We start from the raw sequence: 60948 nt of genomic DNA, 5'->3' as shown, positions 1-60948 counted from the left end.
TTAATATATTTAAAATTAAAATTAATTTTAGTATTTTTCAAAATTTATATAACATAAATAAATTAGTTATATAATTTAAATAAATAAATTATTTATACTTTAAAGAAAGAAATGTAGTTTTTAAATAAAAATAAAATAAGAGAAGCACATGTATCAATTCAAGAACTAATGCATGTGTCAGCAGGGCTGACCCATGCGTCAGCCATGTACTGACGCGCGTCAGTCATTTATTAAAAAAAAGTCAACATTGTTTCACGTGTTACCTATAAATTTTTGATAAAAAAAAGTACAAATGTAAAGAGTGAAGAAAAAAAAATTGCGTGTAAAGAGTATCCGTTTTTTGAATACTTTTGAAAGATACATTAGTTTGGCTGGAATGACCCATTGGTGAGATCCTTGACGAGATGGAAGGAGTGGATTTTGTTGTCTGTTGGATTAAGTTCCTGAAGTGTATTTCGGAGAGACCGAACGCCTCAACGCGTACTGTGCAGGCAGTGTGGATCTTATGAGGTATTTGGTTGGCAAGGAGCGCATTGTATTCAGACAAGAGGACTCTAATCCTCCTACTATTGTTGCAACAGCCATGGCCTTGCATCAAGAATTTCTAACCTCGACTGTAGATGAACGAATCTGCTCTTCCTAACTCAAGACACAATATGGCAATAGCGCCCCCCAACGGTATGCTCCTCCAGCGAATGCTTCTGAAGTCAACTTTGAAGGGGCCTTCATGGCTAGCAGCAGAATGGCAGCGGGAGCTTGTGTTGCAAGAAATCACAGTGGTAGAGTAATTGGTTCCTTCGCATGCAGGGTGGATCATGCTGCATCCCCGACAATGATTGAAGCAGTAGCCTTGAGGGAAGCCGTTTGTCTTGTTCATCATTTAAAGCTACCAAATTCTAGTTTTGAAGAAGACGCAAAGGGACTCATTGAAGCAATGCAGAACAGATAAATGGTAGAAATTAATTGCGATGTTATCCTCCAAGATTGCCGTTCTCTTTGTTCAAGGTTACTGTCCTTTTCTTTTACATTTGTTAATCAATCTTGTAATAGGATAGCATATCGAGTTGCCAAGCAAGCCCTTAAAAATAGTGAATTCTCATAATTTGCTAGTACAAATGGTGTGGCTAAACTCGAGACTTTTATAAATTGTTTCATATCAATGAAGGTTCTATATCTTCCGGCAAAAAAAAACTATAAACCAGTTATATGAAGAATCTCCAAATAATAAAAAAACGACTACCGCCAAAATTTTAGGCATTACAGATACACTTTGGGGCAACTGTTCTTGCACGAAAAGTGAGCAAGACGAGGCAGTTTAACTCCCATTTGTAGTACTATAAGCTTAATGCAGCCGTTAATTTCACATTCCAAACTGTGGTATACATCATCCAGCTATAAATCTCATACTCCAGGTATCGGGAACTGGGTTGTAAGGGCCTCGACTCTCGTTTGGAGATCTAACACTTTACCAGTTAAAGGGAAATCCGGGGATGAAACGAACTTCAAGAAATCTTGAAGCTTTGATCCTGACACTAATTTTTTGGCTTCCATAGTTATCTGAACACCCTCGTGAATAAAATCAGCAGTTGCTTTGAAATCATTCTCCTTAAAACCTCTAGTAGTCATCGCAGGTGATCCAATTCGAATACCGCCCGGAACAAGGGCACTCTTATCCCCTATTGAATTCAGTAGTATAGAAATAAGCGCAGGAACGAGGCAAAGAGAGAAATGAAACAGTATGAGACAAATGTGTGAAGCTCACCGGGAACTGAATTTTTATTGAGGGTAATAGATGCTATGTCAAGAATTTTCTCTACCCGAGCCCCGTCAATGCCCTGTTGATGGGAAGAAATTTTAATTTCCACCAAAGTATAGCACACCAAATATGAATTACAGAACAGTTTGAACCATGATATCATGAACAAGCAATCAAAACTACATTAAAGCTTAGCAATGAAAACCTTACACAGCACTATATTGGGAAAAATTAGATAATGTTATACATATATTCAATGTATCATTGCAAACAGATTATCTATGTAGCACGCAAACAGATACGGGAAAACAATACTTATCAAAATTCTAAGAAACGGAAATATGAGGAAAATCATGTAAAAAAAACAAGAGTATATTTCAAACTATAATACATATCAAATGTATTTAAAGATTTTAATTTTTATAAAAATAAAGAAAAATTATGTATTCAAGTACATGACAAATAATTGTTATGTTTTATAATAAGTACCTATTTTAAAAATAGTAAGATCATTTGCTATATAATTTACGCTACCCAATTTCATTACTTGAATGAAATAAAGAGAAAAGGAGATAAAAAAGTAAAGGATTTGTATGATTCTGATGGAAAACGGAGGGGAATGATTTCTGTGGATCTGCATTATTAGGCTTAATTTTTAATTGAATGAAACGGTATTCTTTTAAAGACGTATGTTTCCTAAATTTTATTAATTAGCAAACAGCCACGAAACATTCAGTTTCAGTTTTTTCAAAACATTTTGCAAACTTAAAAGCTCTATTTGAAACTAATTTCCATTCTTCTTAGTAGAATACAATTTAAAAAAAAAAATGTCCAACCATGTGCTGCATCGTGAATGCAGTGATAATTCTACCAGAAATTTAATAGCTTCATTTGAATTTAACTCAAGCTAAAATTAGAAACTTAAAACTAAACTAACCACACAGTAACATGGGCATGAGCAAAAAACTTACAAGTGGCCTCAAGTCTACAAGAACAAGGTGATTATCAGTGCCTCCGGAAACCAATTTATAGCCCAATTCAACCAATCGATCTGCAAGAGCCTTACAATTGGAGATGACCTACAAGACATAAACAAAAACAAATTAAATGGATGACAACACATGTGAGACCAAGCTTGATCAGAATTGTACAAAAAGTCAGCACCTGCTTCTGATAAGCTTTAAATTCAGGGGATTGTGCGTGCTTCAAGCAAACAGCTAGTCCTCCAATTGTGTGGTTATGAGGACCACCCTGCAACATTTTTTCATATAGTTTCAGAACATTAAAGGGAAACTCCTCAAGAGGAAAAATAACAACTTAATTTTTGACACGAGCAAGCTACTAACCTGGAGACCTGGAAAAACAGCATTGTTGATGGCAGATTCCAGATCAACTCCAAGGATAGGATCCTTTCTGAAGAAAATCATACCACCTCTAGGACCTCGTAAAGACTAGAGAGAAAAAAGTGCATTTCTCAGTTTGAATGTGCAGTAATTGTCACAAACAAATTAATTCAATTTGAGAAAGTTGATAGACTACTTGGTGATAACAAATTCCCAACACTTGACCCTCAAAGTGAAATTTAAACATGCATATTACCGTCCTCTAAACTGGGATTATCAAGTGAGTGAATTCAAACTGTTATATCACATAAGACAACTCATCCCAATTTGTCAGATGAACTTACCTTATGTGTTGTTGTTGTCACAACATCACAATACTCAAAGGGATTACCGACGACAGAGGCAGCAACAAGTCCACTTATATGAGCCATGTCCATCATGAGAAAAGCACCAACGGAATCTGCAATCTTTTAATTGATATTCGTCACAAATAGTTAGTGCGTAAACAACAGGAATATTGGAATCTGCTAAAAAGAAAAACGACAAGCTAAAATGTGCATAGTCCCTACCCTGCGCATGCGAGGGTAATCAAAATCTCGAGGATAAGCACTAGCACCAGCAATAATGAGCTTTGGTCGGAAGAGAGTAGCGGTTTTCTCAAGCATATCATAATCAACCAGGCCTGCAGGATGCAAATGAAAAGCATTAAAGACCTGGAAAAACAAACATTTTATCCTAAGCAAGCTGAAGCTAAAAATGCATCACCTGTTGATTCATCAAGTCGATATGGCATAGACTCGAAATAAATGGATGTGCCAGATACGCGTCTTTTAGGAGTCATGAATCCATGAGACAGATGTCCCCCATGAGGTAAGTCCAAACCCTAGGTGAGTATGATAAAAGCACAGATTTCAGCCTGTTTTCTCTTGTGTAAGCTTTGAGTAATAGAGCAAAGAAGAAAACGATACCATTATCCTGTCATGCGGACTAAGAAGTGCTGTATAAACTTCGAAATTAGCAGGAGAGCCAGACAATGGTTGGACATTAACACCCCATTTCTGTCCATCCAAGCCAAATGCAGCCAAAGCTCTTTCTTGACATAGGATTTCAAGCTCATCAATGTGTTCGTTTCCACCGTAGTATCTGACACATACAATAAAATTGTGGGGAAGAAGAAAGATAAAACATTTTCTACCAAAAGAGAAGAACACAAACCTTACTTTTTACCTTTTACCAGGCAGTCCTTCAGAATATTTATTTGTAAGGCATGAACCAACTGCTTCCATCACTGCTCGAGATGTAAAATTCTCAGAGGCAATAAGCTCAAGGCTCTTGAACTGCCTATTTTTTTCGTTTTCGATAATTTCACGCACCTCTGGATCTGCTTTACTAAGGTCATAATCTTTAAAGCTGCTTCTGTCACCTAAACATTGTATCATAAAAAAAGATTCAATTTTTGTGCAAGTCTTGTTATGTTAAAAACACAATTCAGCGCAAAATAAAGATAAAGCTGATAATTTCTAGACAGAGTAAACCAAAAAAGCATCTATATATTAATATAATAAAGGAAAATTAAGATATTTTCATTTTATTCTCTCGCAAAAGCTACGGCGAAGCTAACTATATAAAGACGAAAATAAATAAGCAAATGATATTGTTCAGTTTTGAAGGGAAAAAAAAGGAGATAAATAAATTGAGTAATTACCTCTAACTTCAGTGACTGACATAGAAGAGGATGGTCTCCCAGTGACCAAGCTCCCTTTAATTTTATAAGAATGATATCTGCAAGAATTGAGGCTAATCTGATGAGGAAGGCCAACTGTAAAATTTGAGCTTTTTGGAGGGAAAGCTGATGATGGCTTTATCCAAACTGGCTGTTGTGAAGAACCCATTACTTGGACTCTGCCACAACTTTGCATTTTTCTTGAGGAAGAAGAAGAAGTTTAGGAAGAAGAAGAAGTTTAGGGTTAGGAAAACTGGAATATGTTAGGGAAAGAGAATAGAGAATGTCTTAATGGGCCTCCTTTAGCCAGCCCAACATCAATCTTATACATTTATAATGAATAAAGGATCAATTCACCCCCTCAACTTGGCATGAAATATCAAATAAGTCATTTCTACGTTTTTGGATCAAATAAACCCGCAACTTTGCAAAATCGTACAAATCGCACTCTCCCTAAGAGAGTGTAACACACTCTCTGGTTTTGAAGGGAAAATAGTTCAAAATAGTACTCAATCTTCTTTTTATTTTCTGGTTTAATACTTAATGTATTTTATATTTCAATTTTACCCTTTATATTTTAAAACTTTAAAAATCAATTTATTTTTTAAATTAAAATTTAGGGGCTCCCCCCCCCCTTTTTCCACCCATTTCTCGCTAGAAACTGAGGAGCAGCAGCTCCTCGTTTTTCCGGCGAGGGGCTGAAGCTCCTCGTTTTTGGAGGAGCTTCTACTCCTCGTTTTTCCGGTGAGGAGCAGCAGCTCCTCACCAGAAAAACTAAGGGAAAACGAGGAGCAGAGCTCCTCGTTTGTGGAGGAGCAGATCTGACGGTGGTCAAAGGGCAGACGGTGCGGCAACGGTGGCGAGGGTGGCAGGTGGAAGTGAAGAAGAAGAAAAGAGTTAAATGGTTAATTTTTTCGATTAGTATTTAATTTAACATTTTAATTAGGATTAATTATGATTACTTATTTTTAATTAGATATTCCACTCTCTATTTTTTTGTCAGAATGGTGAATTTGAGCCGGTTTTACTAAGTTGCGGGTTAAATTGTACCAAAATCGTCCAAAATGACTCATTTAATATTTTATGCCAAGTTGAGGGGGTGAATTGATCCTTTGTTCCATTTATAATGGTTTAATCTATTAATAACGAGAAAATTACACCAAATCACCCAAAAATTTAAATCTTTGGGTTTATAACCCAGTTTTTCATTTTTTGCAAAAATCTCTCATTTTTCAAAATATATTTCCACGCATACCTTTTAATTTTTGAAGTTTTCATTTTATCCTTATACTATACATTTTTACTTTGTGTCTATTACACCCTATTATTTCCTTTACTTCCTTCTTTTTCTTCGTTTTTCATTTTTCATAACTGCTTCTCCATTACTTCTATTACTCATTCATTTTTTCTCCACAATCTCTCTAATTGCTCATCACTTTCACCATATTTATAGCAGTTATACTCCATTATCTCCCTGAACATCTGTTTTTACTCATTTATAATCTCTGTAACTTCTTCCTTTTTACCCATTCTGATGGTTACGACGCGCAAAGCTTCTGATAAACAATCTAAAATTAAAACTACTGCTATAAGGAAGAAAACCGTTGCAACAAAAGCTCGAAAAAAATATACAAGGAAAATCAACAAGAGAGTCTACAGCTCGTTGTTCTCCTATTTCTCTGAATAAAAGACATGCAGATGATCTAGCTCGGTTATCGAAGAAGCAAAAGGGCATTTCCATCAATGAACCGAAAGAACCTTCACTTAAGGTATGATTCTTAATTTTTTTATAGTTTTTTAGGGTTTATAATTAGTTTATTTTAGGTTATTGTAACTTAAATTAATATTCATTAGATTATTTTTTTGTTTTTCCAATTTTTATAATTATAATTGTGTTTATATGTTGCTGACATTGTATTTCCGTGTCAACTCGGTCATCTAAGAAGCAAAAGGGCATTTCTATCAATGAACCGAAAGAACATGCACCTAAGGTTTTTTAATTTTTAGGGTTTATAATTTGTTTATTTTAGGTTATTGTAACTTAAATTAATATTCATTCAATTTTTTATTTGTTTGTTTTTACAATTTTTATGTTTACAATTCCAGTTTACAATTGTTTTTATATGTTTTTGACATTGTGTTTCTGTGTAAACTTAGAGTTTTTCATTTTATTTTTGTATAGCAATGGCAGTTTAAAGTGAAGCCAGGAGCTCGTTTTCACTCTAAAATTGATACGTGGATGTTATATGATGTTATTGAGGAGATTAACTCAATTCTCAATCCGGATGAATTGAAAATGTTTAAGGAGTGTTTTTTTGGTTATCTGTTGGACATTCCTACAATAAAATTTCAAAATAAGATTATTCACTGCTTACTTTTGAGGGAAGTACATCAACCAAACAAGTCTAAAATGTGGTTCGAGGTCGGTGGACATAGATTGAAATTCGGAATTCAAGAATTCGCTCTAATTTCAGGTTTAAAATGCCAAGGTGACAGTAACAAGTACGGTTATTTTAATACCCCAAAATATATAAGTGTTTAATTGGACCATGTGTCCAGTCCTGATTCGCTAGGGTGGCGATATTGGAAATAATTTTCAAGAAATTAAAGTGAATAAGTCTTTAGTAGGTCGGTCTTGGGAAAGTAATTATGCGGAATTTAATATCATATTCCAATTCTAAAGTTGGAATTTTAATTAAAAGGAAAAATGTCAAGAAAAGTCTCAAACTAGAGTTCAGGGACTAAAGTGGTACTTTAACCAGTTAAGTCCCAAAAAGGGAAATTATTTCGCCAAGGTCCGCGAAATATTTTATAGTATATGTGGTAAAAGTCTCGGGTCAATCGGAGACCTTTTAAAATTTGGACGCGGATGCGTTTTGGGCTAAATTACAATTTTTGAAAAGTTCAAGGACCAAATTGTAAATTAGCCAATTAAGCCTCGAGAATAGCCATTGGAAGATTATTAACGGAAATAAATAATCTTGTGTTAGTATTATTTATTTGAATATAAATAATACGTAAGTAATTGAATTAAAGCGAATAATTAACCATTTGGTTAAATTATAACGTTTAAAAAAGAAATGGTTTAAGTTAAAGAATTGAAAGATTAAAGTGGATAATTAGCCATGATATATTAAGGAAACCACATGAATGAAGAAAGAAAGAAGAAGAATTAGAAGAAGGAAGGATCAAAAGAGAAGGAAAACGGCGATCACTTCGATCCGCCGCGGTTTCGCCATTTCTCGTCCGAATCGAGTGATTCTCGCGCCGTTGGAACAAGGATTCAATTACCTATCAACTCCATGCTTTAAATCAAGGTAATATTGCTGTCTTGCTTCCTGAAATTGAAGGTTTAAGGGCTGTTACGTTTTGATTGAATCGAATCAATCGTAACTACGTCGTTTTTGACGTTTATTGAATTGAATATTGTGTTATATTGATGTAGAAACATATTGGAATAAGTTAGGGATGTTGGGAGCGTGTCGAGATGAGGTTTGGGGCTGTTGGAAGGTGTCGCATGACGTGCGACATAACCTCGCGACGAGAGCGGACTTGCGATTGGCATAATTTCTTCGTTCGGACTCGGAATTGAGCGATTCTCGTTGCGTTCGAAAGAGGAAAGGATTGTCTATCATCCTAGAGCATCAAATAAATGTAAGAATTAGTTCTTGGTTTCTGTAAATAGGGTATAGTTTCTGACTAGGGTTAGGTTTTAGCGAAACGTATTGAAGTTACATTTTTGATTCATTACTATCGTTTTATAGCGTTTTCCATGTGATGGCTTGATGTTTTGATGAATCTTATGGTTTGGGTACCTAATATGTTAAGTTACAGAGTCGGAATGGTGGTTTTAAATGATTGAAATCGTGCCCAAACGAGGGCACGACGTGCCCCAAGTAAGAACACGACGTGCCAAGCTAAAAGGCTTGGGCACGACGTGCTCAAGGAGGGTGCACGACGTGCACCTCTCCATTTGTGGAGTGCACGTCGTGCCAAGGGGGTGCACAACGTGCACCCCCCCCCCTTTCGAAGGAAATGACACGCCAAATCTATATCTGATGATCCCCCGGCCCGACATCGACTTCCGGACTCCGAAAACGCGAAATTCGGATGTAAACCTTGTGATATATGATTAAATGTTTGGAAATAGATCGAAGGTGTTTAAGTTTTGGTTTACTTAAACAAACCTAAAATCTAAGGACCTGATCAAGATATGAATAGAAATCTATAGAGAAAGATATGTTTAGAGCACGACAGTTATGTTTCGTGCTTTTGCCGTGTTAGGTATCTAGTGCAGTTTTTAAGAATAGGATTCTCTAAGTATATGTTTTAACAATAGAATCCTATGATAGATGTGACGGACTATCGAGCTACAAGTATGACGAACCAAGAAGCTCGACGAGGATTGACGGACCAGTCTCCTGGAGCTTACGTTCGGATATAAGGAATAGCGGTTTCAGTGAGTTGCATTTACTTTTGCGTATTATTTATAAAAGCTAATTTCTTATATTATGAATATTATTATTAAATACATCGTATATATATAACTTACTCGTATAAGATATTACTATGTTTGATTGATCCACTTGTATGAATGATGTTTTATTCATTGCTTTGAATACATGAATTTAGTATGCAATACGAAGAAACAATTACCTATTGAGTGTCAATATGTTGTGTGATCACCAGTATAGAGTCAGCCTAAAGTGTTTGACTTTGTGATTAAGATTTAATATATGTATGCATGATATGATACGAATACGATACGAGAGTGAACTCGGTTACGGTGTAACCTGAGCCTCGTATCTAGTGGGTTGGACCCACCAGTGGGTTGGACTCACACTTTGAGATGCGATACGAGTGAGCACTCGGTTACGGTGTAACCTGGAGTCCCCGTATCTAGTGAGTTAGACTCACACTTGAAATTAAGAATGTTTGCTGTTTGCTTATATCGTGAATTTACATACGTATTAAGCGTATGACACTATATTTTGATAATACCATTAGTATATTGCAAACTCACTCAGTATTTTCCCAAATATTGACCCCTCACTTTGATGTTTTCAGGTAGTCGGAGTCGGATCAGACAAACCATCTCCATTGTGCCAGAAGTCGTTGGACTTGCACATGTATGAAATCCTAGAGCTGCAGTAGTCAGTAGGCGTCAATATAGGAATTGTGAATTAATTTCAAATAATTAATTTGAATGTATACTATAATATGATACTTTAATATTTATAATTCTATTATCTAAAAGAGTTTTTCTGAAAATGTTTTATATAAAATATTATACTTTTATTTGCGAATTTTTTTTAGTTGTTTTAGGCTTGCTACGGGTTTCGGAGCTACTACTCCCATTCCCTAGCGCTAGTCTCGGCTCAATAATTTGGGTCGTGACAGTTATCCACAAGTTTCCAATGGTCTTATTGATATGTATTTCAGTGGGTGTAAATAAGTTTTGAAACAAACCCTTCATGATCATTTGTTTAAGTCTAGGCAAGTCGGATGAGGATGGTTTTAAGATTGCATTTATGCACTTGCTACATAACTTTTTGTTAGCTTCACCAACGACTACCCGTGTTCAATTAAAGGACTTTGATGTTGTTGATTCTGCAGTATTTAATGATTATCCTTGGGAAATCGACGTATTCAAGTACATGTTTGATTGTTTGACTACTAAAGCAGTTATTAGTCCTGGTAGTCTTAAGAAGTCAAAAGCTGAGGAGGACATTTATAAGTATCACCTCATCGGTTTCCCACAAGTACTGCTTTGTTGGTTCTATGAATTTTGCCCGATGGTCAAAAATACCTTTATTCAGCTTGTTAACGAAACTGCTATCCCGCACATTTTAAGGTGGCAAGCATTCTTTTCCCATATTATATTCCAGTTGATAGAGAATTATTTGTTGATGTTGCATCTGATAAGGTTTGTATCTTTTTAAAATTTAACTTTATTATTTATATTTACTATTTTCTCTCTGTTGATATATAGTTTATATTGGGTTCATATTTTGGTTTATATGTAACAGGTAACATTCCGTTACATCGGCAGAAAGGAATGCCCTTCATTTAGGTGATTTTTTCAAAAGAAATAAGGGTAAGGGCAAGGTTAGTGATGATGTGAGCGTTAGCAAAGAAGATGGATGTGAAGAAGGTTATCATCCGGCACTTGACATATCAAAGGATCGTGATCCAACGTCTAAATTGATTTATTTAAGTTAGAAGAGAAGTTAGAGTTTTTGATGGCTGGTCAAAAGACTATGCAGTCTGATATTTCCAAGTTCAAACAATTTTTCACCTTTAAAGTTTCTGAAGTCCTGAAGGTTGTGAATTCATTGAATGTTAAGCTTAATCCTACCGTTGATTCTAAACAGGTAACATATTCTGATTTACATGTTTAGCTTTTTATTGTTTTGTTTTTTATATGCTTTTCTGTTTTTTAATAGTTAATCTCTTATTATTTCTTTTTAAAACTTTTTTCTAATTAAAGGCCTGATGGAGTTGTTGATTCGGAGAAAGATGTCTCATCTTCTCGTGATGAAAATGAAAATGATGATGCTAGTCCATATCCTGGTGATAAAACTGTTCAATCTGAAGAACCTATGGACTCAGAAGATACTGTTTCTGATGAATCTGAACCAATTTTAAAGGTTTTGTAAAATATTATTTTTGCTATTAAATTTTATTTCTTTGTAACTTGATATGAACTTGATATGAACTCTGATTTTGTGTCAGATTTCTAGCAAAAAACAGGAAGCATCGGCTAGAATGCAAACATCAAGTGTTGTCAAAGAAGAAAATTCTGAACTTCTTATAGAGGAAAGTTCAAAGAATGATAGTTTTAATGCTAGTGTTTTTCGAATCAATAGAGGAGGTGAAGATTTTGTTGATTGTCAAAATGTATTGTCCGGTAAAGAAATAGATAATAAGTTTATTTCTAGCAATGAAAACAATGAGAAGGAGTTTTGTGTTGAAGAAGAAAAAAAGGAAAAAAAAACTAAAGATGTATATTTGGTTGATGACAAGGCTGTTAATGATGACAAAATTGACGATATTGATCATGTTCTTCATGTTTCTACCGAACAAGTTCAAAATTTGATTGATAAGAAAAAGAATGTGATGCAAACTGGTAATGATAATGAAGTTCCAATTGATGTTAATATTAAAGGCGGTTCATCAGATGTGTTTGTTGCGGTTGTTGCGGATTATCAAGCTGCTGGATGCTCTAAGAATGTTGGTTCTGCTGTCGGGATCAATGTTCTTTCTGATTTTGCGACTCAAAAAATGCGGATGCTGGTGTTATTGTCTCTTCCGTTACTGAGGTATATTTGTTAATTTGAAATTTAGTTTTTTTAATTTTTATTTGCTTATCTCTTATATTTTTAATTCAATAGGTTTCTAGTCAAAGAAATGTTATTTTGACTTCTCCAACCTTCAATTTATCAGTTGAGTGCATCGATGAGACTATAGAAAAAGCAACGCAAGCTCAAGCTAAACTGAAGTTGAGTCAGGTAAATTTTTTATTTCATTCTTTGTGGTTTACATTAGGTAAATATATAGCTCATATCAGGTCACTTACTGTATCTTGTTTTATATTTTTGATAGGTTGATTACATTGAAGCAAACTTTGGTACTGATTCTATAAATCATGATTTTTATACCCCAGTTCCTAATAAGAGGGTTATTAAACCTAGTTTTTTTTATAAAAATCGCCTTTTCTGAATGAGTTTGGTTCTTCTTGAGGTTGTATTTGTTCCGAAGCAATCTATTAGTTAAAATGGCAGTTTATTTTGTGATTTGAAGAAACGGGAACCTTTTTCGGAAATGGTTGGAAGAAGGACGTCCTAAAAAGTCCAGGTTAGAATCTCAACGTATTTTATTTCTATCGTTATTTTCTTTAAGTTTAGTTACCTAATTTGTTTATATTTTATTTTTAGGAAGAAAATTTACGATGATACGCATGCCATCTTGTGTCCCCGTCGTCGATCCGGCGTCGTTGATATTGAATTGAAATCATGGTTTTACCAACTTTATCTTTGTGGACAACCTATTTCTTGTTCTGTTAGTATATTATTATTTTTATTTGGTTTTTTAAATTTTTATTTTGTTTATTATTTAAAATAATAAAGATAGTTGTATTAACCATATGTGAACTCTATATTAACTTAAGTTTATATTTTGTTCATTTTGGCAGCATGTTGATATTTTGCTTTACTATTTGTGGAAAAAGGTGAAACTTGGACAAGGCGCAACCACCAGATGTACAACCACTGATAATTTATTCGATCGATGTATTCAAGCCATCTACAATTTGTATTAGAAAAGCAAAGAGTTGTTACTTGTTTCTTCAAAAAGTACTATGACTGATTACATTAATGGTGGTTACATGCGTTGCAACATCAAGTGGCTGATGTCGATGATGTTTTTTTTCCAGATTAACTGTGAGAAAGATTGGCATTGGATATTAGCTCGTCTGAATTTTAAGGAACGGTGCATCTATGGATACAATTCATTGGCATTGGATATTAGCGTGACGTGACAAATCACCGAATGAGTATGTTGAATGCTATAGTGTCTTGCTTCCACTATTCTTCCATGTAGTCAATTTGTTTGATTTTCGAGATGACATTGATACTACTTTTGGTCCTTATGAGGGAAAAAGTTCTGCTGATCCATTTAGAATTGAGAATGTGGAAAACATACCTACGCAAACTGATATGTAAGTTTTTTTATTTTTGTCAATTTTTTATTTACCTGCAGTTTTTTATGTTATTGTTAATTAATATGAACCTAATGTCAACTCTCAATTTTGATATATTTTCACTATTTTCCTCCTTTTTTGCAATGATTGTAGAGTTCATATGTTTTGCGCTACTGAGTTTTTTATTGATGGAAAAGTTATGGGTGATGATTTTGATATCAAAGAACACCGAGCTCGTTATGCTTGCTCATTATATACTTATGGACGTTGGAAGGATGAATATGCAGCTTTGAGTGAAGATGAAGCTCCTGTAAAGATCAAGAGGTTTTGATTGTTCTCAGTTTTGAGTGTTTGATGAATCTTTAGTTTTATGTATCTTCAGCATTTGAAATCCTATTTGAATATCTCCCGTATTATCGTACTTTTGGATTTGAAATCATGTTTGATGAATCATAAGTTTGTGTTTTTTTTAGTATTATATTATAGATTTCATGGTTTTAATTATATTTTGGCACTGTTTTTTCTTATTTTCTTTTATTATTTTATACAATTTAATACTTATCTATGTTAATGTATATATAATTATGAATAAAAAGTAAATATGTTTATATTTACTCAATATGAACCATATGTGAACCATATGTTAATTATACATAAATTAAAAATGAAAATTATATTGTCTTTTCCAATTACAAATTTTAAGCAAATTGATAACAAATTGAATAATCTAATAACTTTAATTATTGAATTTAGACATTTTATTTGTTTAAATTATATAAACAAATAGTTTTTTTTTTTTAATTTCATTAACTGTGTTAGATCTGAACCAGATATGAATTAGATATAAACCAATGTAAACTTGGCTGAAATTAAATCAGTATCTATACTGCTACTCTATTAAGTGTATTTCTTTCCATCAATATATATGACATTTTATATATAGAGAAACTAAAATTTATATTACTTCCAAAATTGAATATGTCTTTAAGTAAAATGTATGAAACCTTCATAAAAACCTAAAATCAACCTGAAGTGAACTTCAATAAACTGAATTAATTTTTTCTAGGTATATTTCTGCATGTCTTCACATTGTGCCCATATATATGGCATCTGTTTTACTTGCTATGACCTCTAGTTTCGAGACGACTTTTAATTCTTTGCTTTCTAGGCCTTCCCGACTTTGTTCTTCCATGTGGTGTAGTTACAATGTTTTGATCCACTTCTTCTGGACATTCCACATATTTTGGTCTTCCACCGGATAAACTGTTTCCTCATATGTCTTCAATATTGTTTCTTTTGTGAAATAATCAGAACAAAATTTGTAAGGATCTTGATTCATTTTTTTGAGCATTGCCATTGCTTGTGGGCAAGGAATATCGTCAATTTGGAATCTCCTACATGTTCATGTTCTTTCTTTGAGGTCTACAATGAACTTTGTTGTATGATGAAAGACTGTCTTTATGTTGTCATTTGAATTTGAAACCTGCATTTGTTGTTAAATACCAGCAACTTGATACTAACCATATATGACTTGAATGTAAACTTTGTATATTAATCTAATATATAAATTCATACCACTAATTTCAGTGAGTGAATGAAATTTTCATTCAAGATATCTTCTGCTTTTTTTGATAGGGATGTGAAAGTTGATCTCGCCAAATGTCTGTTTGCGTAGCTCCATTCTTGTACCATTGTTCGTATGTACTCAAGTAAGGTACTGACGGGGAGATCTTTTCATGCCCTTATTTTGGAATTCATTGATTCTGCAATATTAGTTGTCATGACTTTGTACCTGTTGTTTTCGCAATGTGCTCGCACCCACTTTTTATATCCAACAAATTGCAGGTAAGTCTTTAAACCTCTACACATACTGTCAAGTTCCTTCATGTAGTAGTCAAATGCCTCAATCGTGTAAGCTTTTGCGGCGCCATAAAATGCTTCGCTTAGCTCTTTTGTTGACTTCATGAAGTTTTTTTTATATTGTTGTACAAATGGATTGTGCACAAAGCATGAGTAGCTTCTGGAAACACAGCAGTGGATGTGTTCTTGATGCTTTCATGTCGATCAGAGACTATACACATGTCTCTTTGCATTTGAAACACATCTCTAATCCTTATCATAAACCATTCCCATGATGCATCGTTTTCAGAATCAACTATGCAAAAAGCTAGAGGAAAGATCTTACCATTTTCATCTTGTGCACACGCTGTTAAAAGCGTACCACCATTGGCTGAAGTAAGGAAAGTACTATCAACAACAAATATTGGAATGCAAAACTCCCATCCTTTTATAGATGCATTCAACGCCATAAAAACATAAAGGAAACTGTCATCATCATTTACTTCCAATTTAACAAAAAAACCTGGATTTGTAACCATTAGCATGTACAAGTAGCTCGGTAGTAATGAAAAAGACTCATTTGGTTTTTCTCTCACCATTTCTTGAGCCATGGCTTTCGATCTGTTGGTTTTGGAGCAGTTCATTTTTATTCCATAATCATCTTTCATGTCCCTCAAAATATCAGCCGGCTTGTACACAGTTTTGAGGTTTATGTACTTTGATTTAATGAATTCTCCAATCACATTTGATGTCGCCTGCCTCTGATCACTTGTTCTCATATACATTGAGAAATTGTGGTTGATATTGAGTTTTCGAATGATAAAAATTTATGTTTTTTCTTTTTTCGAAGCATTAAGTTTCCATGAGCAATTTGAATCAAAACAGCTCAAGAAATATTGTCTATCACACGGTCTCCGTACCTTGAACTGGAAGTGGTTGTTGATTGCATAAAAGCTCAAAACTGGTTTCAAAACGTCTTTGTTTTTGTAATATTGTCCTTCTTTGTTTTCTCCATGTTTAGGGTCTGTTATCACACTTTCATCTATAAAGTTGCTTTTCGCTTCATCTTCATCATTTTTGAACTTGTCGGTCAAAAATTTAGCATAATTTATCACATCCGATATAGTTTCTCTCTGTTTTTCACTTGTTGACTCAACTTCATATGTCGATTTTGATGCATTTGCAGATTGTTGTCCTGATTGTATGTCCGCATTTGATATATTGAAAGTTGACTCAAAGAATGCCATTTCTTTTTCGGATGACTTGAATGAAATGCGCAACGGGTACATCATACAATCTGGTGCCTTCTTTTTCAATTCCAAGTAGAATGAAAGATTTTCATTGTCTGTTATTCTCATTGGTGGGTAATTGTCTTTCATTTGATATTTGATCTCCAGGCAGGTTGACATATGGTTGATATTGAGTTGCTGTGACAATATTTCCATTAAACTCTTATAATCACAACCTTGTCGGACCAAAATTCCCATCGCTTCAAAATCAACATACTCCATGTTTTGATTCCATTCTCTCTTGTAGTGAACAAATATCAAAATATTATCCATGTCTGTATTTATCAAAGATAGAAATATAAAATAATTAGTAAAAACAGTTATAATAGTGTATACTAATGCCTTTTGAGAGTTTCAATATTCAATATATGTATGATCTGTTTTGTAGAATATGGAATCATTGAAGTTCATATTTATTCAACGTAACTTTATTAAAAGCATTTTATCATTTAAAATTTGTTGAAGTTCAAATCAAATTTAACTTTTTGTAAAATAGCTCTTAAACTGTAAGATCTGAAATTAATGAAACTTGTATTTGTATCTATGTAAACCTATTTAAGCTTGAGAATAAAAAATAAAATTTGTAAAACCTGTAATCGATCAAAAGTTGTTTGAAAAATTATATAAAATTTATAGAAATCGATTCTGTTTAAGTCATCGCAATTTATACTATCTAACTATTCAATGTGTTATAATACATATAATTTACTTGTTTAGTGATTAAAGTAACGATTTCATAACATGAATTTCATCATAGAGATGTTATCAGTTCATGTAAATTAAAATTTTCTTAATCACAGCTAATGACTGACCTGATATGAACTTGATTTTAAAGCTTTCAGTATCGTAGATAATGTCAGATCAGTTGCTTATGGTTTGAAGAGGAAGCACATTCTTCTTTATAAATTCATCATTAATGGCGTTTTTTATGGAGCTTGAAGATGAAGAATGATATTGTTGTTTGTTTGGAAAGATATTCTTTCTTTTTTGTTCCACACGTTTTTGTTGTGTTTGGAGGTTATAATTGTCCTTTCCTTTCTTATTTCAAGTATATTTTGGGGTATGATGATTTGTAGAAGGTTTTTTAGTTTTTTGAGTGATTTTTGCTCAAACAGAAATACTGAGGTATAAACAATAGAATGTCAATTTTTTTAGAGAGTTTTTGTAAAAAAACCCATTTATAAATGGATTTTTTTATTATTTAAAAATCTTTTTTTTATTTATACCACAATTTATGAAAAAGTTCAATTATATCATATTTTAGGGTTGTATATTTTATCTCTACCTTAAAGAGTTAAACTGGTATCTTTTTATTTGAAAAAAAAAAAATTAAAATACTTCTTAATTTTAAATTTATATTCTAAATAAATGTTATTTATAGTACAAAAACACCTTTTTAAACTGAATGATGCCTCTGTGATAATGACAACAACAATACATCTATTCCAGGTTCTTTTTTAAAAATTCACTATTTTTTAGGCCTAATTATTTAAAAATACCCTACGTTGAACTTTTTTTTTGTTTATAACCCACGTAGTAAAATTTTCAATTGTACCCTATTTCGGGGTTTTCGTTTTCACCTCTACCCTCTAGCACTAAATTGTTTTTTCATTTAAAAAAAAGTTAAAATAGTCCTTCATTTTTAACCTATATTCTAATTAGACTTAAATGTTATTAATTTTAGGCTTAAGGTCTGAAAAACTACCGACCTTTCAAATTTTTTTCAATTGCACCCTCACCTTGCAATTTCTTCAATAGCACCCTATTTCGTATTTTTGGCTTTCAATAGCACCCCGACCTTGTAAAATAATCAATTTTACCCTATTTTGTATTTTTGACTTTCAATATTACCATAAATCATCAACTTATACTCATTTATCGAGGACTTATTTGAAAAAAAAATTAAGTTAAAGGACTTGTTTAAAAGTGCCAAGTAGAAAAAAGTATGATTTCTCCTTTAAATTTAGTTTTTTTTTAAAAAATTCATCTTTATAATAATCAAATTATCTATTTTTTTTTAATTTAGAGTGCTATTGAAAGCCAAAAATACAAAACAGCGTGCTATTGAAAAAATTACAAGGTGAGAGTGCTATTGAAATTTGTTTGAAAGGTCGGTAGTTTTTCAGACCTTAAGCCTTAATTTTACAAAAACACCACCTCTTTAAAAAAAATAAACTAACAATAATTGTTTATATAAAAATTAAAAAATTCTGACCAAACCGCCGCCGTCCTGCTTCTATGGAAGGAAGAACAACGTGTTCCTCCTTCATGGAGGAACAACTATCTGTTCCTCCATTTTGGAGGAACAGCTCGTTGTTAACAACGTGTTCCTCCATGGAAGGAGGAACACTGTTCCTCCTTCATGGAAGGAGGAGCTACTACTCCTTTTTCGGAAGGGGGACAGCGGCCGCTCCAGCAAACTCAACCGGAAGAGCCCAAAAATCAAAAAAAAATTAATTTTTTGATTTGAATTTAGCGACGGACTTTTAAATTGGAGAAGTATGATGGTAGATTGAATTTTTTTTAATAATTTAATTTTTAATTAATATTTAAAAAACAATTACTTATGAGGATTTATTTAAACTTTTTTAAAGTTGAAAGACTTGTTTGTATTTGTCGAAATAAGAAAAAGTATGGTAAAATCCTTCTATTTAGTTGTTATTAATGTTTTTATCCTTAAATTATTTAAATCGCCAATTGTACCCTTAGTTGGGGTAGAGGTGAAAACGAAAACCCCAAAATAGGGTACAGTTGAAAATTTTTCTACGTCGGGGTATAAACGAAAAACAAGTTCAACGTGGGGTGTTTTTAAGTAATTAGGCCTTTTTTTAATTAAAGTTTAATTATCGTCATTTTTGCATATTTGTGTAATTGTTAATTTACCATGATGAAACATGAAACTATTGTATGAATTCATCATCAAATTTCAGTGGAGTTATATAAATTGGATATGGGTAAATGATTTTGATTTGGATATGAAATTCATTATGAAAAAAAAAATTGCTTTATATTCTAATTTTCCAATAAACGGTAAACCCATTGTATTATTCTCTGCACTAAGTTTGAAATAGGAGTGTGCACGGATCCTAGATATCTTCAAAATCGAACCGAAAACTGGACCAAAAATATCCAGAATCGAAAAATATCCATTGACCATTGACTTTCTCCGAACCGTACCGAAAATTTTAATGGTACGGTTCTGGATCTTTTAATAACTAACTGTACCGATAACCGAACCGAACTGTACCGAACCGAAGTACCGAACTTATACCCGAAAAACCGAAATATTATATATATATATATATATATATATTATTCTACTATTAATTTGATTATTGTATTCATATTAACTCTGAATTACTAAACATTAAAATTGTTTATAAAATCATATAAATTTGTCAAATATTTAATAATTATTAAAAAAAATTTAAAAAATTGATATGAACAATTTACATATTCATTATTTTCTATTATTGACCAAATTACATAATTTCAACAAAAATGATATAATTTTTGACCTGAGAACAGATAAAAATACCCTTATCAAATAATCAAAAAATTAATATTAAATCGAACGATAATATACATGTTGTGCCCTTTTATTTTATTGATGATTATTTATTTGTAATAATTGAAAATATAAAAAAAAATGAGTAGCTAATTAATTTTAAAGTCAAAATAATATATTATAATATAGTAGAGATCATATTTTAAATAAAACAATATCTGTGGTTCTAGTGATATCCGTATCGAACCGTACCAAACCATTAGAACCAAATCCCCATACCGAAAATTAAAATCTCCGAACCGAACCGAACCGATTACTGGTACGGATCTGGAGATCCAATTTTTGTGATACCCGACTTTTGGTTTGGTTCTGGAGATTTGTTAATCCCTGGATTTTTCCGAACCGTACTCACCCCTAGTTTGAAAGGTACTTTATGTGATGAGGGGAATAACAGAATTGCTTTGTAGAACTTTTCACTTATTTTAATGAGGGTATTCCCTTCTAATGAAAGTTGCTATCGAAATCTAAATATATTTGGAGCTAATTGTTTGAGTTAAAATATTCAAAATCAAATTCTGTGAATAATTTTTTGTCATTATACTGCAATTTTCTTTTAAATCAATCACCAAAAGATTTTCTCTTTGATGCTTCTATTTTTATTAAAATGGAGATACAAAATGATGAACATGAACAAACCGACAATAACCATATTGTCAGTTTTTGCATATTGATATTTTTATCAAAGTTTATCCATTTTTTCAAAGCCACTTGTAATTTTATCAACTGCACCCTAATTCGTACCTTTGGGTTGCAATTCCACTCTCAAAAATAAATTGGACTCTTTTTCACTCGAAAAAACTTCATAAAAACCCTTATAAAATACATGTTTGAACTCTTTTCCACACTAAAAGTTAAAAATGAATGACTTATTTTAACTTTTTTTAAATAGAGAAGAGATCAATTCAGTACTTGAAGGTGGAATTGAAAACCAAAAGTGCGAATTAGGATGCAACTGACAGAATTGCAACGTCAGAATGTATTTGAAAAAGAGCTAAAAGGTGGACTTTTTTTTGTAATTAAGCCACTTTATAATCATATTTCCTCCATTTGTAGGTCTAGTCTGTATATTGTGTGATGCTAAATTAAGAATGGGCGATGCTATTGTTAGAAAGAATAACAATTGATAGGAAATATCAATATTTTTTATTTTAATAAAATCTGTCAATCTCATTTTTATACGTTGTTTCAACCAGAAGAGATTTATCTAAATTCATTATCTATACTCACGCGCCTTCATCCGCTTTTAATTTGTATCCATTTCTTTCTTATCAATAAAAGAGGATAATTTTATCAAGATAAAATATTTTACTCTGTCATTCTCAATTGTTCCTACGCCAATAGCATCGCCCGTTAAGGTCTCACTAGGTTGGAGTAAGTTCACTAAAAAAATTAACTTCTCAAAAAATAATAGTTTTTGAACTACTTTCATTTTTATCAATCTACTTTCCAGAAAGTTAGGGACTGACTTCCCTTTAACTAGAAAAATGACTTCCCTAGCAAAATCAAGATAAACTCTACTTCCCCAGTTAAATTAATTAAAATACAATTATATCGATACATTTAATTAGTCAAATTAATTATTGAGGATAATATAGTTTTTAAATGTTAATTAATTAAAAATAAATACAACTTCTTAACCAAGCACCGAAAATACTGATTTCCTCCACACTAACTTCCTCAGCAATCAACTTCTCAAGAAGTAATTATACTCTTTTGAACCAAGTGAGACCTAAGAGTCCGCACATGCTAAGGTCAGGGAGGTGACGGGGCACAAAAAATAGAACTTTTGTAAAACAACAATAAAATGAACAAGTGATTTCCTATTATAAAGCAGAAGGCGCAAAATTTATTGTGCCTCGAGAGCAAGGGTGATGGCAGAAGCAATTTGCTTCTTCCCATCAGCCCAACTCGAGCATTATATTTGACAAGTTGTTGAGGATGTAGCAGAATCAGCACAAAAGTTCTAAAGTTGAACCGAAGTTCTAAAGTTGAACCACTGCATAGTAAATTAAACAATTGTGAGCTTTTGTATGTGGTACTATCTTTATATCCTTCCCTAAAAAGCTCACAAGGAATGGAAAACAAATTTGAGTTTCCATGAATACTTACTTGAAGCCATTCACTTGTACATGGAAACTACTTCCAAGGGGCATAATACGGCCAATACCACAGTCGAGAAGTAAGAATGGGTTGTAGCTTTGCAACTACTTGACGAAGCAACACTGCTTGAAGAAAGGGTTGTAGGCTTGTAGCTTTTGCAGGTTCAACATAACTTGAAGAAGCAACACTAAGCAAGACTACGAAGAACAAAGTACAGATGTGCAGAGATGGGGATAGCAATATGAACAGCTTCACCTTCTTGAAGCAGCTAGCAGAAGTGTAAAGATCGAAAGTGGGGCAAGTTTGTTGCAGAAGAATGCAGTAAAAATTGTCGTACACGACCATATGGTAGTTTCAACATGTGATTCAAGCTAACATGCAGGGCGAAGAGTAGGTAACGTGCAGAGAAGCAGAGATGGAGAAAAACCGTGTGCATGCAGTAAAGTGATGCCGTTTTAGCCCAAAATCATACCTCCAAACAGAACATGCAAATCTTTTAGAAACAAATACCCAAACAAACTAATTACTACATAACAAGTCAAGAAACAACAATTTAAAGTACGAGATAGACCTCAGAGTTTCAGTAAGCAGCTGAGACAGCGAGCTGAGATAAAAGCATCCCAAGCACCTTTAGTGGCTGAAATTGATGAAGGCATCCAAGTTTCTAACAAACCTCATGGTCATGACATGAATATTACTAATATCAACTGGTCCTACTAGAACTACATTGAGCAGGCATCGCTTCCTTTGATATCATTTCGCTCTTGCTTCAGTACAGCTTCCAGCCTTAATCTCTGCATAACAAAATAATCAATGAGCAAAAAAATACCATACTCAACCATAGTTTCTGATTAGTAGAAGTATTAGTTCAGACACCACTGACTCAACAGCACTAAATGGCTAGCAGGACAACATATAGCATTGCGACTTTGTTGCAATATTATAAAACCACAACTTACCCATTTGCAAAAGGCGATTCGCGGCGAGCATGACGATGGGGAGGGGATCTGCTATAGCTATGACCACGACGAGGAGGAGACGGACTGCGGCGTTTTGGAGATCTTCTACCACGAGGACTATAACTCCTACAAAAGATAAAATTTATTTGCAGAATATGTATACAAGTAATCTTGTGACAAGCAAGTATCTTTTCCAACACAATCAACTTAACAGAAATATGAAAGCTTAAAAAAGGTATGAAGATACAAAGAAATTGTGAAATGACAAGTCATGATGCTCCCAATAGGAAACAAGAAAATCTGATTCTCTAAGAGCTACAAAGATGAATAAGTAATAACAAAGCATAACATGGACCACATGGTTTTAAACAAGTTGTAAATGCTTCACCAAGGGATATTTTATATATTTATTCTCAAAGTTGTCAAAATGATTTCATCTAATAATCATATACTAAGCAAATACCAGAATAATATAATACTCCGCGCTTTCAAGTACACACGTCTTTGCATTGCAGTACTTTCAGTCATTTACCCACCTAATAATTCAATCACGAGAATTTCTTTCCTATTCATGTACTTCTATGCAACACTAATCTAAGCTATGATCAAGCTGAATAGGAACCCACAAATTAAGATTTCAGCATAATTTTTTAACTTCTCAAAAACAAATGCAGCAAGAGATACAAGAATGACAAAATGATTCTAAATATGCAGCTTTGCTCCCTAAAAAGAGAAGGGGATGAATGAATAAAGACAAGTTTGAAGTGAAGAACACAAAAGTCGCACCAGTGTTCATATCCATACTTGGACTCCAAATGCATTGTGAAGTGAAAAACAAGTAACAATAACAGAGAAAGAAAAAAGTTTAAAACTGCTATGGCACATGCAGTTTGTATTGTGCAGGACAGAGACTTGGGACTTAAAAAACAAAAAAGAAATGTAGATGCATTTGACACACCTGCGCCCATGCCCATAACTTGGACTCCTGCGACGCCGGGGGCTAGGGCTTCGGCGACGTCCACTTCCCAAACTTCGAGACCCCCCGCGCCCACGACACTCTCTAGCAAAATGACCAGGTTCACCACATTCATAGCATTTCAAGTCCTCACCACCACGTCCACCTCGGCCTCCACCTCCGCCTCCGCCACGACCTCCTCCACCACCGCCACCCTTGGAATTATGGGAGAGCTCCACGCGCCACCCACTCTTTCCTGTAAAACAGACCAGCTTCTTAGCAGAAGGATGCAAAAATCATACATCATCTAAGTTTTACTATCATCTGATAAATGGCTAGCCAACCATGTTTCATGGGAAAAAAAGCTAAAGAATTTTTATTTCTAGCATATAGAATAACAAAAATATATGTACCAAAGAGACAAGAAGAAACATAAACAACAATAATGAGCAACTGATGATATTTTAAAAACACTGTCAAAAAGAAAACTTAGTGAAGCCACTTAATGGTCAACACACATGCAAAGTGCAGCATAATCTTATATACTGACCATCCAATGCACGAATTGCATCCATAGCATCCCTACGATCGTCAAACTCAACAAATGCATATCCTGGTGGCCTTCGTGCAACCCACACACTGCATAATTGAATTCAAATTTAAAATAAATCCCAATTAGACATTAAAACAGGCTTTAGCTATAGAACGTATTATTCACAGTTGCTTTCCGCATTATGTTGCTTTGGTATCAAGGCAGTTTGCATAATGGAAAATTAAATAGAAATCCAACACTGACTATGACCAAGTGAAGCTATGCAGCATCCACCAAAAACATAATGCCCCTAAGCAATGAAAGAACTTCTACCAGTTGAATTCTTAGTATCCTAGAGTTCTATGCCTCATAACACAACTTCAAAGTGTCAAACAGGGAAAATTAAAGTTTTTCAATGTCCACATTTGGTGACCCAAAACACATCTGGAAATGGCTATAACCAAGCAGCAATAATATTAAAATGGTACAACATAATGGGTAAAAACATCTAATACCAACAGAATTTTACTCAGCTGTCTTAACGATGTCTTCTGACTCAATCAACACGCAATCAATAATCAAAGACGACAACAAAAACAACAAAAAGCATCAAATTTGAACCAAAAAAATAAGCCGGGACCGAAGTTTTACCTGCGAAGAACACCAAACATTCTGAACTCGTCTTCAAGTTCCCTCTCAGAGACTCTGGGATCCAAATTTCCCACATAAACCCGAGCCATTATCGCAATCCGAACAAGTACCAACCTGTCACATAAACGTGAAAACACAAAAATTGAATTGAGAACCTTACTTAATTTCTTCAAATTATATTCCTTTTACCCTAAATTTTTTACAAATACACAAAACCCACATAGGAAATTAACATAAAGTACCTTTCGAGAAGATTTCTACGTATGAAATGAAACTCGAAAAGTATCAATTTGGGTCTGCAACGAATCAATTGCAGGGAAGGGAAGTCTTAAACCCTAAAAATAAGCCGGAGATTTTGTGATGCGTAATTTGTCAATTCCAGCATATAATTAGACTCTGTTCGGTTTAGTTCGGGCTTTTTCTCGAATTAGCCCATCCTTATCTGTAGCCCACAAAAAGTAGAAGAATTGGGCCTCAGCCCCTTCAAGTCATTTGATTCCAATGTATGCAATTGGCTCATAGAAACTGGCAACAATGTCATGAACGACGCGTCATTTGAGTTTACCGCATTTTTATTTTATTTTTGAGAAAGAGTTTACCGCATTTAATGAATGGGAAAAAACAAGAAAAAGTTAATGGCTAAAAAAATATCACAACGGCTAAAATATTAAATCAGCTACTAGGGATGAATATTTGATCGGTTCGGTATATAAAAATAAAGGTAGATAAAATTAAAATTACAAAAAATAAAAATTATGTAGACTTAAAATTACATAAAAAAATAAATTATAAATTATTTTATATGTTAGACATAATTTTTTTTTTTAAATATCCTATATAAGATGAAAACTGATTATTTAAAAATAATATTTTTAAATGTGTTAAACATTATTTAATTAATAAAAATTAAATTTAAAGAGAAATGATGGAGTCTGCCTTCTGAACCGGTGAGTGAACCTGCAAAACAGGGTAGAAGCTAACCGGACGGTGGTTGTCCGATTAACTCTCCGATGCTAAAGTCAGTCTAGAGCTTTGAGCAGCGTTTTGAGTATATGAATGTAATTGTGATTCTAGGCATACCTCGTGCTCCTTTTATAGTAGTCGAATATACCTAGTAGAGTTGTATTAGGCAAGTGAATCCTACTTTGTAGGGATTTGGCCGTATCGTAGGGATTCTCCTGATTTGTCGAGATCTACCTTAATCTGATAAGAGTCCTATTTAGGAACGTCTTCCTAAATAGTCTTATCTTCCTAAAGTAGAGCTTATCCTTCCATATGTAGTGTTTGTGTCCTAATAGGACAATATTTCCATACTTAGTCGTTTACCCGAATCCCGGACCTGACGCGCTCTTGGCGGATCATGTGGGATTCGGTCTTTATTAGTGTGTTATCGAATCTTAGAGATTCGGTATCTCCTTCAGATCTTTCGGTCTTCAGGGGGAGTCCGGTGTCGCCCGAGAGTGGATCTCCTGCAACTCGGCTCCATTATACTTACAGTAGGATTCGGTATCCATCATTAGCCCCCCCGCAAGTGAGCTGAAGTAGTTTGGCATTTATGCCTTAGTGGATTTTGGCTCTTTTGGAGCTGAGTTCTCTTATAAGGGCGAGTCGTTTTGTATTCCGGGCGAGTCGTTTCATATGTTTGTGGGTGACGTTTCTTCTTTAGTAAGATTCTGTGTTGCCACGTGTCGGCATTTAATGATTAAACGGTTAATGATTCAAAAGCGTTTTGTATTTAATCTCTTCGCATTTCTTCTTTTCCCTCTTACTTTGCTTTTCGAATTTACTCTCATTTCTTGTAGCTATTTCCTTTTCGTTCTTCGTTTGATTATTTGATTCTTCGTGACTTGTTTTCTCCAGATTTTTCAGGTATGTTTTCTTTCGTCGTTTGGATGTTAATATGGCTTTCTTCTTTGTATATTCTCCATGCTTTATATTCTGGAAATTTCTTCTGTACTTGTTGTTCTTTGATGTGTTCTTCAACGTGTTCTTCTATATATTTTTTGTTTGATCCTTATTTTGTGTTTATGTTTGTGATTTCCTGTTCTAGGATGCCTCTTAGTCGAGTGGAAGATGCTTGCGCTGCTATGGCTTTTACCCGATCGAAGCTTCGTAGGGATGAAGTCTTAGATATCTATTTTAAGTATAGTTTTCCTTTCGATTATAGGGTAATATTACCCGGTGCCGATATGGCTGCGTCTGATTCTCCCGGATCTTCTTGTAGGGCGGTTCTTTTTGAAGAGCAATTTGCTGCTGGTCTTAGGTTTCCTTTGGATCTATTTTTAGTAGAAGTGTGTAGGGATTTAAAGGTTGCTCTAGGGCAACTTTACCCTGGTACGATTAGAGTAGTGCTCGCCTTTTCGGAGGCATGTAGGCTCCGGGGTTGTGCCCCTTCTCTCAAAGTGTTATATCATTTTGTAGACTTTAGGAAGTGTGATGGCTGCTTCGTTTTCGCCCTTGGTAGAGAAGGGCGATCTCGTATTTATCTTCCTTGCCTAACCAGTCGCTGGCGAAGGCGTTTCTTTATTGTCTATCATAAATTTGCTTTTCTTCATTTTTCGGATGGTTTTTCTTCTCATCCAGTTCGGAGCTGTTCTTCTCCTTTAAGTTTATCCGAGTCAAAACTTGCTTTTGACATATCTTCCTGTAGTATTGTGTCGCGTCCCATTTTAGATGTCTTGGTTAATAGTCATCTTCGGAGTCGATGGTTTCCTTTGGAGGATCCTCCTCGAGGCTTGGCGGATCTTTGCTACTCTTTTGTTCAAGGTATATTAATTTGCTTAAGTTCTTTTTAATGTTTCTTTTGTAGGATGTCTTCTTCTTCTGACGATTTCCTTTCCGGATTTCAAGTAGATTTGGACGTTCCGATGGGTGGTCCTGACGTTCCTATCGCCAACGTTATTCCTGGCGACATTGTCGTGGATGGAGCTCCTGTTGATATCCCCCTAGCTCCTGCCGAGGTAGCGTTGCCTGAGGTTATTGTTATAAATGATGATGATGGTGATGACTCGGCTGTTCCAGTCGGTGACGAGGCGATTCCGTCACTACTTCCCCCTCTAGCATCATCTATCGTTTCGGGGGGAGTTGGGGGTGTGGCCTCAGAGGGGCCTGTTGTTGCTGATTCGGGAGAGGTTTCTCTAGGTCGAGACCCGGATTCTCCGTCTAGAAAAAGACGTCGAGTTGGCGATGATTCTCCAACGAGGGAGAGTTTTCCTGGAAGCTCTTCTTCTGCTCCAGACTTGGTTCAATGGGTCGAAGGTCAGGATCCTGCCAGTTTGCTGAATCCGAGAGTGCTAGCGGAATATATCCGGACTTTGGCGATTCCTGATGATGTCACGTGGTTCTGTGGTAGGTCGGGTCAGGAGCTTTCCGATCTGGCTTGTTTTCATGGTTTCTCTGTAAGTGCTTTCTTTCTTGAGTATAATATGTTTTTTGTATTCAGTTGTTTTCTTATTTGTTTATTTCTGGTGTGTGTAGGCTCTTCAATCTGTTCTGGTATTGAACGACCGCCGACAGTGTGCCGAGGAGGAGGTCGAGCGTCTGTCTGCTCTTTTGGCGACTTCTGAGTCTGAAAGGGCGAAATTGAAGGCCTCTTTGGAAGAGCATGATTCCCTTCTGGCGCAGCTCAAGGCGCAGGATGCGATTAATGATCGCCAAGTGAAAGTGATTGAGAAAAAGACCGATGACTTGACTCAAGAGATTGAGGAGCTCATTCGGATCAATTCCCTTGTTGGTGGGGAGAGGGATAGTCTTAGATCGGAGGTTGAAGGTCTTCACATCCGTCTGCTAGATACGAAGGCTTTTTACTCTGCTCTGATAAGCGAGTATCGCCTTGCGATTGGGAAGAAGCTTCTGGAGCAGAATCCCAATATTGATCTTTCTGGGGTTAACGGGTTGGATCCCCAGGCCATCGCCCGTGATCTCCTCGTCAAGATTTCTAAAGACCGCGTCTAGTAGTTTTCTTTTGATTGTATTTGCTGATGTACTAATTTTGCTTTTTGTAATTCGCAATTTATGAATATATTTTCTTCGTGTTTCTTCGAAATGTGCTTTTGCCTTATTTTCATGTATTTGTCTTGCCTCGAGGGTTATTCTAAACCCTGTTCTTGGCGTTGCTTTTTGTAGAGTTAATCTAAACTCTTTTTATTTTTGTTTTTGTTTCGAGTTAATCTAAACTCTTTTTTGGCGATTTGCCTTTTCTGAGTTAATCTAAACTCATTTTTAGCCTTTCGTGGCGATTTGCCTGGTTCGGCTATTTTGCTTTGAGTTAATTTAAACTCATTTTCTTGGCTCTTAGCCTTTCGTGGCGATTTGCCTGGTTCGGCGATTTTGCTTTGATCTTTAATTTATTTTTTCTTCTTTCGTCTTTGATTTAATCATTCGTGGCTGTTCTTGATTTTTATTTCATTATTGGTTCGTCTGGCTAATCAGATGGTAGCGAAATTGAATTTTTATTGATAAAAAGATGGCATACAAAGCATTAAAGATAGATTTGACGCCATCTGGTAAGACGGAGAGTCGTTACCGATGATGGGTCGTTTTTCATTCCTATTCTTCCTTCTTTTCGGTCTTGTTTTCTTGGAGATCCACCACTGACTCATCATAGCACTTCTTGGCTATTCCTTGGTCTCCTCTCAGCGTCACTACTCCCTTTTCAGTCGGTACCTTCATTGCCAGTGCTCTGATGCTGGTTACCGCTGCCGAGTCATGGAGGAAAGGTCTTCCTAGGATGGCATTATATGTCAATTCCATGTCCACTATGTTAAATAGTGACATGATTTTCTTGTTCATTCCTCTTTCTGGGCCGATTATTACTTCCAAGGTGACTGCTCCCAGCGGGGTGATGGAGGGTCCACCGAGTCCTGATAGCGGAATTGGGACTCGGCGTAGCCTTGACGCTGTTCCTCCCAACATTTTGTATGCTGCGTTTGTCATGAGGTTTACTGCACTTCCTTCGTCGATAAGGATCCGCTCCATGTTCCAATTTTCAATGATAGTAGTCACTATCAAAGCATCGTTGTGAGGTGCTTTGACGTGTTCATAGTCTTCTACATCGAAGATCACTGGCGGCATGTGAGTTTCTCGTATGTTCATTACTTCCTTCCTCTGCTTCCTCCTGATCGTGGAGCTACTATGCCCTCCACCATTAATCATGTGTATGGTTCCCAGAATTTTGGATGGGCGCTCGTCTTCCTTTTCTTTCGGCTTGTCTTCTCTGTTTCTTTTTTCTCCCTTGTCATTGCTCTTCTCTTTTCGGGCCACAAATTTCCTCAGCTCGCCTGTGTCGATCATTCTTTCGATCTCGATCTTTAAGTCTCTGCAGCTATCCGTTTCGTGTCCGTAATCGTCGTGAAATTTGCAGTACTTTCTGGTGTCTCTTGCTTCTGCTTTCATTTTTGGTGGCCATACCACGTTTTTGATGTTTTCTTTGATCCACATGAGGACATTAGTTCGGCTGGTGTTTAATGGAGTGAAGTTATTCTCATCATCTCTGGGATCGTATCTCGATTCATATCTTGTCTGGGGGGCGAATCGTCTGCTCTCTTCGGGTCTTCCTCTCCTGTCATCAGGTTTGGACTTGGTTTTTTCTCTGGATCTCTCTTTTGATTCTTTTCCTTTTGCTTCCTTTCCGCGAATCGCCCTTCGCCCTTCGTCTAACTCGAAGTATTTCTGAGCTATGCCCATTAAGTTCGAGAAAGTTGTGGGTTTATTGACTAGCAGCTTGTCCACCAGCTTTCCGAATCGCGTCCCGTCTCGCAATGCTTCTGTCGCCATGTCGACGTTCAGGTTGTCTATCTTCATAGCTTGCTTGTTGAATCGTTCGATGTAGCTTCGCAGGGTTTCTCCTTCTTCTTGGATACAGGCTCTTAGGATACTGGTAGTGGTTTTAGCTGGGATGTTTGTGAGATATCTGTTGAGGAATTCTGTTGAAAGCAAAGCGAAGCTTTTGATCGAGCCTGGTTTTAATTTGTTATACCATCTCTGGGCTGTGCCCGTGAGTGTGGTAGGGAAAACCCTGCAGAGGATGGCGTCTGATACACTGAGTAGCCCCATGGTCGCTGTGAACCTAGAGGTATGGTCTCGGGGGTCTCCTTCCCCATTGAAAATTGGCAAGGTCGGCAGCTTCATGCTGTGCGGGATGGTTTCCTCCATGATCTCGGGCGAGAGGGGTGATCCTTTCAACCTGAGGTCCTCTATGTCCAATTCTTCAGATTCTAGTTTTTTGAGCGCTTTGGCGATCTTCTCTTCTAAATCTTCTTCCACCACATATGTGGCTTTGCTTTTTTGGGGTGTCTCTGACGATTCGCCCTCTCCTTCTTGGTGTTTTTTCTTATTTTGTTCTTTCCCTGCATCTCTTTCTTGTCGCTTACTCCTTGGTGGGGCGTCTTCTTTTTCCTTCTCCCTTCGTTCGTCTCTTTTCGTATTCAGACCGCTTCGGGCGTCCTCCTGGTTGTGCTCATTTCTGGGTGCCTCCGGTGATTCCTCGTTAGATTTTTCTCTGTCAGGACTTTCCTCGTCGCTGGTTTTATTTTCTCGCTGGTTTCTTGCTTCGTTCCTTTCTTCGTTTCCTCTGGTCCGAGGTTCCTTGCTTTTGTTGTTTTCTGCCCTTGTCTCTCGTCGGCCTGGGTTTGCATTTTCTGTTCTTTCTCTTCTTCTGGGAGCTGTAGGGCTGAAGTTTTCCCTTAGCATTTTCATAGTTTCTTCGTGCCTGTCGTTTGTTCTTTTGGCCTCATTAGCTAATCTGTCAAGATTTGCCTGTACAGATTCTAGTATCTTTTCAGCATTTCGCTGTGTGGATCTTGTGCCGCTGCATTTGGTGCTTGTTCTTCAGTGCTTAGGTTGAAAGCAATTGGGATGCTTCCTCTTATTGGATTAGTTTGGTACTGGGGTGTTGAGAAAGAGAGCCCTCCGGTGTTGCTTTTTTCCCCGGAGTTGAGAAGCCCGTCTTCCGTCACGTTGATTATCTCCGGAGTGCTTTTTGGGTCCATTGGTTGTTTGTCTTTCAGGTTTACTCTTTCAGAAGTCATCTTCTTCAATGAGATTTGTTTTTGAGTTCAGAAAAGCTCCTTCTTTTGAAATTTAGTTAAGCTTTTCCCACAGACGGCGCCAATTGATGGAGTCTGCCTTCTGAACCGGTGAGTGAACCTGCAAAACAGGGTAGAAGCTAACCGGACGGTGGTTGTCCGATTAACTCTCCGATGCTAAAGTCAGTCTAGAGCTTTGAGCAGCGTTTTGAGTATATGAATGTAATTGTGATTCTAGGCATACCTCGTGCTCCTTTTATAGTAGTCGAATATACCTAGTAGAGTTGTATTAGGCAAGTGAATCCTACTTTGTAGGGATTCGGCCGTATCGTAGGGATTCTCCTGATTTGTCGAGATCTACCTTAATCTGATAAGAGTCCTATTTAGGAACGTCTTCCTAAATAGTCTTATCTTCCTAAAGTAGAGCTTATCCTTCCATATGTAGTGTTTGTGTCCTAATAGGACAATATTTCCATACTTAGTCGTTTACCCGAATCCCGGACCTGACGCGCTCTTGGCGGATCATGTGGGATTCGGTCTTTATTAGTGTGTTATCGAATCTTAGAGATTCGGTATCTCCTTCAGATCTTTCGGTCTTCCGGGGGAGTCCGGTGTCGCCCGAGAGTGGATCTCCTGCAACTCGGCTCCATTATACTTACAGTAGGATTCGGTATCCATCAAGAAATATAGAAAATTTACTAATTTTTTTCTTCGGTAACATTAAATAACAGCAGCACTAAGACTTAAAATAAATTATTTATATTAAATTAAATATTATTACACTAATAAAAGAAAAAAAGAGTGGGACCCTGAATACTTATCAACCGCTCAATTCTCATTGAGTCCTTCCCGTAGCTTCACAATGGGAACCATTCAATGTTAACTGGTTAATAACCGGTAAGAGCATTTCATTGTGGATGCTCTTACTATTTTATGGGATTTTTATATGTAATACTGATAAGGACCCGAGGAAGCGGAAGTGAATATTTTAAGGACTATTTAAGCCCAAACTAAAATTTAAGGATCTATTGAACAAAAATCGTATAATTAAAGGACCTAATAATGCAATATTTCATAAATAAACTTGGCTTAATACATCATTTGACCCTTAAACTATACCAATTTATTCTCTGCGACCTCTAAACTAATTTCGTGTTAAATTGGATCTCTTAACTTTTCTTTTTGTTCTATTTAACCCCTCATTCGAAATGTGCACACCACGCGCGATGACGTGGATAAAATTGTTGACATGACTTTGCTGACATGAGGTTAAATAGAACAAAAAAATAGTTAAGAGGTCCAATGGAACGCTAAAATAGTTTAGAGGTCATAGGGAACAATAAGATAAAGTTTAGGGGTCAAAAAATATAGTAAGTCTAAATATATAGTATTTTTTAATTTAAAATAATAAATGATGTACTTTACATATTATTGGCTAATAATCACCCACGGCCCCTGACTTTAGGGGTACCTTACGACAAACCCCCTGATAAAAAAAAACGATCAGTAAACCCCCTAATCTTTGTGGCGGCGCTCGCTAAACCCCCTAAACCCCAAATATGACGAAAATACCCCTTGCGCCGTTTTTTTTCAGTCAACTGTCATTTTTTTGAAAAAAAAAAAAATGACGGCGCCACGCCAGCTGCCACGTCAGCAAAATACCATAAAAATTTTAAACACCCAAAATACCCCTAATTTAATTTAGAAAAAGACAAAAATAAAATAAATCAACCCAATCTAAACCATTTAATTAACCGACCCAACCACCGCCACCCGACCAACCCACCGCCCGACCACCGCCGGAAAATTTTCCGGTCATACTCAGATCTGTTCTTGGAACAGATCCACCATGGATCTGTTCTTGGAACAGATCCACCATGGATCTGTTCCAAGAACAGATCCACCGTGGATCTGTTCTTGACAGATATGGCGTGGATCTGTTCTTGAACAGATCCACGACGGATCTGTTCAAGAACAGATCCATGGTGGATCTGTTCCAAGAACAGATCTGAGTATGACCGGAAAATTTTCCGGTCATCTCGGAGAAGATGACCGGAAAATTTTCCGGCAGTGGTCGGGTGGCGGGTTGGTCGGGTGGCGGTGGTTGGGTCGTTTGTGTTTGGGTTGATTGAATTGTTTGGGTTAGATAAAGTTGAGTTGAGTTATTTTATTTAATTTTTAATTAAATATGGGGGTATTTTAGGTGTTTTAATTTTTTATGAATTTTCGATGACGTGTCAGCTGACGTGGCGCTGTCAGATTTTTTTTTTTTTTTTTTAAAAGTCAGTTGACCAAAAAAGACGGCGCCAGGGGTATTTTCGTCCAAAAGGGGTTTAGCGAGCGCCGCCACAAAGATTAGGGGGTTTACTGACCGTTTTTTTTATCAGGGGGTTTGTCGTAAGGTACCCCTAAAGTCAGGGGCCGTGGGTGATTATTAGCCCATATTATTTGAAAAAATTATTTAAGGTTTAAGTACTTTAAAAATCATAAAATTTAGCGTGTTTTCCAATTTTAACATAAATTTTGAAAAATTCAGAATTGATTTAAAAAGTTTGAAATTGTAAAAAAAAAAAAAACTGGTATATTAAAAATTTTAAAATTGAAAATTTGTGAAACACACTAAAAATTATAATTTTTTAAATAATTAAATCTTTATTTAATATTATCACAGTATAGTAAATTTATATATTTTATAATATAATTAAAAATAGACCAACTCTCTTTATCATTATTGAAATGTAAACAAATATTTATATGTACAAGAAGTTATATTATGTAATTATTTGACTAAATTTTAATATTTTTTATTTTTTATTTTTTTATTTCTATTGTCGTTAATAATTTATAAAAATATTACTCCCTTCGTCGTAATATAGTTGTCCACTTTAAATTTATCAAACAATTTTAAAAAATAATTATTGTTATGAGTTTTGTAAAATTTTCCTTACTTTTCTTGTCATTACCTTTATTTAATATAAACTCCACTTGCAATTTATTTTTAATTTTTTCATTAGTGGACTTTAAATAGAGGTAATATAAAAAAAGGTAAATTAGAATAAATACTCCATTTTTAAAAATAATTTAATTTCCTATCTCAATAAGGAGAAGTTAAAGAAAATACCTCACCCTTTTATTATTTTTATTTTTGTACTCTAACAAATGTTTATATTATAATTATACCTACCTTTTATTATTATTTTACTCTAGTCATAATTTATTTACGAACAAAGGATCACTTTCACCCCTGAACTTGCGTCAAAGTATCAAAAAAGTCCAAAGCTGGAAAATAGGATCACTTATACCCTGAACTTGCGTATTTCGGCTCAAAAACACCCCTCCCCACTCTCACCTCAGAGAGTGAGTTACACTCTCCGGTTTTAGATAGTGGTTTTCATTTCAAAGTGGTTTTATCCAAAAAAAGGTTAAAATGGTGCTTAAAATTTTCAATTTTTTTAAATTAACATATAAAACTTTATAATTAACATATAAGACTTTCAAATTAATAATTTAATTTAAAACTTTATTTATATTACTAATAATATTTAAAAATATAAGGACTTTATTGTATATTTTACATTTTTATTTATTTTTATATTTAAAAAAATGTTTTCCGGCGAGGAGGAGCTCCTCCTCGCCGGAACCGAGGAGCTTGCTCCTCAACTGAGGAGCAGCTCCTCGTTTTTCCGAGGAGCTTCTGCTCCTCAGATGAGGAGCAGAGCTCCTAACGAGGAGGCTCTGGTCCTCATCGGAGGAGCAGATCTGCTCCTCATCGGAGGAGCAGATCTGCTCCTCAGATGAGGAGCAACGCCTCCTCGTGAAAACGAGGAGGCGCTGCTCCTCATCTGAGGAGCAGAGCCTCCTCGTGAAAACGAGGAGCACTGCTCCTCATCGGAGGAGCAGATCTGCTCCTCCGATGAGGAGCAGTCAGAAAATTGAGGAGCTGCTGCTCCTCGGAAAAACGAGGAGCAACAGCTCCAAAAAAAAAAAATTAAAAATATTTTTTGGATAAAAGTCAAAAAAGTCCCTCATTTATTTAATGGTATATTATAATTAATTAGTGATAAAATTTGATTAATTAGTGTTGATTATAATTAATTAGTGTAAGATATGATTAATTTAAATCTCACTCTCCAATTAAGGTGCCACGTCAGCAAAGGGGTCTTTTTGAGTCGGTTTACACAAGTTCAGGGTATAAGTGATCCGGTTTTCCAGCTTTGGACTTTTTTGATACTTTGACGCAAGTTCGGGGGTGAAAGTGATCCTTTATTCATTTATTTACTCTCAAGTGACAACTAATGACAATTGTCATTTTTTTTTCTCTCTCTTCTCTCCTCTTTCTTCTTTTTCTCCTTCTTCTCTTCTTCTTTGTTTTCTTCGCCATTTTTTTTCTTCTTTTTTTTCTTCTTCTTTTTATTTCTTCTTTATTTCTTCTCTTCTTTTTCATTGTTTCTTCATCGGTCGTCGTCACTCCGCCATCACTCAACCGTCGCTCTGCCGTTCTTTTCATATTTGATTTTAGTTTTTCTTAAATTCGTGGTGATTAATACGATTTATATTAATTTTTATATCTAAATAAATTAGTCTTTGATTTTTTTAATTTTAGATCTAAAAATCTGAATGAAAAACGATTTTATGATGAAAAAAATGATTTTCTGCAAAAAAAAAAACGATTTTCTGCACAAAACAGCATCTGATTATCATATGAGTATCACTGCATTATCATAACATTATCATAATACTGCAGAAAAAATTGATTTTTTTAAATGACAACTCATGACACTGCAAGAAAAACATGATTTTCTGGAGAAAATAATGTTTGATTATCATATCGTTATCATAATATTATCATGTTGTTATCATAATATTATCATGTCGTTATCATAATATTATCATATGATACCGAGATGATAGTATTTATGGTACCTATATGATAATGTTATGATAATATCTATGATTATGTTACGATAAAACAATGTCTGATTATCATGTCAGTATCACTATATTATCATGTCGTTATCATAACATTGCAGTATGATAACTAGATGATAATGAAGTATGATAAGGTTATGATAATTGTATGATAACCTACGAAAAAAATAAATTATATAAGTGTTTATGATAATCAAATGATAACGGAGTAAAATCATAAATATTTTAAAACCCAGAGTAAAAACATAAAACTGGAAAAAACATGAGGTATTTTCTGTAACTTTTCCGTGTTGAGGTATAAAGTGCAAATATTTTCATTTTTGGAGTAAATACCTAAACTTCCCTATAAAAAAATTGAGTATAAAAGTTGTTACTTTTTAAAAGTGGACAAGAGTTTTGAGACAAAAATATTTTGTAAAGTGGACAACTCTATTGGGACGAAGAGAGTATTAAAATTTAATTAATTTATATGTTTCTAATCATTCATGTTAGACATAAAATGGTTGAAAAATAAATAATTGTATTTCTAAGAAGGTTAAATGGGTAAAAATTAAAAGTTTGAAGGTGCAGTAGTGTAATACCCCGTATTTTCAATTGTCGGTTTTGCCACGTATCGTGATATTCGTAAGGGATATTATGAAGTTTAAATATAAATTTGGACTAAAATAATAGTAGTAATAATAATAATAATAATAATTCGGATAATTTATTAAATTTATTGAAGTTAGAGTATTGAATTTAAAATAATATTAAATTTATCGGAGTTATAATTTCAAAATAAAATAAAAATATATATAATAAATTAATTTGGTATTAGGTGTGATAAATAAATAAATGTGTGAGTTAAATTGAATTTATAGTTATTTGATTTATTAGTGGAATTAAGTATTATTATGAGCCTTAATCAATTTATAAAGAAAAAAAATGAAAATGAAGGATTAAGAACCCATTTCACGTGGACCAAGCCCAACAAGTCCAGATTCTTTCTTTCGACCTTCTGTTCCTCTAATTCTTCATTTTCCTCTTTGAAAACAAAAACAAAATAGAGATAAAAACCCTACACTTATCACTACATACTGAAGCTTCAAATCTTCATCGAATCGCCTAAAAACTATGAATTACTCATCCTCACTCGTCAATCTTCAAGCGAGAAGCTTCAAATCTTCGATCGGTGAAAGTAGACGACGGACCGTTTGTAGAGATTCAGCCATTAATTTTTGAAGAACTTGAAGATTATGTAAGATTAGTGGCTTAATTGTTGTTTTTTAGTTGTAATAGTGATAAGTTTTTGTTAATTAAAATTATATATAACTTAGGGTTAATTTTAGTAATTCGGTGTTTGAATAATTGGTTGTGGTTTTGTTAAATTCTTGATTTTGGCTAACATAATTGATGATTATAAAGGTTAAAACTGAATTTTGATTGAATTAAGTATTGAGATTTTGAAATTTTGTACTGTGATCTTTAGTTGTTAAATGAGAAAGTAAATTGTGCTAAAGACTTTAGGTTAGTTTATCGATCAATGAATTTACGTTGTTAATTGAATTTAGTTGTGGAATTTTGGACGTTACGGGTGTCGGAATCGCTCTCCGATACCGGAGTGCGGCTGTGCAAAGCACAGCCACTACCGTGCATAAGCACAGCGGGGCTGTGCCAAGCACAACCACTGTTGTGCATAATGCACAGCGAGGCTGTGCTAAAGCACAGCAGGTTGTGCTAACACAGAGCACGGCAGTCGTGCCAGGCACACCGGCATGCAGGCCGGTGTGTTCGATTTCACGAGGCGGAATTAAAATATATAAGAATATATATATATATATATATATAAGAGGATGATTTTAAAACTGAGATTATTTGTATATTAATGTGATGTTTATAAGTCTAAATGCAAAAACAAAAAGGTTTTAACTTGAAATTTAAGAATAAGAATTAATTTTCAAAGTATAAGTTTAATGGATAATTTAAGGTACGTGCTAAATAAATATATATGATAATTTTTTATACCGTTAAAAAAATGAGTTTGAAACTTGAAAATTAGTTAAGTTTTTTCAAAATCTTATTTGGAAAATAAATTAAAAAAAAAGAAGAAACGGGTTTAAAAATAATTAAATCTCATTTTAAATTATTATTAAGGAAAAATAATATTAAAATATAACTCAAGAAAGTTTTTTTTAGAAAATGACTTCTTAATTTAAAAGTCTAAATTTAATTTAAATTATTGAATTCGAGCCAATAAGTCGTTATAAAAGTTCAAATTTCAATATTTTTAGAATTTTATAATGCAATTGTGATTTGTGATTAGAGTCAATTCTAGAGTTAGGATATCGTTGAATCGTTTAAATTTTGACATTTAATTTATATTTTAGATCCAACGAGCTCGAGAGCCTCGAGATTCGAACGTCAGCAAAACTAAAAGTCATAAAGAGTTATATTTTTGGAAAGCGGTTGACTGTGAGTTTGCATTTTTACTTTTGAATATTAATGCAATGTTGTTTAAATTTTGAATATTTTTTTAATCGCATTGCATTCAATATTTAAAACCGATATAGATCCGATGGAACATGCTTTCCTATTGAGCGGCAATAGGACTGAGTGCGCACAAGTAGTGATCGTAGTAGAAATAAGTAATGATTATTTATCTAAGGCGACGGTACATAGCTCACGGCCTAAACTTAAAGGGAAAATTTGAGGCGACGATACATAGTTCACGACCCAGATCCCGATACATATCTGAGGCGATGGTACAAAGCTCACGGCCCAGATACTGTAAAGTAATAAGCGAAAGTCTGTGATGACGGTACAAAGTTCACGGTCCAGACTTCTTTGGATTTTGATTGAGGTTTATTGGAATATTTATGTATCGAGGTTTAGGGTTTCATTTGGATATTGTATTTGGCTGCATTGCATAAATTATTTATCATGCGATTTACTTTATTTAATGTTCATTAGTAACTATGCGAACTCACTCAGTTTTTACTGACCCGTTGTTTTTTCACCCATTTCAGGTAAATAGTATTTTGGCGCGATCAGACTTCCATTCCTTCTTCCGGAAGTCAGTATACTGTAATATAAAGAAAACGTTGTTCACTTCTAGAGCCGCAGTAGTCTAGTAGTTTAGTGGTATGGTTTTGCTATACAAACTCTGATTTTGTAACTACTACTATTTGTATATTACTTACGGTTATTGTGTAGTAGTTGTTTAATTAAATGGTTTATCGGGTATCACTGATACCGTGTTTGTGTATCATGATGTCGTTATATTTGTTACAGGGTGGTTTGTGATACTTGTTACAGGCGGTGCTGCTCTGTTTCAGATGTTATATTGCCAGTTTTCCTGAAAACAGTTTTATAACTCATATAATGTTTTTAAAACGCGAAAAATTTATAGTGAAATTTAGGCTTGCTACGGGTTTCGGAGCTACCACTCCCATTCCCTAGCGCCGGTTTCGGCCCGAGATTTCAGGTCGTGACAAGTAGGAAAATAAAATAAGTTCAGGGGTCAAAAGAACAAAATAGTGTAGTTCAGAGGTTAAATAGACAATTTATATGTTTTAATTACCCTTCACGCGCTTCAAATTGAAAACACGCGCTTTTACCACGCTGGACGAAAAAGGTCAGTTCGGCAAAAAAGTTGCAGTTGAGAGGTTAATAGAACAAAAAAAATTAAAAGATCCAATAAAATACAAAATTAGTTTGCGCCAATAAACTTTAACCCATGCAAATAAGGTAACACATGACATATAAGAAAATAAATTTAATTCTTTTAAATATTGCCCATTTTTTTACTATTATTTTAAATGTCATCCGTTACTAACTACTTTAATATATACAAGTCTTATTGTCATACACTATTAAATTTAAATTTAAAACATTATAAGAGTAATATATAAACATTTTCTTACATTTCTACAAGTAGTGCCATTTCCATTGTTTCAAGCTCATTTTCACTAATAAAACTAATTCTTTATTGAACAACTCTATATTTGAGTTGTTACCCTGCATCATTTTCTCCATTTTTTTCTCTTCGTTAATTTACACTCCATTGATAATTCAAGTGAGTAAAACAAAACCACCATTGAAGCAATAATTATTTTCCATTTCATGGGCATAGATTAAAGACAGGCTGGCTAATCAAAAAATAAAAATAAAATTCCATCAACTGTTAAAAATTATTTCTTGTTTTTAATGATTGATTTTGATATTATTAAATATTTTTGTCCTTTGCCTCACATGTTTTGCCCCAGACGTACCATATCAGCAAAATAATTGACCAAACCAGTGTAGATTATTACACTAAGTTGTACACGTAAGTTCTTGAGGATCTCAAAAGATTATGGGATTTAAAATGAACCAATAGCCAAAAAGATTGTCTCTTTGACACAAGATCTCAGGCAAATTCAAGAGATGGAAAGTGACCAGATTGAAGAGAGCAGTGTAAAACTGCTTGGTAGCACCACCAGCAGCGGTGGTGGTGGTGGTGGTGAGGGTGGTAGGTGGGTGGATGGGAGTGAAGTGGATTCAGAGTCACCACCATGTTCTTTGTTTGAAGAGAGTGATAAAAGAGATGGGTATGGATCTTTAAGGAGGAGGCTTTTGAAGAAACCCAAGAGAGTTAATTCTTTTGATGTTGAAGCCATGGAGATTGCTGGGGCTCATGGCCATAGCTCAAAGGTGTTATCTTTTTTTAGTTGTGATTGGTAATTAGTGTTCTTTTTGTTGTAAAGTTTGTGTTTTTGTTGTTAATGTTGAGCTTGAATTTTGTGAAATTTATAGGATCTGTTATTATACTGTTGATAATTGCTTAAACTGTTTAGGATATTGTGTCTACAGAAGAAAGATTAGAGTTTAGTTGAAGATTGTGTATATATATAATGGAAGTAGAACAAAATTACAACCTAAAAGTAAGATAATTTTTGATGTACAGTTAAACTTTTAAGGCATCTAAAAATATCACCTTTTCGACTTTTTCGTTTATCTCCCCACCATTTAAAACGGTTTTGAGTGAGCCCCTCCGGAACCCAGTCCTCAATTTTAGTCCAATTCTCAATTTTAAGTTTCGGCTGTAGCCATTTGTTCAAGTTAGAGCGGTAACAAGTTAAACTATGTCTTTTATATTGCTTCATATTATTTCAATTTGTATTTCTATCATAAAAAAGTTTCAAATATGATGCAATATGAAGGGTGTGCTTGAAGCATTTTTCCTCTTCAATTTATACAAATGGCTATAATTGAAACTGAAAATTAAGTAACAGTCTAAAAGTGAAGATTTTGAAAGGTGAGGTCATAAATGAAAATTTTCGAAAAGGTGAGATATGATGATTAAACCATCTTTTACTTGTCTTACTTTTATTTTAGTGCATTACTTTAGGGAATATATCTGTCTTGCTTTAGTTAACATGCTTGTTAAGATGAGTTGATATTGCTGATATTGAAGATGCAGTTGAAGAAGTTCTACAGAACTACAATGACATAAATTCTTTGTGTCGAAGAATCTGCATTGTTCTATTGCTAATGGTATTACCTTATGACACCAGGATATCTCCACTTGGAGCACTCTTGCATTGGCATTTCAAACACTGGGAGTTGTGTATGGTGATCTAGGCACAAGCCCTTTGTATGTTTTTGCCGATGTCTTCAGTAAGGTTTCCATCGAGTCAGAAGTTGATGTCTTGGGGGCGCTTTCACTTGTTATGTACACAATTGCTGTAATTCCTTTAGCAAAATATGTTTTTGTAGTGCTTAAAGCAAATGATAATGGGGAAGGTAAGAGTTCAAGTTCTTGAGTTTATATTTTGTTTTTTAAATTGTTGATGTTTTCATTTTTCACGGATCCACAGCTTTTTTAACACCTAGTGATTCTGATTGTAGGAGGAACATTTGCTTTGTACTCGCTGATATGCAGATATGCAAAGGTTAGCATGGTGCCAAATCGTCAACCAGCTGATGAACAGATTTCAAGTTTTAGGCTCAAGTTGCCCACTCCAGAGTTAGAACGGGCTTTAAACATAAAAGATGCTTTGGAGAGGAGATCATACTTGAAAACAATTCTCTTGCTGTTGGTTCTGATGGGAACTTCCATGGTTATTGGAGATGGCATTCTAACGCCAGCTATGTCAGGTAAATATCGCGTAATGGCCGTGATATTGATAACTGATAATAGCTGACTGCAGCCAAATTTTTTTTGTGTCATCATCACAATAATATGTGGTCCCTCAACTTGCTAAGTTTGACCAGCTATTCACCATCACAACTCGAGAATTATTAAGGTATAAAGTTGGGGAAAAGGTATCTGCAACTTCATCCATATTTTTCAATGAAAATCTTGAAAGGTCGAATATTCAACCTCCTTCAATATAAGCTTACAAGGATGTTAAGAGGCGCCATTTTGAGTGCGGTACTTAATACGTGCACTGGATGATTTATGCAACTTCATCTTTTGTATTTCATTATGGCTAGATATAGTTATTCTGATATACTTACGAAATAGCATAAATACTAAGTCACTGAGATGAAGCTGATGTTTCAATATGACCACTTTATGTTGCAGTGATGTCTGCTGTGAGTGGTCTACAGGGTCAAATACCTGGATTTGGCACAAGTAGGTACCTTTCTTTTTTATTGGACTCTTTCATATTCATTTGACTGAAGAAATTTCATGAAAAGATATTATGAATACTTGCATTTATGCAAAGGATTATCCCATGCAATGCTGCAGTAAAAAAACCTAATAATCTGTTTTGTTTTTGTTTCAGTGGAACTGGTTGTTGTCTCAATCATACTCTTAGTGCTTTTGTTTAGCATACAACAGTTTGGGACTGGGAAAGTGAGTTTCCTGTTTGCTCCTGTACTTGCTTTGTGGTTCTTCTCTTTGGCATCTATCGGGTTTTACAATCTAGTAACGCATGATATTAGCGTTTTGAGAGCGCTCAATCCAGCTTATATCTATTACTTCTTCAAGAAGAACGGAACTGCTGCATGGTCAGCTCTTGGTGGTTGTGTTCTGTGTATTACAGGTAATTCTTCGCTTAAACCATGACCACTACAGGTAGATTTTCTGTACTTAGATCTTCATCATCCTCTGCCTCATAACACGTCTTTTCATATTTTTGTTCTTAAACTATCCCCCTCGGTATGAGTATACACATCATATTCTAAGGAACCTTCATTATGGTGGTAACTCAATATTTGTGTTACTATATCTTGGAATGGCCAATGGCCATGCCATACATTTTGGTTTGGTGCATCAAACAATTATTTGAACATTCATCTGAAAAATTTACCTTCTGTTAGTAATACCAACAATTGTACTGTTTGGCCACCCAAATTATTACTCTCTTCATAGCAAAATAATGGACCTATATGATAGATTTAAAAAGAAAGTGGACAATATTTTCGGATAGACAAAAAAGAAAAGTTACCCTATATTTATGGGACAAAGGGAGCATCAAGAAAACTCCTTCCGACTAAAAAGGTCCCACCAACTGGTCCGCTTTGAGCAGGAAACTGGCCTGCTGTTCATTCTAAAACAAGGTAGAGTTGGGCATAGATATTTTTTTCTCCTGGGTAAAAGATTGATCACTTGAGATTGGTATTCTTTTAAATTCCTCCGTTTTTGACTTTCTGGTTCCTCGGCAAACTTTCGTGGAGAAATGGTTCACTAATAGATTATTGGTGAATTTTTTTGGCTCATTTACTGCTAGATGGTGAATATTTGCAGTTTTTTTCTGTCTTTTTAGCATATTGTTTCTCATTCCATTGGGATTGATTTGAAGAACTTAAGTGGCTAGTCATGAATTAGATAACTTAAATACTAAAGTTGCATTTACAATTTAAAAATTAATACCTGTTATATGAAATTTGATATCCAACCATTTTGTATTTCTTCGTTCATTTCCATCCAATTAAAGAAGGTTATTCTGTTTATTGGTCACTGCAGGAGCTGAAGCTATGTTTGCTGATCTAGGACATTTCACAGTCAAATCCATACAGGTTTGTTTAATTTATAACTTCATTTTTTTTCTTTATTGAAGAATTTGCAGTTGGATTTATCGTACGCGTTCCCAATGCTTCTGCAGATTGCGTTCTCTTTTGTAGTATTTCCCTGTCTTCTCCTAGGATATATGGGCCAGGCTTCATATTTAATGAAATACCCTCATTCTTCAGGCACAATATTCTATTCTTCTGTGCCTGGTGAGCTTTCATCACAGTACTTGCTAATTTCATTTCATTCTCTCTCTAATCTGTCGCAAAATTATGGTTCTAACTCCCGAATCTTATCAAAATACAGGGGATCTGTTCTGGCCTGTATTTGTCATAGCTACCCTCGCTGCCATGATTGCCAGCCAAGCAATGATTTCTGCCACATTTTCATGTGTTAAGCAATCTATGGCTCTGGAATGCTTCCCAAGGCTTAAAATAATTCACACGTCAAGGAAGCTGATGGGGCAAATTTACATTCCTGTAATCAATTATTTTTTAATGATTATGTGCATATTTGTGGTTTCGATCTTCCGGAGCACCACCGATATTGCCAATGCATATGGTTAAGTATATTCTTCCTTCATCCCCCTTGCATAGCATTCTTTTTATGTATTCAGAATCATACATGAAAAACTTAACAGAGCTGTAAACCATACCAGTCATTCCGTTGGTTTATTAATCCTTATTTTATCACATATGACATTATGTTTGTGTGGTACTGCCGCTGTATAAGCATGTCTTCATTGCTTGATAGCTGCGCCTGATCTGATACCTGTTTGTCAATTACTTTTTCTTTCTATCCATGCCTCCTTCCTCACAGACCCCAATTCTTTTTTCTGTTTTTTTTCCCCGGAAAAAAAAGACCTTTTGGTGTATTTTACTTTACTGATTGAGATTAATTGTGTTGCTAATGCTTTTTTGTACTCATATAACTTCGATTCCTAATACAGTTTACGTTGATCTTTCAGGCATAGCTGAGGTCGTCGTGATGCTTGTGAGCACTACCTTAGTGACACTAGTAATGCTTTTGATCTGGCAGACAAATCTTTTTCTTGCTTTATGTTTTCCGCTCATTTTTGGGTCGATAGAACTCATATATTTATCAGCAGTTCTATCGAAGCTCTTGGAAGGCGGATGGCTTCCACTCGTATTTGCTAGTTGTTTTCTTTGTGTTATGTATATTTGGAACTATGGAAGCGTGTTGAAATACCGGAGTGAATTAAGGGAGAAAATTTCCATGGACTTCATGCTTGAGCTTGGCTCTACCCTGGGGACTGTTAGAGTTCCTGGAATCGGATTGCAATACAACGAACTTGTCCAAGGCGTTCCCTCAATCTTCGGACAGTTCCTACTCAGCCTTCCAGCTATCCAGTCCACCATAATATTTGTTTGCATCAAGTACGTCCCTGTCCCGGTGGTCCCACAGGAGGAAAGATTCCTTTTCCGAAGAGTTTGTCCGAAAGACTACCATATGTTCCGCTGCATTGCTAGATACGGCTACAAAGATGTAAGGAAGGAAGATCACCACGCATTCGAGGAACTTTTGGTTGAAAGCCTCGAGAAGTTTTTACGAAGAGAGGCGCAAGATCTTGCCTTAGAGAGCACATTGAACGAGTTTGACTTGGATAGCGTCTCCGTAAAATCAAGGGATTCTGGAGTCCAATTTGGCGACGGAAATGAGGAACTAAGGATTCCATTGATGCACGATCAGAAATTGACAGAACAAGGGACTTCTACTTCAGAAGAAGCTTCCTTAGTATTATCTTCCGGCGGCTTGGGAGTGGACGAAGATCCGAGTGTAGAGTACGAGCTTGCAGCTATTAGGGAAGCGAAAGATTCGGGTTTTACTTATTTACTTGCTGATGGGGATGTGAGAGCAAGGAAAAACTCGATTTTCCTTAAGAAACTGGTAATTAACTACCTCTATGCATTCCTGAGGAGGAATTGCAGAGGCGGCGCCGCCACTCTGCGAGTACCTCATATGAATATCCTGGAAGTTGGGATGACTTATATGGTCTAGTTAGTTTATTCATCTCAGCATTGTTAATGGCCACCTTTTGCCGCCTTTACGATGACATTGTTACTAATCAAATTTTAGGGGGAAAAACCAGATATCATTGAACATTTGATGGATTTCTTCAAATATGTTGTCCATTTTCTCAGAACAATTCAGAAATGCAAGTGAAAATCAAGAAAAACATCAAGGCAACTATCTTTATAAAGTTAAACAGAAATTTAATCCAAATTTTGAGCAGGTTAAACACTGTTAGGTGTAATATTATACAGCTTCTGCAATCATCTTTTTGTGCTGATATATATAGTGATGATGAAAAGGACACTTGCATAAACTCTATCCGCCACATCAGCCGTGGACGGAGACACACGTCATTAAATGTGTGAATTTTTGTAATTATCTAAATCATATTATAATAGTCTGTCTATGGCTTACGTGGTAGACCGAGTTTATGTATTATGTGATAGACCGAGTTTACGTAAGAATTTTTCGTTCTTAGACATTTCTCGAGTTTATTTCAAAACTTGTGGTTGGGAAACTGGTTACAGGTTGGCGCTGGGCCATTTTTTTGTTGTCTGATTCTTGCAAAGCAAATGCCAAGTGAAAGAAAAGGGCAATGCCATTTCGCTTTCTTATCCTTAGAACAATCATTTCATAAATTATCAGCACGTTGGGGAATTTTTACCGAAACTTCATTAAGCTAGGTCGTGTGAGCGAAAATTCGGTTAAATCAAATTAACCGATCTATTTTAGTTCAAAAAATTTAGTTAGTTCTATCGGTTAAATGTAGTTACATTTATTTTCTTTTTGTTTATTTGATTGGTTCGGTTAAGTTACGATTAAGAGTTTCTAAAAATTTGTTAATCAGATTAAGGAGATATTTTTTATTTCTTTAGTTATTTTTTATAATTATTCTTTATATTTTTATGGTTTAATTACTTACAAACCACTCACCTTGAACTTTTTTTTCGTTTATATCCTGACCTAGGAAAAAAATTCATCTATACCCTTACGTATGTATTTATGTTTCACCTCTACCTGAAGCACTAAATTAACCTCTTTTCATTTAGAAAAAAGTTTAAAATAGTTCTTCATTTTTAACCTAAGCTAATTAGAGTTTAATTAGAAATGAATTTTTCTCTAAATAAAGGACTATTTTAAACTTTTTTTTAATGAAAATAGGTTAATTTAGTGCCTCGGGATAGAGATGAAACATAAATACAAACGTCAGGATATAAATGAATTTTTTTCTAGGTCAGGGTATAAACGAAAAAAAGTTCAAGGTGGGTGGTTTTTAAGTAATTAAGCCTATTTTTATCGATTTAACATTATTAATCGATTAATTCTGTCAGTTTAATTTTATATATTTAAAATCTTGATTAAGTTGATCAGTTCAGTTTAAAAAATCAAATAATTTGTTTAATTTAATTTTAGTTAAATCAGTCGAGTTCTAATCGTTTGCTCACCCCTAATGGTAAGACATTGAATATTTCTCCATTATTTCTACATCATTAAGATGGTTAGCTTAATGATGACGAATGAGAGGTTTGGTTTGGACCTCTTTTTATTGATAAGAATCTATAAAGACTTTTTTTAGATTAGAACAAATGTAATAGAATCCAAGATGAAGAAGAAGATTATGAAATGTGATTAGCAAAATAAAATAGAAAAATCTTTTGTATTTTTACTAATTATCTTCATTATGCGAAATAACATCAAACTTTTGGTGCCATTTGCCTTGCCTTGAAATAGAAAATGCACCATAAACATTTTCTATTTTAAATAATCAAATATAGCAAAATAAATAAATAATTTAATTAGTCTATTCACAATTTGTTAATAAGCTACTATCTCATTCAGTATCAAACGTCCAATGGCGGCCAACTCGTATACATTACTCGAGATGGAAACAAATATGAAGATAAATTAGTACTTATTATGACAATTGAAAAATTAGAACCATTAAATTTGGAAAGAAGCTAAAATTAGGAGTTAGAAAACATTTCTCTTCTCAATTTAATTGATAAAATTTTATATGCACATTATTTAAGATATTTAATAAATAAATTCTTTATTATATTAAATCTTTTATATTTCCCAATTTTTTTAAAAGTTATTAGTCGAAGAGGATAAAAAATAAATAATTTAATTAAAAATATTATCTAAATCAAAATTATTAATTAGAATGAAATATTTTTTAAAATATCAAATAGAGTGGAGGGTGAAGTTAGATAATATTTTTAAAATTTGGTCGCAATTGATAAAAGATATAAATATTTGGATTTAAAAAACTAAATTTAAAATTTTGGATACAATTAAAACAAACTTTTCAAAATGGATATAGTTGTAAAAAATAAAAAATTTGATCGTAATAATTAATAAAAAATGCGAAGATTTGAATTAAAAAAGTTATTATGACTTATATTTATGATGATTATAAAAAATGAACTTTTTCATATACATTAATCTTTTTTTAAATAAATGTCAAAGGATGAGAGGTTGGCGTTGCATCTAGTAAAAAACGGACCGAATTAAACGATTGAGCCAATTGAATTGAAAACCGGACGAATATCCAGTACAGTCGATTCTAAAATTTGAAAATTTGGTCAAATCGGTTTCAATCGGATTGAATCGGTTGATTTAGGTTGAACCAATAATTCAACCAATTAGACTTTTTTTTGGTACATGATTCATGAGGTTTCCTGAACGGATCTCAACTATGAGACGACACCTTTAAACCTTCCACATTCAGACTAATCTCCACTCGAGCCGTGTAGGTCCCTTGCGGGAGGTAAACACTGACCCCAAGTTTTAAACGGCTGCATACATGAGTACGGTTCGAACCCGCGACCTCACTTAAGCTAGAAGAGCGCTTTATCAACTCATCTACGCCTTGGGGTTAACCAATTAGACTTTAATCTATGTTTAAATTTCATTTTTTTAAGTGTAACTGCATGCATTCAACCGGTTGAATCAGTCGCTCCTGTTGAACTGAAAAGCCTTATCGGTTCGGTTTGTAAAACACTGTTGCATCATCAAGAAAATGGGAAATTAAGTATCCATAAAATGCAAAGAAGAAGCACGTGTAGATGATGATCATCCAAAATGACAAATAAGATATTACCAACTTATTCAAACTCTGCTCAGCCAGCCAACCCTTCAACATCGCCTTTTAGGTCACGACTTGACCCCGTGGCGTCACACACCACTCTTTTCATGTTTATAAAAATCATTTATTTTACTATTTTTCACATCTACAGTCGACCCTCTGATCGATGGCGGAACTAGAATTTTTTTGTAAAAAGGTCGAAATTTCACATAAAAATTAACAAAAAAATTATCAATTCACCAAATAAAAAAATTAAGTTAAAATTAAAAAAAATTAAAATAATTTGATAATTAAGTAGAAATATTAATGGGTTTAAGAATTAAGTGGTGGAAAGTGATTAATTGAATGAATGTGATTCAATTTTAGAGTTAAGGTTTTGGAAAATACTCCATATAAGAATAGAGGGAGAAAACAAGGGGTAAAACCTAATATTTTCTGCAGATTTAATTTTTCTAGTTTTGTCTTAAATTAAGGAGCTAAAATAAAGAAAAAAATAATAGTTAAAAAAGACATACATAGGAATCAAACTAAGATAGTTGTCAAAGCAATAAGCCTCATCCACTGAGCCATGTGCAGTTCGTTATCTATTTTTACATAAACAAAGTTGGGACGATGACAAAAGTACCTAAAATTTTAAAAATATTTACAAAAGTACCTGTAAACTTTTTTTATTTACAAAAATACGACTGATTTAAAATTAATTACAAAAGTATCAAAAAATGAAAATTAATTACAAAAGTACGATTTGTATAATGTCGGTATAATTATGGTATAATTTTGGAATATAAAAACTATAAATCAGATAATTTAAAAGTAATATTTGGTTTATTATTGGTATAATTTCAGTATATTTTTGGTATATTGATTATAAATTTTTATATATATTTTCTAGTTGATAACATGTATTTTTTTTTATGTGTATTTTTCACTATAGTTGGTAATGAACTAGAAAATTTGTATACTCTTGTATACTGATGGTATAATTTTGGTATATTATTAATTTAATTTTCAGTATACGATTTGATGTAATTTTGGTAAATTTTTATTTAATATTAATAAAATCTCAGTATGTATAATGTTGGTATAATTTTGGTACAATGTTGATATAATGTTAGTTTATTAGTATACTAACATTATACCCACAGTATACACCGTATGTTTGATATTATTTTTTATTTTTTTTATACTTTTGTAAATATTATTAATATTTTTGTAAATGAAAAAAGTCAACATATACTTTTGTAATTATTTTCATTTTTTTTGGTAAATGGTGTAATTTCCTCAACAAAGTTATATATAGAGCCCGGACTAAAGCCCGCTGCGTGAATCATTTTGGCCGACAGCCTGCATCAGCTGCCAAGCCGGTTACACGGGAGGGTCTAGAACAATAGGGGGACCAGTCGAGAGTAGCACCAGTCCCTCAGTCTTTCGCCGGCGAGGAGGATCGGCCGACCCTCCTGACCCTCCCGTGGTTCCGCCACTGCCTCTGATAATTAATACACATGGTGGATAATTTTTTTATTAATTATTAAAATTATTAATTTATTGAATTTGTATAAATTATAAAAAATATTTTAAAACATCTACATTAATAGACCTAATATCAATATTATATTATAAAAAAACTAACTAAATACACATTACAATCACTTAATTTAAAAAAATAATTTTATATTCAATTTAAAAACTATCAATTGATATCAAACTAAAAGATAATTATTAAGAAGTTGTATTTATAAAGTAAAATAATTTTTAATATTTTTTTATACTAGAGATACTTTACTTACTTTAATTTGTTTATCTAATAACTTTTTTTAAAATTTCTCAAAAGAATAAGAAAGTCATAATTTGATGGTATTTTAACTTGCACTTTATGAATTAAGATTAGTATTGCCTCAAATAAATCATCAATTATTATATATTTTTTTAAAAAATCTCTCTAATAATTAATAATCTTATAGAATATATTTTAAATTTTATTAATTATTAAATAATAGAATTATTAATTATCCGACGTAGAACGAAGTTGGTTCTCAATTTTCTATTAATTATTAGAATTATTAATTTATAGAATATTAACTATTAGAGGGTCGAATGTACTTGTGTTCTTAAACATTCTCTTTTTTTAAGTAAACTAAACTTTTGTTTCTGTCAAATACTTTCTTTCCTATTTTCATAGAGCTGATCAATCCCAATCTTTAAACTTGTAAAGAGTGTGGTTCAAAATTGATCAAAATTGATGATAATGAGTTATCTAGCTATGAATCTTTAATTCAGAGAAAAAAAGACCCTGTACTCATATTTTATACTCCCTCTTTTTTATAGTTATACTTAGAAATATGTTAAAATGAACAAAATAAACAGTTCAAATTAAATCAAAGAATTTGATTTGATTCAGCTTAATATTATAAAAAAGTTAGTTTTTTGATTCAATAATATTTTAGTCATAAAAAAATTAGTTTCATGTTAATATAAACCGAATCGAAATAATCAGCTTGACTAGTTCAGTTTTTAAAATTCTACATTCTTATATTCAGTTTCATTTTGAAAAACAAAGATATATCTTTAATATAGTTCGAACTGAATGCACATTATTTATTACAATTTTATTTACCGATTTCACATAGTTAAATTTTTAATAAATATAGTTAAACTAACTATATTTATCAAATATTTCCCTAACTATTTTAAAAGCTTTAATAGTTCCATGCAATTATTTCATAATTACTCCATTTTTTCAGACAAACATGGCCTACTATCTGAACTTTATTTTTTTTTTCAATAGCATCCCAATGTTGAAAAATAGTCAATTTTATTCTATATCGTATTTTCGACTTTCAATTGTACCTTTAAACATCAAATTGACCTATTTTCACTTGAATAACATTAAAAATAAATCTTTCATATTTAGGATATATTCTAAATAGGCGTTAAAGTTATAAATAGTACAAACAAACTTCTTCCTCACAAAATTCAACAAATAATAATAATTTTTTTAATCTAATACGAATTAATTAATAATCATATTTTTAAATCGAAACGCCTTCAAATCCATCGATGCCTTTCCCGGACCCGCCACCGCACTCGGATCCACCGTGGGCAGATCAACTCGTCTTCCCATGGATGACGAGCATCAGAAAATAAGCATATATGGAAGACGAGGGTCTGCTCGTCTTCCTCAAGAAAGACAAGATCTGCTCTCATCTTCCATGGAAAACAAGATGTGCTCGTCTTCCATGGAAGTCGGGTTCCTCCATCGAAGACGAGTTCCGGCTCGTCTTCCATGGAGGAAAATGAAAAAGATCTGATTCGTCGCGGGTCTGAGAGTGGCAGCGGGTCCAAGGGCGGCGGCACATCGGAGGAGGGCGGCAGTGAAGCCGGTTTTTAATCTTTAATAAAATTTAAAAATTAATTATTTATATATCTAATTAAATTTTCATTTATGACTTAATTTGAATTTTTTTAAAGATAAATGACTTGTTTGAATTTGTCCAAGTAGAAAAGAATATAATATTAATCTTAAATTTAGTTGTCTTGAATGTTTTTATTCTTAAAATAATAAAACTGTTTATTTTTTTTAATTTAGGGTGCATTAATTGAAAGTCGAAAATATGATATAGGATAAAATTGACGATTTTTCGACGTTGGAATGCTATCGAAAAAAGTTTAAAGGTGAGTGGTTTTTGGGACATTAGGCTAATAAACATTGATTAATATATTACATTAAAATTTTATATCATAAAAAAATAATGATACAAAACTGTATTATATTATGAAATATAAGAATTACATCAATGGTCACTGTATTCTTTTGAACATGTTACTATAATATTTGAAATTTTTATTTCATCTAAACTAGTGTTTTAATTTTTTAAAAATATATCAAATAAATTTTTTTAACTGTTTCAAAAAGATAAAAACAATTTTATATTTACTTACATATTATTATGATAGTAGCAAAAAAATGATATACTTAGGCCTCGCTTGGTTGGGAGTAAGTGAGTAAGGGAAGTTTAACTTCCCAGAGAGTAGCAAGATTTTCTTATTTGGTTCAACTTATACGTGTTACTTGTCGGGAAGTTAGCAATTTGACTTCCCTTTGACTAGGGAAGTGACTTCCCTATCCAAACCTAGGTATTTAGAACTTTCCTAGTTAAATTGATAGAAAATACAACTTTATCTCTACATTTAATTAGCCTAATTAGTTATTAAGGATAATATCATCTTTAAATTTTAATTAATTAAAATTAAAATACAACTGCCCGGAACAATTATCAATTTTTTTTCTACTAACTTTCTCAGCAATTAATTTTCCGGAAAATATACTTTTCGGAAAGTATACATTTAGGAACCAAGTGAGGCCTTACTTATGTGGTATTTTGAATAGCAAAAAATACTTGTTTAATTTTCCACTTTTAAAATTTGAAATACCAGTTAAAAGAAATCCAAGCATTAAAATAGCAGATAAAAAAAATACTATTGATATATTGAATCAATAATAAAAATGGATAAATAGAAATATAACTATAGGATAGATGGATGTTTAATTAAAGGGGCATATTTTATAGCAACTTTATTAGGTGAAGTATAACCATCAACTGGTCCTTCGGTTCTGAAAATTATTGAATACCAAACTATTTGTGTTATTGTTCTTACTCTATCACTTGGGTCTACCATTCGTGATTTAGAGCTCATTGACATTTATATCTAAATTTTGGAAAATTACTAAATAAAACGATTGTGACATGTTATTTATGTAATAAATTTATATTAGAATATTTAATGTTAAAAAAATAAATAACAATTAAAGATTTCCGAAAACAAATACTTATTGTCTTATTATAAAGGTTTAATCACCAAAAATTATCAAACGTATACGTCTTGTGTTTTTATTTTATCCATTTTTAAATCGAACTGGTTTTTTTTGACACGTTGTCGTCCACGTCACTGCCAACTAAGTAATTGGCTACATGACAGCTGACATATTTAAATTAGATTTGGCTATAACTGACACAAAAAAAATAGGTTTGGTATTTTTAGGTGAATAAACCTAATTTTAAAATTAAATCAATTTTAAAATTTAATAATTAGTAAATTAGTTATATCATTTATAAAATTCATATATATTTAAAAATAATTAATATTTTCTATTTAATACTGATTAAATTTACTCTATTTTTTTACTAAACCTAATTAAATCTAATAAATTTATTTTATAATATATTTTAATAAATATGTAATTAATTAATTAATAATTAAAATTAAAGGAAAATTTTAAATTTTAAGCAATTTTTGATTAAAAAAAGTGAATTAATGTATTACTTAGGAATTAATGTTGAATTAAGTTTGGTAAAAGTGTTTAATGTTCATGATGATTATGAGCTTGATTCATTATTTTTAATATTGTTGAGTTCTTATTATGACTAAATTTAGGTAATAAAAAGTTGTTATCTATAAATTAAGGTAAACTTTTGGCTATGCAAAATAATATTATATATGCGTCTATGCATTATAAATATTATGTTATACATTGATTACACTACCATGAGCTTCATTTTATAGGAAAAAAAATGAGAAAAAAATTACACTCGTAGCTTGAACCGGTAAAGTTAAAGGGTTGAGGGTTTAAGATTCAACCGAGGTCCAACCGGTACGAAACCCGTGTTTTAAAATTATAGTATTAGTGAAATTACAATTACTATATATATTAAAAAATAAGAGGAATGGCATAAAAATGGTTCTAGCATGATGGTGCAATGCGTAGCAAGACTATTCCAGCATGTGCAGGTTTCAATCCTGCAGTTGTGTTTAATTTGAATTATTTTTTTAGTAAGTGCATTTGTTGGTTAGTCTATTGTTGATCGAACCAGTCCCAGGTTTTTCGGTTAAACTGCTGCAACTTGGCGTTTATCCGACAGGTTTGATAGAAAAACTGCATGTTTGTAATTATAAGGTTTTTACTACAACTAAACCGATAATTAACTCGAATGGTTCACAGGTTTTTAGTCGAACCGGCCGGTCCGGTTTGGGTTTGACAATAGTGAGTTGAATTATGAACATTGTCGTATGTTTGTTGTGTATATTACTCTCAGGTTGTTCGTCGGAAAACGAACAACTGGATCTCAAACGGCGGTGTTGTCGGCAGACCGGCGACTGGAATTTTGAAAACACAAATTTTTAGATGAATATGACATTTTTTATTTTTAAAAGAATTTAAATTAATTATATATCCATCAAATACTATAAAAAAATTTATTAGAATCAATTAAATTTAGTAAAACAAGTTAGATTAATTTTAATTAAGGTTGGATAAAAAATATTATTTTTAAAATATATATAAATTTTATTATAATATAATTAATTTATTAATTACTGAATTTAAAAATTTAAGAATTAGCTTTATTCACCTTAAAATACCAACACTATGCATTTTGTGTTAGTTATAGCCAAATTTAATTTAAATATGTCAGCTATCATGCCAGCCAATTGCTTAGTTGGCAATGACGTGGACGACAAGGTGTCAAAAAAATCGGTTCGATTCAAAAATGGCTAAAAAAGAAACAAAATGTATAAAGTTTGACTAAATTTAGTGATTTTTAAAGGTTTGACAATAATTTACACAAGACCTATAGATTTGGAATTTTTTTGGTGAGTAAGGTTATAATTTTTTTTTGATATTTTGCCAAAAAATAGAAAATGTAAATGTAGTAAATTATGTAGACACGCCTACGATTTTGTAGATAACAGCAAATTCAATCACTTATGAATTTAAATTAGCATTCTCGTGCAAGAAATCAATATAAGTATTATTAGAAATAAAGAAAGCTTATACTCCACATAATTGAATTGATTATAAGAAAAGCCAACAAATTAAATTAATACTAATCAAAAGTATGTTTTGAATTGAAAAAAAGCATACACAACACACATGTCTCGAGTGTAAGAATTTTTAAATAAACGGAGTTCATCGTTTCATATACTTTTGGGGGTAATGTTCACTCATGGTCTCTAATAATTTATTTATTTTCCACTAAAATTCTTTTATTTTATTTTATAATAAAAATCTCGGACATTTTAATGGATGTAAAAATACAATCCTTACCGTCTAGTTTACACATCATGCGTCCAAATATATTGATATGGATGCCTCAAATATAAAAAAAGACGCTTCACATAAGAGGGTTGTAAATAAAATACCGTCGAGATATATGACACGTTCTAAGAAGAAATCATAAAAGAGTTTGATTATGTGGTACTATAACAATGCATTGTCAATAGTGGTAAACCATAATTTTTTATAAAGTGGACGAAAGTGTATTAAATATTTATAAGATAAATAAAATTGGAAAATATAAAATTTAAGATGGAAAAATATACTATTCAATTTTATATTTATATTTTTAAAAAATTAAAATTATAAGATGGACAATTATCTATCATATGCTCTTGTTAGTATGTCTTTTATATATGCGCGTATAGGTGAGAATAATTTTGGATGAAAAATTTGCAACATTAACAGGAAGAACTTTTTGTTACACTTGTTTAAATATCAAAGATTTTATAATTATAATAAAATTAAAAGATATGGTATTTTTTAATGATTAAGCCATTATGATATTAGATGAGAAGATTTTGTTGGAAAATAGTAAAATGTTAGGGACTATAAGTGAATATTACCCTAACTATGATATGTTGCAGAGTTGATTAAGTCTAATCAATATTTGAGCTAAGTTTTTATTTATTAATGATGGAGTTTGCCTTCTGAACCGGTGAATGAGACCTGCAAAACAGTGTAGATGGCTAATCGGACGGTTTGTCCGATTAGCTCTCCGATGCTTAAGTCAGTTTAGAGTTAAGTGAAAGTATTTGTTATAAGCTGTGTGTTTAGGCATACCTCAAACTCTTTTTATAGTAGTCGAATGTATACGTTGCAGAGTTGTAGTAGGAAAGTGATTTCTATTTAGTAGGGTTTGACCCTGATTAGGAGTGTGCTTCTTTATTCAGACAGGAGTCCTATTTAGGAAGATATTCCTAAACAGTCTTGTCTTCCTAAGTTGGAATTTGTATCCAAATAGAACAGATACTCCGAATATGCTTAGATCTTGGAGATCTTATCCGAATTCCGGGGTCGACGTGCTTTGTCCGAGTCCTCAGGAATTCGGTCTTTATGATGTCGAATGATGTATTTCAGTCAAGGCGGATCCGGTGGATTCGGCCCTTTGGGCAGGAGTCTGGTGTCGTCTGAGAATAGATCTCCTGCGACTCGACTCCATTATAAGTAGAATAGGATTCGGTATCCATCATTAGCCCCCCGCAAATGAGCTGAAGTCATGGTATTTCATGTCTTGAAGTATTTCAGCTCTATTTGAGGCGAGTCGTTTTGTATTTCGGCGTTCCTTTTTGCTTTTCGAGCAAGATTCCAGTTTTTCTCCTTTTTTGCCATGTGCCGTTCATCTATTCGTTATTTTTTAAAGGTAGGACATGTGTCCATTCGTTCTATCTTCCTTTTTCTTTAAACTGTTGTATTTGTTTCATTTTTCATCTTTTACTTTTGGTTGTTCGAAAGTAGTTTTGCCTCATCTTCAATCTTTAATTCTCGTGTTTGATTTCTTCTTTTGGGGAGACTCTTGGTGAATCTCGTTGATTTATTTTGATGCCTTATCTCCAGGTATTCCTTTGTTCATGTTTTGATTGTTTTTATGTTCTTTAAATTTCTTCAATTGTCTTCTAATTTCCAATCAATTTTGTGATTCGATCCATCGGCCTTTTGAATTTTATTTGTTTATCCTTTTCCTCTTTGTTGAGATCCTTCTCGTTGATTCTTTATGGCGAAGCTCATTCTCTTGGCGAGACTTATTGTCTTCTTTTAAATATTTTTATAGGCAAAATTCATGTGGCGACTCCTCATCATTTGGCGAAACTTTTATACTATATGAATCTTCATTAGTGGGCGAAGCCCTTGTATTGGGCGAAGCCCTTGTACTGGGCGAACCTTTATCTTTGGGTGTTCCCTGAGTTTGGGAGAACCTTCTTTTGTGCGCGAAACCTTAACCTTTTTTGTTTAGTACTTGATGAATCACCAAACTGAATCCGAGCTTGACCAACCTGCACACCACAAGCAAACAGAGGTCAGAAGGAACTCCGGTGGGGGTCACCGGACGTTCACTCCGACGCTCAAGTAAGGTTTTGAAGTAGAGGAAGAAGAAGAAGAGAAAAGAGTGTGTTTTCAGTAGAGAAAAAGAAATTACCTAGGGTTTGTCCTTAAACCCTCTATTTATAGTTAGGGTTTAAGGACAAACCTGCCTTGCTGGCAGGCTGTGAGCCCAGTGGTCCCAGGAATCAGTTATGCTGACGTGGTAGGATATCCCTGCGGGTGGCACGGGTTGTTAGGTGTGTCAGAGGGAACATTCCTCACGTACCTGTCAGAAGATCTTCTGTGGTCCCAGGATCTGGTACACGAGTGAGCGCTCTTCGGCAGGACCTCGGAGCCCGGATAACTTGGGAGTCAAGTTATCATGGTTCCTGTATATGAGAGCAGCTCAGAGCTCGGACCAGATGGCCCAGTCTTTCGGGCTCAGGAGCTCGAAGCTCGGCTTAGGTCTGACTTGGACATACTTCAGAGCTCGGGTAAGATTCTTGGTCCGACCTTATCAGGCATGATTGTCTCGGATGATGTTTGAATTCCCATCGATCCGGTGACCCCCCAAGTCATGCGTTCTATGGTTTCAAGAAGGTCGGACATTGTTACCAGGTCGGTGAAATGCTTGACTTAGCGATGTTCGTTCCTGGCGAGGTTGCTTCGCCCCTACTAGATGTGCTACGTTATCACTAGTCCCCCCCCAGTGTGTCGGATATTTATGTCCGAGATGGTAGTGTCCTTCGAGGTCTCAGTTACGTGACTGGTGATTTGATTGTCCTAGTATTGGTCAATGCTGACACCGGGCCGCTTGTCAGAAGGAGTAGCTGGTGGGATGTGAAAAGACCTGTCCTTTCGAGCTGGTGAGCATGACAGCTGTTAGAGATGGGTCTCCTAGATGGCGGTTGTGCTTCTGTGCACGTTTCGTCCACGTGTCTAGCGGTTATTGCTAGTGCAGTTTCCTAGGAGACGTTTTAAATGGGAAGAGAGAGAAAAATTAAAGGCGTGTCCTTTCAATTTCCCTCTCTTTTCAGGTATAAATTTCGTTTTTCAAAAATTTAGGAACTTTTTGCATTCTCTCTAAGCTCTTGGATTTTTATTCTCCTCTGAAGACAAAAGCTCTCTGTTCTTCGAAGATAAACCATTTGTTCTTCTCTTGCCTTGAGTTTCCATTGCTGCTTGCTGTGTGAAGGGTTCCTTGCTTCTCTGTTCTTGAGATTTCAAAGCTTCACATACAAGTAAGTTTTCTAATCAAATTTTCGGTTTTTCGTATCTGTGATGACTTGAATATTGTGTTTGTGGTGCTTTATTTCTGTTTATTCGTTCCTGGCTTGCTGCG

The 60948-nt window shown here is 33.9% G+C and overlaps 4 protein-coding genes and 1 long non-coding RNA gene across 7 annotated transcripts; 2 read left to right on the top strand and 3 right to left on the bottom strand.

The window, feature by feature from the left end:
• Window positions 1-1121: 1121 nt before the first annotated feature.
• LOC126656074 (serine hydroxymethyltransferase 3, chloroplastic) lies at window positions 1122-5102 on the bottom strand. The gene is made up of 11 exons (XM_050350546.2): window positions 4805-5102; window positions 4327-4522; window positions 4068-4242; window positions 3865-3982; window positions 3669-3781; window positions 3444-3566; window positions 3103-3207; window positions 2921-3007; window positions 2728-2835; window positions 1763-1835; window positions 1122-1676 (listed from the first exon to the last, which is right to left on the bottom strand). The coding sequence occupies exons 1-11, from the start codon at window positions 5016-5018 to the stop codon at window positions 1402-1404; spliced, it is 1587 nt and encodes a 528-aa protein (XP_050206503.1). The 5' UTR covers window positions 5019-5102; the 3' UTR covers window positions 1122-1401.
• Window positions 5103-15484: 10382 nt separating this feature from the next.
• Window positions 15485-16147, bottom strand: LOC126657194 (protein FAR1-RELATED SEQUENCE 6-like). The gene has a single exon (XM_050351849.1). The coding sequence runs from the start codon at window positions 16145-16147 to the stop codon at window positions 15485-15487; it is 663 nt and encodes a 220-aa protein (XP_050207806.1).
• Window positions 16148-22019: 5872 nt separating this feature from the next.
• LOC126656023 (serine/arginine-rich splicing factor RSZ22-like) lies at window positions 22020-25803 on the bottom strand. Of its 3 annotated transcripts, XR_007633145.2 has the most exons (7): window positions 25659-25800; window positions 25417-25530; window positions 24784-24872; window positions 24237-24489; window positions 23279-23404; window positions 22891-23113; window positions 22020-22791 (listed from the first exon to the last, which is right to left on the bottom strand). XR_007633145.2 is itself a non-coding variant. In XM_050350464.2 (6 exons), exons 2-6 carry the CDS (start codon window positions 25503-25505, stop codon window positions 23107-23109), a joined length of 555 nt encoding a protein of 184 aa, XP_050206421.1. In that variant the 5' UTR covers window positions 25506-25530; window positions 25659-25803; the 3' UTR covers window positions 22789-23106. The 3 variants fall into 3 exon arrangements, 2 of the variants coding, with proteins under 2 accessions (XP_050206421.1, XP_050206419.1); XM_050350464.2 differs by having other exon boundaries at window positions 22789-23113; window positions 23279-23395; window positions 25659-25803; XM_050350462.2 differs by having other exon boundaries at window positions 22789-23113.
• Window positions 25804-38358: 12555 nt separating this feature from the next.
• On the top strand, window positions 38359-40654 carry LOC130014873 (uncharacterized). The gene is made up of 2 exons (XR_008789557.1): window positions 38359-38607; window positions 40376-40654. It is a non-coding gene; the product is annotated as an uncharacterized LOC130014873 (long non-coding RNA).
• Window positions 40655-41563: 909 nt separating this feature from the next.
• LOC126655697 (putative potassium transporter 12) lies at window positions 41564-47595 on the top strand. The gene is made up of 9 exons (XM_050349950.2): window positions 41564-42041; window positions 42905-43133; window positions 43239-43487; window positions 43918-43968; window positions 44123-44383; window positions 45307-45359; window positions 45446-45560; window positions 45658-45912; window positions 46319-47595. Exons 1-9 carry the CDS (start codon window positions 41775-41777, stop codon window positions 47368-47370), a joined length of 2532 nt encoding a protein of 843 aa, XP_050205907.1. The 5' UTR covers window positions 41564-41774; the 3' UTR covers window positions 47371-47595.
• Window positions 47596-60948: the final 13353 nt, after the last annotated feature.

The sequence above is a fragment of the Mercurialis annua genome, linkage group LG7, assembly GCF_937616625.2.
Source record: "Mercurialis annua linkage group LG7, ddMerAnnu1.2, whole genome shotgun sequence".
NCBI classification, from domain to species: Eukaryota; Viridiplantae; Streptophyta; class Magnoliopsida; order Malpighiales; family Euphorbiaceae; genus Mercurialis; species Mercurialis annua.
Note: the sequence above shows the minus strand (reverse complement) of the source record. Positions and strands in the feature narration are given on the sequence as shown.

Coding starts and splice junctions, on each gene's coding strand:
- LOC126656074 (XM_050350546.2), bottom strand. CDS start 5,018: ATGCAAAGTTGTGGCAGAGTCCAAGTAATGGGTTCTTCACAACAGCCA. Junction 4,523..4,804: donor GTCAGTCACTGAAGTTAGAG/GTAATTACTCAA, acceptor TACAATGTTTAG/GTGACAGAAGCAGCTTTAAA. Junction 2,836..2,920: donor TTAAAGCTTATCAGAAGCAG/GTGCTGACTTTT, acceptor TATGTCTTGTAG/GTCATCTCCAATTGTAAGGC.
- LOC126657194 (XM_050351849.1), bottom strand. CDS start 16,147: ATGTATATGAGAACAAGTGATCAGAGGCAGGCGACATCAAATGTGATT.
- LOC126656023 (XM_050350462.2), bottom strand. CDS start 25,505: ATGGCTCGGGTTTATGTGGGAAATTTGGATCCCAGAGTCTCTGAGAGG. Junction 24,490..24,783: donor TGCAATTCGTGCATTGGATG/GTCAGTATATAA, acceptor TCTGTTTTACAG/GAAAGAGTGGGTGGCGCGTG. Junction 23,405..24,236: donor AGTTATGGGCATGGGCGCAG/GTGTGTCAAATG, acceptor TATCTTTTGTAG/GAGTTATAGTCCTCGTGGTA.
- LOC126655697 (XM_050349950.2), top strand. CDS start 41,775: ATGGAAAGTGACCAGATTGAAGAGAGCAGTGTAAAACTGCTTGGTAGC. Junction 42,042..42,904: donor CTCATGGCCATAGCTCAAAG/GTGTTATCTTTT, acceptor TTATGACACCAG/GATATCTCCACTTGGAGCAC. Junction 45,561..45,657: donor ATTCTATTCTTCTGTGCCTG/GTGAGCTTTCAT, acceptor ATCAAAATACAG/GGGATCTGTTCTGGCCTGTA.